Raw genomic sequence first — 70,316 nt, 5'->3', positions numbered from 1 at the left:
GGAACCTCCACACTGTTTTCCAGAGTGGTTGCACCAGCTTGCATTCCCACAACAGTTGTTTACTGTCTTGTTCATTTTTGCCATTCTAACTGGTGTAAGGTGGTATCTCATTGTGGTTTTGATTTGTATTTCCCTGATGGCTAGTGATGTTGAACATTTTTTCATGTGTCTGTTAGCCATTTGTATGTCTTCTTTGGAGAAGTGTCTGTTCATGTCTTCTGCTCATTTCTTGACTGGATTATTTGTTCTTTGGGTGTTGAGTTTGAGGAGTTCTTTATAGATCTTAGATACTAGCCCTTTATCTGTAATGTCATTTGCAAATATCTTCTCCCATTCTGTGAGTTGCCTCTTGGTTTTGTGGACTGTTTCGTTTCCTGTGCAGAAGATTTTATCTTGATGAAGTCCCAAAAGTTCATTTTTGCTTTTGTTTCCCTTGCCTTTAGAGACATGTCCTGAAAGAATTTGCTGTGGCTGATGTTGAAGGGGTTACTGCCTCTGTTCTCCTCTAGGCATTTGATGGATTCCTGTCTCACATTTAGGTCTTTCATCCATTTTGAGTTTATCTTTTTGTATGGTATAAGGAAATGGTCCAGTTTCATTCTTCTGCATGTGGCTGTCCAATTTTCCCAGCACCATTTATTGTTAATGTGATCTGTCATGATCAATTTGTGAATGTTGAACCACCCTTGCATCCCACTAAATAAGAGGCAACCCATGGAATGGGAGAAGATATTTGCCAGGAGAATATGGAAAAAGACAACCAAAGCTGGGGGCAACACAATTCCAGACTTCAAGCTCTATTACAAGGCTGTGATCATCAAGACAGTATGGTACTGGCACAAAAACAGATACATAGATCAATGGAACAGAATAGAGAACCCACAAATGGACGTTCAACTCTATGGTCAACTAATCTTCGACAAAGCAGGAGACAATATCCAATGGAAATAAGACAGTCTCTTCAATAAATGGTGCTGGGAAAATTGGACAGCCACATGCAGAAGAATGAAACTGGATCATTTTCTTATACCATACACAAAAATAGACTCAAAATGGTTGAAAGACCTTAATGTGAGACAGGAATCCATCAACATTCTAGAGGAGAACACAGGCAGCAACCTCTGTGACCTCAGCCAAGCAACTTCTTCCTAGAAACATCACCGAAGGCAAGGGAAGCAAGGGCAAAAATGAACTATTGGGACTTCATCAAGATAAAAAGCTTTTGCACAGCAAAGGAAACAGTCAACAAAACCAAAAGATGACTGACAGAATGGGAGAAGATATTTGCAAATGACATATCAGATAAAGGGCTGGTATCCAAAATTTATAAAGAACTTCTCAAACTCAACACCCAAAGAACAAATAATCCAGTCAAGAAATGGACAGAAGACATGAACAGACATTCTCCAAAGAAGACATCCAAATGGCCAATAGACACATGAAAAAATGCTCCATATCAATTGCCATCAGGGAAATACAAATCAAAACCACAATGAGATACCAGCTCACATCGGTCAGAATGTGAGATCAAGGAAACAAGTCAGGAAATGACAGATGTTGGTGAGGATGCAGAGAAAGGGGAACCCTCTTACACTGTTGGTGGGAATGCAAGTTGGTTCAGCCACTCTGGAAAACACTATGGAGGTTCCTCAAAAAGTTGAAAATAGAGCTACACTATGATCCAGCAATTGCAGTACTAAGTATTTACCCCAAAGATACAAATGTAGTGATCCAAAAGGGCACCTGCATCCCAATGTTCACAGCAGCAATGTCCACAATAGCTAAACTATGGAAAGGGTCCAGATGTCCATTGACAGATGAATGGATAAAGAAGATGTGGTACACACACACACACACACACACACAATGGAATAACACTCAGCCATTAAAAAATGAAATCTTGCCATTTGCAATGACATGGATAGAACTAGAAGGTATTACGTTAAGCAAAATAATTCAATCAGAGAAAGACAACTATCATATGACCTCACTGATATTTGGAATTTAAGAAACAAAACAGAGGATCATAGGGGAAAAGAGGAAAAAATAAAACAAGACAAAATCAGAGAGGGAAACAAACAACAAAAAAATTTCCTAATCATAGGAAACAAACTGAGTATTGCTGGAGGGGAGGTGGGTAGAGGAATGGGATAACTGGGTGATGGACATTAAGGAGGGCATGTCATGTAATGAGCACTGGATATTATATAAGACTGATGAATTGTAGACCTGTGTCTTTGAAACCAATAATACATTAATGTTAATTAATTGAATTTAAATTAAAAAAGCATATTGGGGGGGTGCCTGGGTGGCTCAGTTGGTTAAGCATCTGGCTCTTGGCTTCGGCTCAGGTCATGATCTCAGGGTCGTGGGATGGAGCCCTATGTCGGGGTCTGCGCTCACAGAGGAGTCTGCTTCTCCCTCCCCCTCTGGTCCTCCCCCCACTCATGGTCTCTCTTTCTCAATAAATAAAATATTAAAAAAATAAAATAAAAGCATATTGGTGAAGGAAATGGGTGAAGTGGGTCAAAGGTACAAACTTCCAGATGTAAAATAAATACATCATGGGACATAATGGTGACTATAGTTAATAACACCATGTTACATATTAGAAAGCTGCTAAGAGAGATCTCAAAAGTTCTCATCACAAGAAAAATGAAGTATATTGTTATAATACTAATAACTCAAAAGGGTAAAAAAAAAAAGAAACCTAATTTTGGTAAACATGAATGTATTCACCCTCCACAGGGAATTTGAGAACTTATACTTTCTATATATTGTCCTGGATGCCATCAGCATCACTGTAGCTTGTCTCTATTAGCGCCGTGACACGGGGTTCATACATATGCCCAAATCACAGCCAGAATCAGAGTTGAAAACTAAGGACAGGATTAAGGTCCAGTTTCAAGGATCCAGAGTTAATATTAAAAGTTTGGGTTCCCTCCCACCCTTGCTCTCAAGAGGTGCTCTTTGATGCCATGTATCTCCTGGGCCCAGCCTCCGCCCTGTGCAGCCAAGTTAGGAAACTCTCATTGACAGCATACCACAGTGTGGACTGAGCAGAACCCTCTTCCCTCACCGGCATAAACTGGTCTATCAGGACAAGCCAAGAAAAATCCCTTATATATGCTTGATGAGTGTATGACTTCAACTTTGTCATTCCTCCCTCCCATCCATGACTCTCCATGTGAAATGTGCAAAAATACTCAACTACTGCTTTGGCATCATCTTGTGACATCTGTTCTCACTGGGGCCAGCATAAGGAAGGAAACAGGCATATTTTCTGCTTGTCAAAAGTGTCTCAGAGAGTGAAAACGAACAGTTGTCCAGTGTCAAGCCTATAGAAGAACCAGAATGTTCTTCCCTGTCCATGCTGCCTAGAGCTCTTCTCCTGTCCCATCCCACATGCTGAATGACTGCCCTACATCCAGTCTCAACACATTATTCCCATACTCACTTGAATCAAGCTAGAAGATGACAAAGCAGTGTTGAGAACCACAGGGGTTGGCAACCATGCCTTCACTTCTTCTTCCCTTCACTGTAACTGGACACACCACACCTCAGGGAAGCTGCTGGGAAATATCTGACTGTAATCTGAGAAATAAGAGCAAACATATTTGGTGAACAATTGGCTAGTCTCTGCCCAAAGCTCAGAGCTGGGAGACCTCACAGAGCCTCCCATATGCTCAAGGAAAAGCCCCGCCATTCCTGCCTCCCTGTGGAAATGCCCTCCATGCAAGCTGCTTCCCTACTGCTCTCTGGAGATGGGGATACTTGGTGTAGGTCATCAGCTCTGCACAACACAGCAGATGCTGGCCCTGTGCTCTGGCATTGTAGCAGGACGTCTCCCCCGTGTGTTAGCCTTGGTCACCAGGCCCTGGTGCAGCAGTGCTCCTGCTCCGACTCTCAGATTCTGCCCTAACCCCTCTCTCCTCTGGGGCCAAAGATACTCTTCAGGGCAGGACTGGGAAGGGACACGACACATGCCCCTTGCTGTCCTCACTTCCCTGCTCCTCTCTGGTGTTCATCACAGACACAGGAGCACCTCTCTTCCCACCCAGGATCTCACAGATGAGAGGTCTCATCCAGGAGCAAGCAGAGGAAGGAGCATCAGCAACAATGATGGAAAGGTGGGGCAGACTGGGAGAGCTAGGAAAGGAGTGTTCCCACGGACAGTGTCAGGTGCAGCAGGCACGCTAAAGTGGATGAGAGCTGCCAAGAGGAGGCTGTGTCCAGCACATGGTGGCAGTGATACATCTTTGCCAGAGCAGGCTCCATGGAGCAGATGGGTGATAGTCAGCCCACAGCAGTCCAAGGACTATGTGGAGTGCCCAAGTCAAAACAGTCTGGACTGCTCTTCCATGAATGTTGGGAATGATGGTGAATGTGCTTAACTGTGTTGAGTATGGTAGATGAGGAGTACAACAGCCAGCTACTCTGTGTCCATGTCCATGTCGGGAGAGGGGCCTCACTGCCATGTGTAATGAAAACATCCACCACCTCTCTCACCAGTAGGTGAACAGCATAACAAAGGAAAGGACACTCACAGACATGCTTGTGTTACTGTGCTTCACGTTGTTGCACTCTGCAGATACTACATTTTTTATAGTTGGAAGGTCTATGGCAACCCCACATCAAGCAAGCCTACTGGCCCCATTTTTCCAATTGCATTTGCTCACTCTGTGTCTCTGTGTCACATTTTGGTAATTCTCATAATATCTCAAACTTTTCCATTATTATTATATTTCCTATGGTGATCTGTGATCATGTGATCTTTGATGTTACTATTGTCATTGTTTTTTGGCCCCATGAACCGTGCCCAGTAAGATGGTGAACTTAATTGATAAATGTGTGTGTTCTGAGGGCTCCACCTACCCATCTCTGACTGTCTCCCCATCTCTCTCCACCTCCTTGGGCCTCCCTATTCTCTGAGACAAACAGTATTGATATTAGCCAGTTAATACCCCTACAATGGCCTCTAGGTGTTCAAGTAAGAGTCACATGCCTCTCATTTTAAATCACAAGCTAGAAATGATTAAGCTCAGTGGGGAAAGTGAGTCAAAAGCTGAGTCAGGCTGAAAGCTAGGCCTCTTGTGCCAAACAGCCAAGTTGTGAATGTAAAGGAAAAGTTCTTGAAGGACATTAAAAGTGCTATTCCAGGGAACACATGGATGATCAGAAAGTGAAACAGCCTTACTGCTGACATGGAGAAAGTGTTAGTGGAAAGACTTTAGTGCTCTGGGTTCAAGACTTCAGGGGAGGAAGTCACTGCAGATGTGGCAGAAACAGCAGGAAAGGAGGAGTCAGAAGTGGGGCCTAAAGATGGGACTAAATTGTTGCGATCTCATGATAAAACTTCAACAGATGAGGAGTTGCTTCTTAGGGATGAACAAAGAAAGTGGTTTCTTGAGATAGAATCTACTCCTGGTGGTGATGCCGTGAAGATTGTTGAAATGACAACAAAGGATTAGACTATTAGATAAACCTAGTTGATAAAGCAGCGGGGGCTTGAGAGGACTGACACCAATTTTAAAAGAAGTTCTGTGGGTAAAATGCTGTCAAATAGCATCACATGCTACAGAGCAATTATTCATGAAAGGAAGAGTCAATTGATGCAGCAAACTCCATTTTTTTTTTAAGACTTTATTTATTTATTTGTCAGAGAGAGAAGAGAGAGAGAGCAAGCAAAAGCAAGGTGAGCTGCAGGCAGAGGGAGAGGGAGAAGCAGGCTTCCCGCGGAGCAGGGAGCCCGATGTGGGACTCGATCCCAGGACCCTGGGACCATGACCCGAGCCGAAGGCAGACGCCTAACGACTGAGCCACCCAGGTGTCCCTATTGTTGTTTTATTTTAAGAAATTGCCATGGCCTCCCCAGCCTTAAGCAACCACCACCCTGATGAGTCAGTAGCTACCAACACTGAGGCAGACCCTCCACCAGTGAAAAGATTATGACTTGATGAAAGCTCAGATGGTGGTTACCATTTTTTTAGCAATAAAATATTTTACAATTAAGGTACATAGATTGCTTTTTTTAGACAATGCTATTGCACACTAACTTTTATATGCACTGGGAAACCAAAAAATTCATTGACTCATTTTATAACAATACTTGCTTTGTCGCAGTGGTCAGGAACTGAGTGACAATGATTGAACTGAGGTGTGTATGAACACAGCTTCTATCTTTACAACTTTCTATAGTATATATTCTTATTTCCAATTTAGAAATGGGGAACATGAGATTCCAAGAGCTAAGTGTGCTGCTCAGCATTACATAATTAATAATCAAAAGAGCCTGCAGACTCCGTGAAAGACAAAGAGCAGCTTTTCTTTCCCCTGGGGACTTTTCCTCTATTGTGAAGACAATGGTCAGTGAGCAAGTATTATATAAGAAGTGACTTATAAATACCTAATAATGGGGCACCTGGGTGGCTCAGTTGGTTAAGTGTCTGCTTTCTGCCTTCAGCTCAGGTCATGATCTCAGGGTCCTGGGATTGAGTCCTGCATCGGGCTCCCTGCTCAGCAGAGGGTCTGCTTCTCCCATTCCCTCTGCTTCTCCTTCCCTCCCTCCTCCCCGCTTGTGCTCTCTGCTCTCTCTCTCAAATAAATAAATAAAATCTTAAAAAAATAAATACCTAATAAATGCTGAGAGAAAATAACCTTACGAGCAGATATTAATATACCATCAGTAGCTAATAAATGAAGGACAACAGAGAGCTGCCTCCCTGGACTTCAGAAATAAGATTGCTCTCAGCATCAAATTCACAAACGGTTCTAGTTTGTCTATAGTGGAAGAGTCACTCCCAGGCCAACACGGTTAAACTGCCACAGGATTCAAGGGATCTCTTTTGAAAACAAAGCATGAGTTACACAGGGATCCATCTCAGAGGAAATGGTCACATTGCAAATCCCAACACATTCCGGGGGGAATAAGTCCTGGCTCATTGAATCCTCTATCCACGGCCACAGGAAGCAGGGGTAGAGGAGCCAGTGTCTCATCTAACTCATTTTTTTGAAATTGCAGGCATAATCAGTTCTGAGGAGCTTGATGAACTTATTTTTTAACTGGGATAGGACAGAAAAGAAAGCATCAGAGCATACCACAATTAGTAAGGATGAGTTTCGTTTTGTGAAATTGCTGTTTCAGTTGTGTGAGGGTATATGGGATTTACTGGGTCGGAATATAAAATGTATTTTTTGTGATGGGTTGAATTTTTAAAAAGTCTGAAAACCAGAAGTTACCCTTACTCACTCATCTTGCCTTTGGAAGGTGTTGACCAAGTTGCTTCTTGTATGCTGTAGTTAGCACATACACCTGCCCGCTAGAAGGGAACGTGCTGGTCTGGAAGCATCTCATTAAGTGCATGCATGCGTGCCTTAGTAGTCTCTGGTGTACTCTGTGCTACAACTACTCCTTCCTCCGTGACCCAGGTGGGGGTGTGCAGGTGTCTGGGGGTGCAGGGGCCACTAGCACCAATCCAAACGTCCAACACAAGGTGCTGGCTTCACCTTTAACAGTCTCTTCTTTCCAGAACTCTTTCTTCCATCACCATCACCCCAACTTTCTCAATGAAACCTAAACCCTTCTTCCCTCCCTGTCTTGTCCTTGTGCATGTGGCTGAAATGAAGCATTGAGATCCCAGACATTCCAGGCTATAACCAGAAACTCCCCAAAGGCTTCCCCTTGCTCCATTACCATCTCTTCCTCCTCTCTTTTGGCTCTTATACTCTCTCCTCTCTGCTTCATTCACAGATCAGCTCCTTCTCCTCTTGCTCTTTATCTGACTCTAGGGCTGGCTGGTGGAGAAAGAGCTCAAGATCATGTGATGGCAGAATAGAGAGGTTACCAATGGGATAAGGAGGAAACGGTGATAAAGCAGAGGTTGGAATTGACCTTTTTACAAGTTTGGAGTGGGCACTTTTCTGGTAATGTGTGTATTTATGTCTCAGGTACTTTTGCTGCCACTGTAAAAACACAAAATATTTATACATTTTCTCACCTGGGTCTTCCTTTGCCACCTGTGTCAGGGGCTGGAAAATGGAGTGACTGCTTGTTTTGGGAATACAGACCTCTCCTATTCTGGGCTGATATGCTGAAACAGAGGTGCTCAACATTCCATCCCATCCCCACATGTTGTACCCTCTCTTAAGTCAGGAAGGGCCAGAGCACTGGTTTAGGTCAACGCAGCACTTCCAAGCCCTGCATGGGAGAGCCGGTGTCCCCTCTGGAACAGGCTCCAGATGGAGCTGCTGCAAGATGGAGGCGCACCTCCTCCCCGCCCCCCTTCCCCGGCCTGTGTCTGAGTCACCGCGGAACATTATGCTCGCCACGCTGACCTGCATGGGAAGGAAGGTGAGCGAGAGAGAAGTTCTGCTCCGTCCAGTCACGGAGAGAAATGAGGCACAGCGCCATCAAATCAGGTGGTCTCATACTGCCCCAGCTTTCCAGACCACAGCCAGGGCGCATGGAGATGCTCAGCAGTGAAATGGCAGGAGTGGACTGAGAGAGATGAGGTTTCCAACGCGTGGGCCAGGGTCCCGGAGAGGAGGGGGCATGCGGAGGGACCCGATATGCGCCGGTGTCGCAGAAGCGCCGCTAACCTGGCGTCCCGGCGCACGGTGGTGGGAAGAGGGGCCACGGGCAGGTGGAGAGGATACTCCGGAGCGTCCAGAGCTCCGCGGGCTGGGAAACCTTCGTGGAACCTCTTTCTCAGCTTGAAGAGGTTGCTCAGTGTTTCCGTGTGTGGAGCTGCCTTTCCCAATGCTGGCAAACTGCATGGGGGCAAGCCCTCTAGAAGATGTGCGGTCACCTGTGTCGGAGCTCAGACCCTGTGAGGATGAGGGTGGCTCGCCACTGGGGCTTCCATCATCTTCCGCATGAAGTGGCTTCTCTGCCCTCTTACTTGCTGGGGCTCCATTAAAGCACCGGGAACGCGGCCCTGTGACCAGAAGGCAGGGAGGGAGTGATGCGGCCACTAGTCAAGGAGGGCCCACAGCTGCTGCATTCTGGAGGCAAGAAACAGGTCCTGTCCACACTTTGATGTCAGTGCCATGACACTGATCTTGGACTTCTGTCCTCCAGAAGTGTGAAAGAATACACTTCTGTTGCCTTAGGTCATTCTGACCCTGGGAATTTCTTACAGCAGCAACAGGAAGCCAGACTTCCTTGCAGTTTATATCCCATATGTGACTCGGGTTCTGTCACGCAGATGTTCCCAACCCTAAGTGGTAGTTTTCAGCAAAACAATCAGATCTTCTGAGAAACACACCAGAAGTACTACTGACCCTCCTGGTGATGATATTGATCCCGCTGGGTGATTGTGTTGCCATTGGTGGTTTGGGGACCACTCTTTGCTGAGGAGAGGGGGTCAGTGCTTTGGCTAGAGTTCCCGTATTTGTCTTGACTTGAGTTGAGTAGGAGTTGTTGTCTTGCTTGGGGTTCTTGCTGTCTTTGTTTTGGATTCCCCCCCTCCCCTCCACCCATAAGACTGAGATATGAGCTTGTGTTCACAGTTTACTTCGGAAGTGATTGCAAAAAGCAACAATGAGGAAGTGCAGAAAATAAGACAGGAGAGGAGGAAAAGCCAGTAAAGGGTGTGTTGCTGAGCTGGTGACCACTGTGAACAAGCTGACATGCATCCTGTTGGGCACTCTGTAAAAAGCTTGGTCATATGTATGTCAGCTTAAGAAGCTGAGACTTAGTGGCTTGGTGGCTGGCCATTAAGTCCTTGAACTCCTCATGAATGGGGTAAGGGAGCTCCCTTAGCTTTGGAAAAACTCCCAAGGCTTAATCATGGAGAGACAAGGAGGAGACTTGGGCTGAGTCTCTGTCTGTGTGACAGGGGCTATCCTCCACCTCTATAACTGGGCTGAGCGATGTAGTCAAGGGTACCCATGGATCAGCTGTACTTCACGCTTGACAGTGTATAGAGACTTCCAAGCCTGATCCTGTGTCCCCTCTTGCTTGACTTTTCACAGCAGTGGCTGGCAGCAAAATCTAAAATAGAACATAATAGGGTGGTTAGTGTTAAAAGCCACAGTTCCTGCTGGTTCAAGGGGCCCCAAGGCTGTAACTGACATTTATTATGTCCTCTTTGGCCCTTGTAAATTTTAAATTAATGTCTCTAAAAACTCACATTTAGTACTATATGACATTTAGGGAAGATATAGTCCCAGAAGATATATATTTACAAATACTGGAGCAAAAAATTATTTAGTGTTGCTTTTTATTTTCTCTGTATTACCTACTAAATTGTATAGTGTATCATGGTGGGTTTTTTTTCCCAATTGCTTTATGAACTTTTATAATATAAACAGCTCTTCAAGTTATTGTCAGGTGTATTTTTCAGCATTTGCTATAATTTTACCCACTTAATGAACATGTGGATGACTATTATAGAATTAAAAAATTTTTTTAATTATAGTAACCCAGGTCATGATATCATCTGTAAAACTTCCAAAGCACGTAAATAATAATATTACTCATTCATGTAATACTGACAATTGATTGAGCTTAATTTTGTTTGTTAACCTATGTGTCATTTCTCTGTGGCAATTGCAAAGTTCACAAGTCACTGGGCATCCAGGTTTGAAAATTATATGATTCGTGGAGGGATTTCCATCACAATAGTGTGAAGAACTCCACTGACCAGCTCTTTATCCAAAGTTATAAAACAAAACAAAACAACCATTTAAAGTCTGAGGAATTATGCCAAGGATATACAGCCAATGAAGACACATTAACTGGCTAAGAACTCAATGAACTACAGTTAGGATAAACACAAAGAAATGCACAGACACATCACAGTAAAAATGCTGAAAGATAATGGCAAGGTAGAAATAAATCTTAGGAGGAGGAAGATAGAGAGAAAAATGAAACCCTCTTTACTTAAAAAGGAAACTTTTTATCACTTAAGGAAAACCCAAAAAGATTAACAGTGAACTGCTAAGCGGAAACAATAGAGGTCAGAAGGAATTGAAATAACATTCAAATTGCTCAAAGGAAAAAAACTGTCAACCAAGAATCCTATATCCATCAAAACTATTTTTCAAAAATGATGAAAGAAAGACATGCCCAGATAAACAAAGCTGAGGAAATTTGTTGCTAGCAGACCTGCCTTATAAGAAATATTAAGAGAAGTTATTCAAGATGAAAGTGAATGACCCCAGAGAGTAATTTGAATATATGCCCCCACCAAAGTGGGGACAGGCACCAGGAATGGTAATTAGGTAACTATAAAAGAGAATATAAATAAACATTTTTTCTACTTTCTTCTTTTAACTGATTCAAAAGCATTGCATAAAACAGTATGTATATAATGTATTGTTGGGCCTGTAATGTGTGAAAATATATTTGCCTATAGTAGTACACTGGAGCTGAGTGGGAGAGAAGATGTATTGTGATAAGAAAATGCCTCCAGATGGTAAATCGAGTCCATAAGAATAAATGAAGAGAACCATAAGTAATAAATAAGTTTAATACACAAAAGCTACAAGTACATCATTGCTCTTCTTTTACCAACTTCTTTAATAGACATACATTATATAACGTAAGAATTATAACAAAATCTTGTTTAGTTTGTAGTATTTACAGATGTAATGTGTATTACAATTGTACCTCAAAAAAGGGTGAGGTGGATATAGAGGTATGTAGAAATAATGTTTTTATATATAACTACAGCTAAGTTGGTATGAATCTAAATCTGATCCTGATAATTTAAGATGTATAAAGTAAGCCAAAGATCAATCACTATGGACTCTGAGAAACAAACTGAGGGTTTTAAAGGGGAGTTGGTGGGGGGGATGGGTTAGCCCGGTGATGGGTATTAAGGAGGGCACGTATTGCATGGAGCACTGGGTGTTATACGAAAACAATGAATCATGGAACACTACATCAAAAACTAATGATGTACGGTACGGTGACTAACATAACATAATAAAATAAAATAAAGTTAAAAAACTAAGGAAATAGCTAAAACATATATAGTGAAAAAATCATTAAAGAAATATAAATGCTACATATGAAAATATTAACTATTTTGCAAAAGAGAGCAGTAAGGAGGGATAGAGGAATGATAAAAAGATATGAGAAACATAGAAAAAAGTAAAATTGCAAGTAAAAATCCAAGTATATCAGTAACATTAAATATGAATGGATTAAACAATCCAATCCTAAAGTAGAGATTGTCAGACTTGATAAAGAACAAGATCTATGTCTATGCTGTACACAGGGGTCATACTTCAGATTCAAAGATAAAAACGGATTAAAAATAGAAGGGTAGGAAAATAAATATAATTCCAACAAAAATCCACAAAAAATGCCATACTAAAGTCATCATACTAATATTAGACAAAATAGTCTTTAAAGCAAAAAAAAAAGTTATTAAGAGATAAAGATGGACATTTTATAATGAAAAACTGTCAATCCAAGATATAGCAATTATATAAACATATGCACCTAATGACAGAATTCCAAAATACATGTAAGAGAAACTGACAGAAATAAAGGGAGAAAAAGACAATTCAATGACAATGGTTGGAAACTTCAGTACATCATTTTAATAGTGAATAGAACACCTAGGCAAAATAATAACTAAAAAATAAAGATTCAAACAACAGCATAAACCAACTAGATCTAACAAACATGTCCAGAGCAATCCAATCATCAAAAGCAGAATAAACATTCTTCTCAACTGACCATAAAACATTCTTCAAGAAAAACTAAGCCATAAAATGAACCAGAATATATATAAAATGATAGAAATAATACAAAGCATATGCTTTCTCCAATCACAATTGAGTGGATTTCATAAATAAAAACAGAAAGTAGTAAGGGAAACTCACAACTATGTTGGAAATTAACAAACCCCCAAATTACTATCTGTCAAAGAAAAAATCAAAAAGGAAATTAGAAAGTATACTGAAATAACTGAAAATTAAGACCCAACTTACTAAAACTCATGGGAGGCAACTAAAGCAGTGCTTGGGAGCCAATGTACTCATATATGACCAAAGAAAAGATATTTTGAGTCAATAATGGAATATTCCACCTTAAGACACTTGAAAAAAGAAGAGAAAACTGATCTAAAGCAAGTAGAGGAAGGATTAGAACAGAAAGAAATGAAACAGAGAATAGAAAAACAAAAGAGAAAATCAATGAAGCCAAAAGCAGGTTCTTTGAAAAGATCAACAAAACTGACAAACATTAGGTAAATTGACCAAGAAATAAAGAGAGAAGACTCAAATTGCTAAAATCTGAAATGAAAGATGGGACATTACTACAGACCTTACAGAAATTAAACAGTTTTAAAGGAATTATATGAACAATTGTACACCACTAAATTAGATAATTTAGATGACATGGATAAATTCATAAAACACCTAAAATACCAAAACTGATTCAAGAACAAAAATGTGAATGAATCTGAAACAACTGAAGAGATTGAATTAGTAATTTAAAAGTTCACACCAAGAATAGTCCAGGTCCAGAACTTTGCTGATGTATTAGCAAACATTTGAATGTTTGGCAGGGATTTAAAGGATCTCTAAATATCACACCAGTAGGTGTTTAAGAGAGGAATGTAGGATCCAGAAGACCGAGGAAGGGAGGCTAGGGACTCCAGAGTCTGGGAAAAGAAGGGAATGGAAAAGTAACGGCTGAGGTTCCTGGGTCTGAATAATATAGCCAATGAGGTGCAACTGCAGGATCAGAAAAGATACATGAATTTGAACAGAGGTCATATTTTAGGAAAAGGAAAACCAGAGATAGGTGTGATAGGTCATGGGCCAGACAATCAACCGCCACCACTACCACTAAAGTCCACATCAACCCAATTATAAAAACCCATTCTATCCCTGTTTCTAGAGGTGCAGCAGTGACAGCAGAAAGCAGTGTGTTAAACTTGTTTGTTTGTGTCACAGGAACTAGGAAAGGGAAGTCCATGTTCAAGTCCAACTCAGGAAAATAAATAAGTAAAGATTCTGATAAGTGGATTTATGAATGGAAAAAATCATTGGAGTTTCTGGGCAAGTAATTACCAGACACTGGAAATGTAAATTTGCACTCTTTTGGAGTGCACCCACTCTATGACCCAATTATTTTATTCCTGTATATATACTAGAGAAGGTTTTCCAACAGTGGAACCATCCTTTGATGGTTTAGAAGTTAGTGGGTGAGAATAGCATTTATTTATGAGACTGATACATGCCCATTGTGCTAGGAAGGCACTTGAACTAGCATCTACTTAATGGGTTCATAGAGTGCTGCTGTCCAGTGTTTAAATGAACTACTCCATGATATTTCTGCCATTGCATCCATTTTGTGTGGCCAAGGGGCATGCTGGGACCTCAGACTGACATTAGTCCTTCCCTAGATAACGGTCTACAGAGTCACAAAGCCTAAGTCCTAATGTCATCGTCCCCGGCAGCCCATGTGAGCAACAGCTCCCTTGCCTGCCAAAACTTTCACCTCGTAGATCTCTTAGATAAGCCCCCCGTGGACCATACCAAAACTCCACTCTTTTTGGTTTGAATTGACCCACTTGGCTTTAGCTTCGGAACTTCAAACACATCTGGGGTGGGTGGGTGGGACCCTAATGAAGACACGTACTCCGGGTTCTGCTGAACTTGCTCTGCTTGCACGCTGTTTTGACCTCGCCTTGAGACTCCTTGAAGCATGAGGTATAGGTCCTCCAACCTGTGAGTAATGAACTTCTGTAAATAAACTTCACTTTCCAGTGTGGTCTTTTGTTGAACGTTAGCTCACCATCCCAAACGCCAGGATCTACTTTAAATAGTATTAGTTTAACAAAGTAAAAACCGTTGCCGTATCTGCTTTTTTTTTTTTTTTTTTAAAGATTTTATTTATTTGAGAGCGAGAAGGAGAGAGAGAGAGCATGAGACGGGGGAAGGCTCCCCACTGAACAAGGAGCCCGATGCGGGACTCGATCCCGGGACTCCAGGATCATGACCTGAGCCGAAGGCAGTCGCTTAACCAACTGAGCCACCCAGGCGCCCCGCCGTATCTGCTTTTAAAGTTCTATAATAAATGCAGACATTGTGATATTTCACTTCATGCTTTAGTATGCAAGTGGAAAAAAACCCGAGTGTATTCTACAACCACACTACCATTATTACAACTAACAATTAAAGCTGACATTTCAGGCGATGGAATGTTTCCTGCATATTAGAATTTTCCCAATTACAATGTCTCTTTCATTTGGTGAAATCAATATTTCATAACGAACCAGAAGTCCCCGTTACTGTCACGTGGGTAGAGACCAACTCTCACCTATCACAGCCCGCTCCAGGGCAGCTGGACACATCGCCACCCACGGCTCCTAAGGACTGAGCGCAGAGGCTTGTGGGAAATGTAGTCTCCCGCTACAATGCGAATTCCACAGGAATTCCCCCACAGGACTCTGGGAGTCTTCCGGGTTCCTTCTGCGCACGGGCGGACCCGCCCCCTCTTCCGCCCGGAAGTTTCGCTCCCTGCTCTTCTCCCTCAGCTGCTGCCACTGCAGATGGTGGGTTGGTTTCTGTGTCCCTGGAGGTTGGTGCGAAGGTGGAACGGGAGCCCTGCGACCCGCGGGGACTCGGCGGGGGCGGGACCTGACGTGCAGGTGCGACCCACGGACCGGGGCTTGGTGCGCGGGGCGAGGGGCGCTGGCAGGGCCGACTCGGGCTGTGCTTGCAGGGGTTGCTTCGCTGGGAGAAGGCACGCTGTGGAAGAGCCGGCGTGTGCTTCGGGGAGCTTGGCGAAGCGGGCGGTGGAGTGCAAGATGACAGCGAGGGCGGGGGTGGGTCTGCAGACGGTCCGCGTCCACGTTCCAGCTCTGCCGCTGCAGCATCCTGGGCCGCGCCGGGAAGCTTTAGGACGTTCCTTTTGCTCGCCTCTGATGCGGGCGTCTTGGTGAATAGTGAAGTGGCCCCGATTCCCTAGAAATCATTGTGAAGGGCGTGCGCGCCCGGGTCTTACTGGGAGGCAGTTGTATCTGCGGGGTTTCTTGGAGTCTCCTCAGCAGGCCAAGTGTCAGGTCCCCTCCTCCACTATGCAGCCTGCCGAGCACTTGCGTTTATAGAAGTTGATGGAAGACCTAGTTTCCAGGGACCGCTAGTTCTAGGAGAGATGGTTCGGCCCCGGACGACAGTCTTGTCTTCTTTGGAAGAAGGTAGCTGTTAGGAAGGACGAAGGGGAGGCGCCCCGTGAACGGGAACACGACTACCCCTGTGACCTGAACCCTTCCACTCGCGCTTCAGAGCAGAGGCAGAAGAGTCCTAGAAAGGAGAAGACCCCAATTTTGCATGGCCAAGCAGTTATTGATGCTTCTGCCCGGAGTGAACAAGATTTGGGGGATACCACCTCCCCCAGAAGTTACCAGGGACTGCGTGTTATTGGAAGGTTGGGCCTGCTTTCAGGAGACCTGAGCCAGGCTGAGACGGGTGGGCAAAGGCCCCCGAAATGTCACTCATCCGAGGGGTCTGAGGTGGAGGGATAACCTGCTGCAACTGAGAGAAGCCACCTGCCCGTGCTTGCGAAACACTCCCCTTGCTTTATTCTCCGCTCATTGTTGCTGTTACCTGAACTCTCTCCGCTTACGCAGCTAGAGATGTGCTGATGCTCCCTTTGTCTTGAATGTTCTTCCTGATGGCTCAGGCAGGGTTTGCCAGGGCATCTCTGCCTTATAAGAAGGATGGGGGAAAAATGGATTTGAGGACATAAGTGGTCTGCCAGGCTCACATGATTTGCATACATCAGGCATCCTGGCTTTTGGATAGTGTTATCTCTTTTGCCACAATTAAGCGACAACACGTTTGTTTCTGATACCATTTTTGATAAATGCAGTCAACTTAAAACAACCATTTCTTAGAAGAACTTGCCTTAAACATGCTTATCCCATTTTCCCTGATGCTTTCTCTGTCTTATGTCTTATGCTCAAGGCATTTATAGTACAGGTGTTTCCCACTCAATGCCTGTAATCTGGTCTGTGAAAATAAAAAATTCTACAGTACAATGCCAGGAGCCTGTTTTTCCATTTTTCATTGTGCAAAATGGGAAAATTAGACTACATCACATTTCTTCTCTAAACCATTTTTTTAGAATGTAAATAAAACACAGCATGTGCCCAACTGTAATCAACAGACTCATATAATGAAGTAAAGGTGTTAAGACATAGTCTTCTGAAAGGCAGACAGTTTTGTGTGATTCCCGTGGTCTCTCTTCCAGCAGACTCACTGAAATCCATCGAGTGGGCATTCTTTATGCTCTTCAAAAGTTCTGTATGTGGTTGTCAAGTTCTACTGATGGTACTTGGTGTGTTATTCAAGACTTTCTCCCCCATGTAATTTTGTTAAAAACATACTGAGTTTAGGGGTTTAAATGTATCACTTTAGCATTTGCTAGGTAACAGGCCAACCACATTTAATGACTTTATTTTTTTAAAAAGATTCTAATTAATTTATTTATTTGTCAGAGAGAAAGCACAAGCAGGGGGAGCAGCAGGCAGAGGGAGAAGCCCAATGTGGGACTCGATCCCAGGACCCTGGGATCATGACCTGAGCCGAAGGCAGAGACTTAATCAACTGAGCCACCCAGGCGTCCCACATTTAATGACTTTAAACAAGGGTCATTTTATTTTTTTTGAAGTCCTATGGCCCAGCACTTGGGGCTAGGTTTACTTGATCAGTTCCTGTGCTAGTGTTGCCTGGTTCACAATAGAGGCCATAATCATCTGGTGCCATGACTAAGGTTGGTTGGTTGAAGAGGACTTCATTTACTTTTTTGGTGGTTGGTGCTGGCTCTTGGCTGAGCTGTGTGTCCTTATCAGGCTAGCCCCTGGCCTCTTCACAAGATGTTAGTGGAAAAGTACTCTTCATCCTGTGTCTGGGTTGTATGTGCTGAGTTCCTTTTGACGAAAGCAGATCAAGTGGCAAAGCTCACGTCAGTTTTGGAGGAAATGAATACAGGGAAGCAAGTCATTGAGAACCATTACTGGAACAGTGCACAACAACAAAATGTACCATGTACCTTATGAGCATAAGACATAAGACAGAGAAAGTCATTAAATGTTTTCCTATAAAGTCATTGCCCAAAAATGTTGGTTGCAGGATATATACGTTCTGTGAAGATGGGGTATTTAAACCACAGGTGTCCTCATGGAGACACTACTGTGAAACCCTGCGTGTATGTCTCTATTAATAGGAACATAGTTAATCATTATTTAAATAAGCATCTTCAAAATCTTAAATTGATTCTTACTATTAACTGTTGATAAGTCAGTAGGAAATAGGTGTTTTGATTAACTAAAGATAAACTGTATATGTAAATTAATGGGCTTGTGGGTACTCCTTCAATAGGGTCTTTCCTGCCCTTTCTCAAGGTGTAAAATATTCTTGTCCCACAGAAGGTGCTCTCTCTCTCTCTCAATTGTCTTTTCCAGCTAATGTGTAAAGCACTTCAGACAAGAGAATCCAGGATCTGGGAGCAAGCCACAGCAGTCCTGTCATGACCCTAGTCCATTCACCTTCTCTCCCAGCTATCTTTCCAGAGTCCTCTGAGTTTCCAAGAGCCGTGGAAGATGAATACATCTCTGGTGAGTTGTTTGTTTGTTTATCCCTCAGCTTGTTTTACATGGGCCTTCATAAGCTTGATGAGGAAGGGCTCATACTTTAAAATAGAAAAATAGAAATAAGTAAAATGCAGCTTTAGGGAGATATACATAGACCTGATAAAGGTGGCATGTAGATATGGGCAGGTTTTATGACCGTAGAGTCATCCAAGGTGAGTGCAGATTGGTCTCTGGTGTTTCTGATGCCATGGCAAAAAGACACACATAGTTGCTACCTGTTCAGAAAGGACCCTTAGAAGAGGCGTGCCACATTCTCTTGGGACGTGAAAATTGATGTAGTGGACAGTGTTTTGCTACCAGTCTGGAAATCAACACTTTCAGCACTCTGCAGTGGTGATGGTTACCTAAAACACAACTTGCTTAATAAGCTTTGCTAAAATAGTGTCCCAGACAGCTTTCGGAGGGCCCTACTCAATCCACGGCCCTACTCAATCCATGATCCAAGGCCCTATTTGATCCAAACCTTGGGATGTCTGTAGGACTGAATGGACTGCAGGTCTTTAAATAACTCTCCATGGGCGCCTGGGTGGCTCAGTCGTTAAGCGTCTGCCTTCGGCTCAGGTCATGATCCCAGGGTTCTGGGATCGAGCCCTGCATCGGGCTCCCTGCACAGTGGAGAGAGAGCCTGCGTCTCCCTCTCCCTCTGCAGCTCCCCCTACTTGTTCTCCCTCCCTCTCTCTCTGTCAAATAAATAAAATATTAAAATAAATAAATAAATAACATGTTTCTCTCAGCCAGTCTGTCTGTGTAGGTTGTGCATCCGACTGTTCAAAGTTGTATTTTCTGACAAATAGTTCTACGACTCGTTTGCACCTTAACCTACTCAGTGTTGTCTTAATTCATGTTTTCTAAGTGGAGAAATAACCTACAACCTACATATCAACCTACATTATAGTTTGATTCAATGACTGTGCTGTAGGCTTTTCCTTACTTGAATCTTCTGCTGTAGTAAAACTACTGTCCAGGATCTTCTCCTGGACATTCTTGTCTGTTAGCTTCTATGGTGGCCTCCCTGGTGATTTCTCTTTGTTTCCTCTCCTGAACGTAGCTCATCCAAATGTTCAAATCTGGGCCCCATTTTCATACCAAATGGTTTTTCTTGAATTGTTTGGCCCTCTGTGGTTTGACAGTCTTGACAATTCCTCTCTCCAGCTTGGACCTCTTCCCGAGCCTTTCGACCACAGGTTCCACTCCCTGGTGAATGCTTCTTTTGTAGCCATCCAGAAGACACCTCAAACTGAGCGAGTCCTATGTGAAAAGCACATCTTCCTTTCTTCCCTCATGTATGATACTTCTTCCATTTATCCAGTGACTCAAATGGGATTTCTCCTGGCTCCCTCCCTCCCTCTCAGGTATAATCTCATTTAATATGAAGTCCTCCTACTTTTGTTTGTTCTTTTAATTTTATCTAATATCTGCATCGGTGCTCACAAGTACAGTAACTTTCTGTTTTACATTGGTATTATCATTCTCGGCCACACCTGAAGAACGATGTGTTTGCTTGTTGATCAGGTTCAGTCCCTCTTGAGCTGTGGTACTAGGCACATGTGTGGTGGCAGCTTGAAGAGTCCAGCTGGAGAAAAGCATTAAGGAATTAGATATATTTGAACAAGGTTCAAGATGAAGGTAGGCAAAAGTATAAAAGCAAGGAGCACAGATTTTGATAATTTTTATCTTTTTATTTGTATAAAATTTTCAGTGATTTTATTTATAGTTTTTATTATCATAGAAATATAAATTGCTAGTTCAAAAATGACCTGTCATGTGTTCAACCCTGTTAAAGAATATTTAATTTTCTGCTGTTTCTGCTAATCTCTTGAAATGAGTAGGGAGAAATGGATGTATGCATCAACATAAGTCATTTTGGACTAGAAATTGGTGAAAAGTTGGTTAACTTCAAAATTTTGATAAAATATACATAACCACAAATCGGCCATTCTGACTTTTTTTTTTAAATTTTATTTTATTATGTTAGTCAGCATACAATACATCATTAGTTTTTGATGTAGTGATCCACGATTCATTGTTTTCATTCTGACCATTTTTAAGAGTACAGTTCAATTTCATTAGTTATCTTCATATTGTTGGGCAGATCTCCAGAAATTTTTCATCTTTCCCAAATGTTGCTCTACTCATTAAATACCAACAACCTATCCCCTCTAACTCAGCCTTTGGCAACCATGGTTTTATTTTCTGTGTCCATGAATTGAGCCTCGCAAGGTGAAGCTATGCAGTATTCATCTTCCTGCGACTGATTATTTTACTTAACATGTTGTCTTCAAGGTTCAGTTGTGTCATAGCATGTTGTGGTTGTAACTTATATTTGTTACTCCCATGAAGTTGAATTTAATTACTCTTGACTCTCAAAGCATTTCTCATATTTTTTTCTGTAAGAACTGGAAGAGACAACTTTTTTAGCCTTAATAACAGATAAAATGGGAAATACTTAGAAAGTTTTTCAGTCCTACAGGTTCCTGGATTTCTAGTATTTCTCACTTTTCTTTCATCCCTGTAAACTGGACTGTTTATTTCCCCCTGAGCTCATCACTTTCCTATAGTACTTTACTAAAGGCAGTGACTAGTAGCTGATATTTACTACTAATAATGTTTTCCCACCTCTTTTTCTAAAGCTTTAAGCCCATGAGGTAAACATTATGTGACTTAGTACATACCGCTCATGTTACTTCGGTAACGCTGCGTACGTAAGTACCGGTTATTGTAAGTAACACTGTGATCTATCGTTTAGCCCCTGGTAGCAGGGGCTAAACCAGTTTCTTTGCCCTGTTGTTGGTGGTATTTGTTTCTGTCTGGTTATGGTGCCCATTCATTATCAATTAGGCCCACAAGAAAGGTTTCTTTCTTATTTGTACTACCTATTCATCATGGGTTGGCTTTGTTTTTTCTCCTTTCTGCTTTATTCAGTGTTCCAGACAGAGGAATTGTGTTTTTTTTTTTCTTGTTGTTGTTTTGTTTTTAAACTGTAACATTGTTGGTCCTCTAACAGAGGGAGAATATGGGGATCTATGCATGGCTCCTACAGCTTCTACTTAGAAGTGACATGTGTCATGTCCATTCACGTATTATCGGTTAAGGCAAGATAAATGGAGGAACACAGATCTGCTTATGTGAGTTCCACCTCAAAGGCATGTTAATCCTTTTGCAGAGAAGGGCACCACAGGGAGTGCTATGGATTAAATTATATACCCCCAGAATTTATATGCTGAAGGCCAGCCCTAACTGTCAATGTGACTGTATTTGGAGATCAAGCCTTTAGAAAGTAATTATTCTTAAATGAAGTCTGAAAGGTGGGGTCCTAATCTGATAGGATTGGTGGCCTTATGAGAAGAGGAAGAGGAGGGATCTTTACCTTCCCACCATGAGAAGACACAGCAAGAGGGTGACCATCTGTAAGCCAGGAAGATAGTCTGCACTGGGAACGGAATTGACTGACACTTTGATCTTAGACATCCCAGCCTACAGAAATCTGAGAAAAGAAATTTTCTTTTTAATCCATTCAGTGTAGGGTATTTGTTATGGCAGCCAGAGCTGACTAATAAGGAAGGGACACTAAAGTTTGGTGATCAGAAGCATAACATACCATACTCTTTTTATTCTTGCCCAATTTTCTTTCTTTCTTTTTTTTTTAAGATTGAGAGAAAGAGAGCAGGAGCAGGGGAGCAGAGGGAGAAGGAGGCCCCCTGCTGAGCAGGGAGCACGACGTGGGGCTCGATCCTGGGACCCTGGGATCATGACCTGAGCTGAAAGCAGACACTTAACGGACTGAGCCACCCAGGCACTTTCTCTTTTTTTAAATTAAATTCAGTAGCCAACATATAATATGTCATTAGTTTTTGATTTGGTGTTCAATGATAAATGGTTGAGTATAACACCCAGTGCTCATCACACCTCCTTAATGCCCACCACCCAGTAACCCCATCCCCTTCCCACCTCCCTTTCTGCAACCCTCTGTTTCCTGGAGTCAGGAGTTTTTCATGGTTTGTGTCCCTCTCTGATTTCTTCCCATTCAGTTTTCCCTCCCTTCCCCTATGATCCTCTGTACTATTCTTATATTCCACATATGAATGAGTGAAACCATATAATTGTCTTTCTCTGCTTCACTTATTTCACTTAGCATAATACCCTCCAGTTCCATCCACGTTGATGTAAATGGCAGATATTCATCCTTTCTAATGGCTGAATAATATTCCATTGTATATATGAAACACATCTTCTTTATCCCTTCATCTGTTGAAGGACATCTTGACTCCTTCCACAGTTCGGCTATTGTGGACATTGCTGCTATGAACATTGGGGTGCATGTGCCCCTTCTTTTCACTACATCTGTATATTTGGGGTAAATACCTAGTAGTGCAATTGCTGGGTCATAGGGTAGTGCTGTTTTTAACATCTTGAGGAACCTCCATACTGTTTTCCAGAGTGGCTGCACCAACTTGCATTCCTACCAACAGTATAAGAGGGTTCCCCTTTCTCCGCATCCTCGCCAACATTTGTTGTTCCCCATCTTGTTAATTTTAGCCATTCTAACTGGTGTAAGGTGGTATCTCATTGTGGTTTTGAGTTGTATTTCCCTGATGGCAAGTGATGTGGAGCACTTTTTCATGTGTCTCTTGGCCATTTGTATGTCTTTTTTGGAGAAGTGTCTGTTCATGTCTTCTGCCCATTTTTTGAGTGGGTTATTTGTTTTTTGAGTGCTGAGTTTGAGAAGTTCTTTATAGATATTGGGTATCAGCCCTTTATCTGTAATGTCACTTGCAAATATCTTCTCCCATTCCATGGGTTGCCTCTTAGTTTTGTTGGCTGTTTCCTTTGCTGTGCAGAAGATTTTTATCTTGATGAAGTCCCAAAAGTTCATTTTCGCTTTTGTTTCGCTTGCTTTTGGAGACATGTCTTGCAAGAAGTTGCTGCAGCCAATGTCGAAGAGGTTACTGCCTATGTTCTCCTCTAGGATTTTGATGGATTCTCACATTGAGATCTTTCATCCATTTTGAATTTATCTTTGTGTATGGTTCATTCTTCTATATGTAGCTGTGCAATTTTCCCAGCACCACTTGTTGAGGAGGCTGTCTTTTTTCTTTTTCTTTTTCTTTTTTTTTTTTTTGAGGCTGTCTTTTTTCCATTGGAAATTTTTTCCTGATTTATCAAAGATTAGTTGACCACAGAGTCGAGGGTCCATTTCTGGAGTCTCTGTTCTATTGGTCTACGTGTCTGTTTTTGTGCCAATACCATGCTGTCTTGGTGATCACAGCTTAGTAATATAGCTTGAAGTCAGGCAATGTGATGCCCCCATCTTTATTTTTCTTTTTCATCATTCCCTTGGCGATTTGGGGTCTATTCTGGTTCCATACAAATTTTAGGATTGTTTGTTCCAGCTCTTTGAAAAATGCCAATGGTATTTTAATAGGGATGGCATTGAAAGTGTAAATTGCTCTGGGCAGGATATTTTTGCAATGTTTATTCTTCTAATCCATGAACATGGAAAGGTTTTCCAACTTTTTTGTCTTCCTCAATTTCTTCATAAGTGTTCTGTAGTTTCTAGAGTATAGATCCTTTACCTCTTTGGTTAATTTATTCCTAGGTATCTTTTGGTTTTTGTTGCTATTGTGAATGGAATTGATTCCTTAATTTGTCTTTCTACAGTTACATTGCTGGTGTATAGAAAAGCAGTTTATTTCTGTGCATTGATTTTGTATCCTACCACATTGCTGAATTGCTATGAGTTCTAGTAATTTGGGGGTGGAGTCTTTCGGGTTTTCCACATAAAGTATCATGTCATCAGTGAACAGAGAGAGTTTGACTTCTTCTTTGCCAGTTTGAATACCTTTTATTTCTTTTTGTTGTCTGATTGCTGAAGCTAGGACTTCCACTACTATGTTGAACAATAGGGGTGAAAGTGGGCATCCCTTTCATGTTCTTGACCTTAAGGGAAAAGCTCTCAGTTTTTCCCCATTGAGAATGATATCTGCTGTGGGCTTTTCATAGATGGCTTTTATGATATTGAGGTATGTTCCTTCTATCCCTACACTGTGGAGAGTTTTAGTCAGGAAAGGATGCTGTATTTTGTCAAATGCTTTTTCTGCATCTATTGAGACAATCATAAGGTTCTTGTCTTTTGTTTTATTAATGTGATCTATCACATTGATACGTGGATGTTGAACTAACCTTGCAGCCCAGGAATAAATCCCACCTGGATGTGGTGAATAATCCTTTTAATGTACTGTTGGATCCTATTTGCTGGTATCTTGTTGAGTATTCTGGCATCCATGTTCGTCAGGAATATTGGTCCGTAATTCTCCTTTTTGATGGTGTCTTTCTCTGGTTTTGGGATCAAGGTAATGCTGGCCTCATAGAAAGAGTTTGGAAGTTTTCCTTCCATTTCTATATTTTGAAACAGTTTCATAGGTATTATTTCTTCTTTAAATGTTTGGTAGAATTCCTGTGGGAAGCCATGTGGCCCTGGACTCCTGTTTGTTGGAAGATTTTTGATTATGCTTCAGTTTCTTTCCTGGTTATGGGTCTGTTCAGATTTTCTGTTTTTTCCTGTTTCAGTCTTGGTAGTTTATAAGTTTCCAGGAATGCATCCTTTCCTTCCAGATTGCCTAATTTGTTGGCATATAATTGCTCCTAACACATTCTTAAAATTGTCTGATTTCCTTGCTGTTGGTCATGATCTCTCACTTTTCATTCATGATTTTATTAATTTGGGTCCTTACTCTTTTCTTTTGGATAATTCTGGCCAGAGGTTTATCAATCTTATTAATTCTTTCAAGGAACTATCTTCTAGTTTCATTGATGTGTTCTACTTCTGGTTTCTATTTTGTTGATTTCTGCTCTGATCTTTATTATATCTCTTCTCCTGCTTGGTTTAGGCTTTATTTGCTGTTCTTCAGGTCCTTTAGGTGTAAGGTTAACTTGTGTATTTGAGATTTCATTTTATTTGAGAGAGGTTTGTGTTGCAATGTACTTCCCTCTTAGGACCGCCTTTGCTGTATCCCAAAGGTTTTGAACCGATGTGTTTTTATTCTCATTAGTTTCCATGAGTTTTTTAAATTCTTTGATTTCCTGATTGACCCATTCATTGTTTATCAGGATGCTCTTTAACCTCTAAGTGTTTGATTTCCTTACAACTTTCTTCTTGTGATTGAGTTTCAGTTTCAAAGCACTGTGGTCTGAAAACATGCAGGGAATACTCAGTCTTTTGGTATCGGTTGAGACCTGATTTGTGACCTAGTATGTGATGTATTCTGGAGAAAGTTCTATGTGCACTTGAGAAGAATGAGTATTCTCTTGTTTTAGGATGGAATGTTCTGTATATATCTGTGAAGTCCATCTGGTCCAGTGTGTCATTCAAAGCTCTTGTTTCTTTATTGATCTTTTGCTTAGATGATTTGTCCATTGCTGTGAGTGGGGTGTTGATGTCTCCTACTATTAATGTATTATCAATATGTTTGTTTATTTTGGTTATTAATTGGTTTATATAATTGGCTGCTCCCTTCTTGGGACTTAGATATTTCCAGTTGTTTGATCTTCTTGTTGGATAGACCCTTTAAATATGATATAGTGTCCCTCTTCATCACCTACTACTACATCTTCGGTTTAAAATCTAATTTGTCGGGGCGCCTGGGTGGCTCAGTCGTTAAGCGTCTGCCTTCGGCTCAGGTCACGATCCCAGAGTCCTGGGATCGAGTCCCACATCGGGCTCCCTGCTCCGCGGGAAGCCTGCTTCTCCCTCTGCCGCTCCCTGCCACTCTGCTTGCTTGTGATTCCTCTCTCTCTCTCTGTGTCAAATAAATAAATAAAATCTTTAAAAAAAAAAAAAAATAAAAAAAAATAAAATAAAATCTAATTTGTCTGATAGGAGAATTGCTACCCCAGCTTTCTTTTAAGGTCTGTTAGTTTGGTAAATGGTTTTCCATGCCCTCACTTTCAGTCTGGAGGTGTCTTTAGGTCTAAAAGGAGACTCTTTTAGACAGTATATGGATGGTTTTTGCTTTTTTATTCAATCTGATACCCTTGTCTTTTGATTGGAACATTTAGCCCATTTATATTTAGAGTAACTATTGAAAAATATGAATTTAGTGCCATTGTATTGCCTGTAAAGTCCCTGTTTCTGTAGAGTGTCTCTGTTACTTTCTGGTCTATGGTACTCTTGGGGTCTCTCTTCACTTACAGGATCCCCCTTAATATTTCTTGCAGGGGTGGCTTGGTGGTCACATAATCTTTTAGTTTCTGTTTGTCCTGGAAGCTCTTTATCTCTCCTTACATTCTGAATGACAGCCTTGCTAGATAATGAATTCTTGGCTGCATGTTCTTCTCATTTAGTACCCTGAATATCTCATGCCAGCACTTTCTGGCTTGCCAGGTTTCTGTGGATAGGTCTGATGTTATTCTGATGTTCCTCCCCCCATATGTAAGGAACCTCCTCTCCCTAGCTGCTCACAGGATAGCTTCTTTTTTTCTAGGATATGCAAGCTTCACTATTACATGTTGGGGTGTTGATCTATTTTTATTGATTTTGGAAGAGGTTCTCTCTGCCTCTTGGATATGAATACTTGTTTCCTTCCCCAGATTAGGGTAGTTCCCAGCTATGATTTGCTTAAATATACCTTCTGTTCCTCTTTCTCTTCCCTCCCTCTCAGGCACCGCAGTAATTCTGAGATTGGTTTGTTTCAGGGCATCATTAATTGCTCAAAGCCTTTCTTCATGGGCTCTGAGTTGTCTTTCTCTCTTTTCCTCAACTCCCTTCCTTTCCATCAGCCTGTCTTCTAGATGACTTAGTCTCTCTTCTGCCTCATTTACCCTAGCTGTTTGAGCAACCAATTTAGACTGCATATTACTCATAGCATTTTTAAGTGTGGCCCAATTAGATCTCATTTCTGCACTTAGAGATTCTGTACTGTCATTTGTGCTTTTTTCAAGCCTAGCTATTAACTTTATAATTGCTATCCTGAATTCCATCTCTGACATCTTATATCCATATCAATTAGCTCTGTGGCAGAGAACATTGCCTCTGGTTCTTTCTTTTGTTGTGAATTCCTATTTCTAGTCATTTTGTCCAGAGAAGGCTGGGTGAGTGAATGAACAGAGTCCAAAATAACAACCGTGATCCAAGCAAAATACACCCTAGAAAAATCCAAAGTGGTCAGAAGCCACCACGGAAAAGCAAACAAAACCAAAATGAAACAAAACAATAAAAAAGGGGTGGGGAGAGAGTGTAAACTTGCAGGGTGGACAAAGCAGGGTGATCTACTTGTTCCTGATCGAATTTTGGTCTGTGTGTTAGAAGACACTACATCTCAAAATTGCAGAGAAAGCAAAACTTATATATATGTGTGTGTGTGTGTGTGTGTGTGTGTATACATGTACATATATATTTATATAATGAAATAAAATTGAAATTATATAATTAGATGAAATTGAGTGAAAAAAGGACTAAAATGAAGCATATGTCTGTAAAATGTAGATGTAAAAAATACAAGTTAAAAAGTGACTTAAGAACATAAGTTGGTAAAACAAGAAGGTAGTTGAAATGGAAAAAAGTTAAGAAAAAAAAGAAATGGAAAATGTTAGACTGAAAGATAAATGAATCATGAGAAAACACCTGTAGTGCAATATACTATTTTCCCCTGCTGCTGGAGTTTTACAGTCTTGTGGGATCCATAAAATTGTAGTCCATGTGTTCTTCCAGTCTGTCTTCTGGGGGAGGGGCCTGCTGTGCTGCTTCTCAGGTTTCTTTGTTTGAGTGGAGTTGCCCCACCTCTTGTCAAATTCTTGCCAAATTTTCTATATGAACTTTTAAATTATCTTTTGTGTATCTAAGAATGTGTTATTAGGATAAATTATATTAATTTACTGATTTTGGGAGAATTGATGTTTTTGATGTAGATCCTTCCTATTCATGAATATGGTATGTTTTTTCCTTTGTTAGTTCTTTTTGTATCCTTCATATTTTTTCCCCTGCCATGGTTTGGTATGTTTTCTGTTAATGTGTTGATATGTATTCTGCTTTTTGTTGTTGTTGTTGTTATAGTTTGAATGGTTTTTGTATATGAACTTGATGTATATGCTTTTACATATTTTTTATAGTCTGGTAATTTATAAAATTTTCTTACAGAAAATTCTTTTTTGTATAGAATATGTCATAGGATTCTTGGGTTTTCTAGGTAAAAAATATATGTAAATCATGACCATTTTCACTATATTTTATCTCTATTTAATTGCGTTAATATGTGTTATCACTTGTAGATTTTTGAATAACTGTGGTTGTAGTGCATCCTTATATGCCAGTGGTTCCTCATTAAGTGTGATGCTGGCGGGCGCCTGGGTGGCTCAGTTGGTTAAGCGACTGCCTTCAGCTCAGGTCATGATCCTGGAGTCCCCGGATCGAGTCCCACATCGGGCTCCCTGCTCAGCAGGGGGTCTGCTTCTCCCTCTGACCCTCTTCCCTCTTGTGCTCTCTGTCTCTCATTCTCTCTCTCTCAAATAAAAATAAATAAAGTCTTTAAAAAAAAAAAAAAGTGTGATGCTGGCTTTGGGGTAAGACATTTACATTGTATCATTTTAAGGATGCATCCTCTAAATCCTCTTTTGTTGATGGTTATTACAAATGGGAGGTTATTTTGTAGATACCTGCTCAATGTTTATTTAAATGACCATAGGGCTTTTCAGGAATATGACTATGATGACATGTTTTAATAGATTTCTTAATATGGGGGTTATTTCTATTCCTAGACTAATCTTTAGAAATTCTTTCTCTGTGTCATGGTCTCTTTCTGTGTCAGTAAATATTGGTATTTCCTAAAGCATGGTACCTGTTCCTTTTCTCCTTTCAATCTCTTAGGTTTCTCTTTGAGCTCTTTCATTCACTTGGTGGCTTCAGTCAGCTACTGCTAAAATTCTGCAGCTTCCCAAATCTTTATCTTCAACTTAGATTTGTCCTGAGCTCTAGATCATATAACCAGTTGCCATTTTGACATCCCTACATACCTGACCACAGAAACTTCAAGCATGCTGTGTCCAAGATCTGTGTCTTTTGTGCCCAGTGCACTCTTGTGTCCTCTTTTCCAATTTCACCTTACAGTACCTGTATCTATCTAGCCAGTTGTACAGACAGCCTGGTAGGAAAACTCCTCCTTCATCCTTCTCAGAGCAAAGTAGTGCCAGATTCTGTTCCTGCTTTTTCTTTTCTTTTTTCTTTTTGGGATTAGTTCCCTATTCTGTAATCTAATTGCTCTATATCCTTTCACCTCAGGTTTGTCCCCTCTGACTCTCTCTTAAGCTCTCCCCATTTTCCTTATAGGGGATGACTATTAAAATGCAAATCTGGTCACATAATTTACCTCTTTTTATGGGCCCCTCACTATTTACACCCTGTGGCGTAGGAAGTGGGCGGTGCTTACCCTGGGGTAGATATAAGCAACCCTTTGGGATATATGGAGGAAATACTGGGATGCCTTTTACATGCTTTTAATTTGTAAAAACAAAAGACAATCTGAGTACATCACACTTGTTCTTTTGGAGTTCGGTCAAATATTTAACTGCAGAACCACTATAATCAGTTCCTTAAATACCTTTACTGCCTTTATCTCTCACCACAGCCCAGGACCAGTCACTTCGACATGGCATTGTTTGTGCTTCCGTTAATGTAGAATGTGTTTGTCTTGCTCTCGTGACTTCTGCTATAGCCTCATATTTGTGAGAACATGGGGTTCACATGGAACAGCTGACATGTTTGGCTCTTTAGTGAAGTGTAACTGGATAGTACAAAGGACAGCTGTTTTCTCCTTTATTACTCTAGTCTACGTTAAACGTGTGTTTAACCTGGTTTATCTAGTGCAGTATTTCAAGTATGTCTTTATTTTTTATTTATTTTAAATTTTATTTATTTATTTGAGAGAGAGAATGAGAGAGAGAGAGCACATGAGAGGGGGGAGGGTCAGAGGGAGAAGCAGACTCCCCGCGGAGCAGGGAGCCCGATGCAGGACTCGATCCCGGGACTCCAGGATCATGACCTGAGCCAAAGGCAGTCGCTTAACCAACTGAGCCACCCAGGCGCCCTCAAGTATGTCTTTATACATATGCCTCCATTACCAGATCATACATGCTGAGGAGCAGAATTTTATTTGTCTTTCCATCTCTAGCAACAAGGACAGTTCAAGGTATAAGAGAAACTTTATAATAGTATTTTTAGGAACAAATGAATTAACGCAGAGGTAGGAAATTTTTACTGTGGTATCTCTTTACCCCACAGTATAGAGTACAAACCATGGTGTATTTTGTACAAGACAAAACACACAAAAAAGAATGAACTCTTAGATTTTCTGTTCTGATCCAGACTGATGCCTTGAATTGAGGCACGTGTCATTACAGGAGTTGGTGTCATTTGAGGACGTGGCTGTGAACTTCTCCTGGGAGGAGTGGCAGGACCTGGATGATGCTCAGCGGACCCTGTACAGGGTTGTGATGCTGGAGACGTACAGTAGCCTGGTGTCATTGGGTGAGTGAAAGTGTCCTAGTAAGTGTAAGCAGTTTTTTCTTCATTGGCAAATGTGCAACTGTTTATGAAGTTAAATGCTACTTAGGTTTAAGATTCGAGGGCTGGAAGAGTGTTAGTGTTCACCCCTCTAATCAGAGGTTCACATTGGCCCTTCATTGTACAGTTCTTGCAGCTGTGCTCTTGTCGTTCTTCACATTCCCTGAAACTTAAGCTGTTTGTTAAAAGTCCCACTTTATTTCTGATCAACAGGGCACTGCATTACCAAACCTGAGGTGATTGTCAAGTTGGAGCAAGGAGCAGAGCCATGGACTGTAGAGGAAGCCCCAACCCAGAGCCTCCCAGGTCAGTCCATGCATACTGGGCAGGGGTCTGGGAAGAGGAGAGCACAGCAGATGTTGGCCGTGCTGGGCTGTTTTCTCCAGTGCTTTTCCCAGGTCCAGACCTTAGGACAGTGAGTCTGCATGTGTCAGACTCATGCATTCTTCACTCTCAAAATATGGCTCTCACACACAAATATCCCCTTCTTTTTTTAATCACCCTCTATTTTCTTAGACTTACCCAAAATCCAATACCTAGCTGCATCTCTTGGCATTTTTTTTTTTTTTTTGGTTAGTTACTTTCTCTAGATTCTTAATGTTTTCTTTTTGTCCATTTTCAAGGACTGTTTGCTTTAAGGCATTTATTCATACATTTGTTTATTCTTTCAGTATGTTAATTGGAAAATTGTAGGCAGTGGTCATTTTCTTGTGCAGATAACAACAGTAATCAAAAAAATGTCCTTTTTATGGAACTTGAAGTTTCTTGAGAGGGAAAATGAAACAAACATATATGTTAAGTAGTGAAGTAAGAACCCTGAAGTATATTTAATGAGGACAAGAGAGAGAAAATTGTGGTGTATTATCATTTGAAGGGTTCTCAGAAGGCAGTTTTAGGGCGATTAAATATTTACATTGGTAGAGCTTAAATTGAGATGACTACTTTCCATTTCCACATGTCATATATGAGTGCATACAAAATCTAGAGCAGGGGATAGATGTCCATCACCATACTGGAGATGTAAATTGGGAAATTATTAACCCTAAACTGCCAGGATTAGAGGAGGTGGCCTCTGGAATTATTAAGAACATGAGAGAAGAAGTCCTGGTGGAAATCTCGTGAACTACGACATCAGAGATCATGAAACTGAGGAGGACCCAGCAAATCGTTCAGCATGGAAAGAGGTGGTGTGTGACATGGTATGAGAAACTAGAGATTGTGGGTCCAGGGCTAATAGGACAAAGAGTTTCAGGTTGGGGGACTCAAACTTTGGGATTGGAATCTGAAGTTAGCATGTTTACCTTCTCTTGTGGAAATCATTGTTAGAAAAGAAAAAAGAATGAGAAATGTGTGGGACTCCAGTTTCAGTGGAACTCAAAGACAACTGAAACTCTGAAGTGCAAGATAGAAGTCTTCAGAAGCAGTGAATTACCAAGTAGGGATTGTTGTATCGTGAAGTGGGGTGAGAATGCCAGGGATTTTTTTTTTTTTTTAATCTAAGTAGGAGCTAGAAAGGTTTTTCAATGATGGTGGGCATAGTCTGGGTTGTGGAACCTAAATCTTTTATTTTTTTAATTTTTAAAGTTTTTAAATTTTTTTTTATTTGAGAGAGAGTGAGAGCGAAAGCAATCACAGAGGGTGAGGGAAAAGCAGGCTCGCCGCTGAGTAGGGGGCCTGATGTAGGGCTCGATCCCAGGACCCTGGGATCATGACCTGAGCTGAAGGCAGATGCCTAACCGACTGAGCCACCCAGGCACCCACCCTAAATCTTTTAGACTAGCAGGGAGGAGTTGCACAAAGCGATGAACCAGAGTTTCCTGTACCTGTTATGGTTGTGAGAAGCCAGAGATGTAGGATTTCATTAGGAATTAGCAGAAAGCTGTCTTTGGCTAGCATGGAGAAGGAGAGAGGATGCCTTTGAGAAACTCCACAGGTGCTCATAGCCAGTCCCCAGAGAGGAGTAAAAAAATAAAGAAACGTGGGTGCAAATCCTTGTCCTAAGCAATATCCCCACTTAGGTGACAGATAAATGGTCCTCTACTGCATCCTAAAGTAGCCGATCCAGGAGGATCTTGTCATCTTCAAAGCTGAGTGATGAGAAAAGGCCAAGTACAAGGAACTCACAGTTATTAGGAGAGAAAACAGGAAACAGAACAAGAACACAAATGGCAGATGAAAGAATTCAGCCAAAATCCGTGGCTAGGGAAGAGGTGAATATTGTGACCGAATATTTCCTCATGGATCCAAAAAGGAAAAAAGAAACTTAAAAAAGCAAAACCGACAACTAAAACCATGATTTGATGTTAGAGAATCTATTAGTGTAATTTGTTATATTAATTCATTAGAAAGAAAAATCATATGTTTATCATAATCATACCCATTATTGATTCTTCACAATTCGTATCCTACTGTGATGGAAAGAAACTGCTTCATTCTTACACAAACATTCCATAAGAAATGCTTAGATGTGGTTCACAGATATGGTTACTTTGTCTCATTTTAGATGTCCAGACTGCAGATGACCTGATTGAGACCCGCCAGGAGCATCAGAGCAGACATGTGTGGCAAGTTGGATTTGCCAACAACAAAACGTCAACTAAGGAGAGAACCAACTTGGGAAAACCATTTAATTTGAGTGCAATCCACCTTTCAAACCTGATTATAAATAATGGAAACTGTTCAGGAATGAAGCCAGAGGAGTTTAATGTGTGTCAGAACATGTTTCTCCCTGGTGAGCCTGATGAGATGCATGCTGGAGAGAAGCCTGAGGACCATAATACAACTGGGAAACCCCTCAGGTATGGCGAGCATTGTAGTTTTCATCAGAAGGATCGAATTTTGCAGCCACCTTTTGAATTTGGTGGGCAAGGGAAGGGCTTCAACAAGGAGGCAACCTTCTTTACACATAGCAGTGCTCACATGGGAGAGCCTACCTATAAATATGACGAATATCAGAGAGCCTGTGACAAGTCAGCTCTCATTGCCCAAGAGAGAACTGACATAGGGGAGGATCACTGTAGATGTAAGGAATGGGAGAACACCTTTTGTGCAAAACCAACACAGTCGAATCTTCATAGAGCTGATTTCGAGGAGCAACAACGTAAACTTAATCAAAGTGGGGATAATTTCAGCAAGAAATTACACCTCACTCCACTTTCAAGAACTCAGTTAGGAGAGAAAACTTTTGAATGTGATGTATGTGGCAAAACTTTCTACAAAAAGTCTAATCTCAGTAAACATCAGAAAATACACACAGGAGAGAAACCCTATAAATGCAGTGAGTGTGAGAAAACCTTCATCAGTAAAACAGTTCTTACAATACATCGGAGAACTCATACAGGGGAGAAACCCTATGCATGTATCGAATGTGAGAAATCTTTCTGCCATAAGTCACACCTAACTGTTCATCAGAGAACCCACACAGGAGAAAAACCGTATGAATGTTATGAATGTGGGAAATCCTTTTCTGTGAAAACCAAACTCACTGTACATCTGAGAACACACACAGGAGAGAAACCCTATGAATGTAATGAGTGTAGGAAATCCTTTTACCAGAAGTCAGCCCTCACTGTACATCAAAGGATTCACAATAGAGAGACCTATCATGAATGCAATGATTGTGGTAAAACCTTCCATAAGAAGTCAATTCTCATTGCACATCAGAGAACTCACACAGGAGAGAGACCTTATGAATGTAAAGAATGTGGGAAATCCTTTGGCCATCGCCCAGCTCTTACCGTACATCAGAGAACTCACACAAGAGACAAACCTTATAAATGTAACGAATGTGGGAAATCTTTCTGTGTAAAGCCAAAGCTCACTGTGCATCTGAGACTTCACACAGGTGAGAAACCCTATGAATGTAAGGAATGTGGGAAGACTTTCTACCAGAAATCAAAACTCACTGTACATCAGAGAACTCACACAGGTGAGAAACCTTATAAATGTAATGAATGTTGGAAAACCTTTTGTGAGAAGTCAACTCTCAATAGACATCAGAAAACTCACACAGGAGAGAAACCCTATGGATGTAAAGAATGTAGGAAAACTTTCTACCAGAAGTCAGCCCTGACTGTACACCAGAGAACTCACACAGGAGAGAAACCCTATGAGTGTAATGAATGTGGGAAAACCTTCTGTCAGAAATCACACCTCAGCAAACATCAGAGAACTCACACTGGGAAGTCATGTGGGGCAGAGACTGGCTATATGTATACCAAAACTCACTTTCTCTTTGTGTTGGGCACACAGTTAGCCTGCATGTCTCAGCCTCCCTTTACTGTGGGTGGAAGCGTGTAATTGAGCTATGGCCAAGAGATCATGAACACAAATTATGAACATTATTTCCGTGTCTGGCCCCAAAAGAACGTACTTGCGTTTGCTGATTTTTCATTCCTTGTGTTCCTGAAGTGCAGATTACCCACATGTTTGTCTTTGGAGCCTTAGATGGTAACCGTGACTTAAGGCAGAAAGGATTGATTGGGGAGGGCAGAGATCTTCTAAACTCTACCGCAAAAATCTTCACTTGTACTTACCTGAGTGAGAAATATTCACTGTTGAACCCTTCTATGTGTGACCTATTTACAACACTTTGAGTCCATTATAGCCAGTTCGCTTTATGAATTTGAGATAGGCTTCTCTGAGAAGTTACCAGTCCTTGTGTAGGAGATTCACATAGGAAAGAACCTGAGTTCACCCCCAAGTCAATGGATGGGAAAAAATCAAAGAAATCATAGGAAGAAAGAAATTCAATAAATGCAGGAATGCCTTTATTGGCCAGAGACAGCTCATTGAACACTGAGAATAAAGTAAAACCTTATAAATATCTTTAATGTGTCCAAATTTTCAACAGAATGTCCAACTTTGTGTTTATCAGTGAATTTTTCATGAAGGGAAAACTATCAGGTAATGTGGATAAAAAATTTCAGATAGAAATGACAGATACTGTATTGGAGAAAAATTTTTGAAGACCATAGACCATTTGTTCTCTGCTTGGGGTGATTTTGCCTCTAAGGGGAACATTCAGCAATACTATGCCTGGTAAGTAGCACAGTGTCAATTGTGAATTTTTCTATTCAGGGTAGTTACAGGGCCCTGAAGATTCTAAGGGGTGGAGTAATAGACTCCATCTCTTGATGTAAAGGCATCTTATAAAAGAGTATGTGGGATGGGACATAGTAGTGTGGCCATCTTTGGAAAATACAGTAGGACACTATCCACTTTCTGGCCACAGAGTTCACATCACTTACACGTGCAAACTATAACACTCAAAGGATTCCAATTTATAAAGCTGTTTGGCAAAATCTAGGACCTCATCATCTATATCAGGACCAGGTGCACATAGTCTCTTTGGGCACAGTCCCTTCTGTGTGGTTGCTCTTCATCTGAAGCCATGTGACCTGAAGTGAGCACTTAGGTGCCCTGCACACAACACACAACACACAGTGTAGCATGGAGATGGGAGACTCAGTCCACTCAAAGGGGAGGGGAATTGGGAGGCACTTAGCCATCTGTGGTCCACAGAAACTCTGAAGTCTAGCAGGGCACCCCATCAGTTCCTTCATTAGGATGCCGTGGTTCTGGGAATGACTTCCAAAGACTTCTGCACTCAGTCATCTCTCTTCTACAAGACATACCCTGATTTTTTTTTTTACTAACTAGTCTCCTCAGTTGTATTTCCTGCAAAGAGGGCTCTTTTCATTTGAATTGTTTCTAAGCCTTTTATTTCAAATTGATTTAATTCCCTTTAAGAAGTTTTTGGATTTTTGATATATTAAATTATAATCCACTCCATTAGATGAAAGTCATCCCCATACTTCTTCTGGAACAGGATCCACTCTGCCTTAAGCTGAGAGTGATGTGGGGAGAATGCCCCTAAGATTTGTAAAAGCCCTATTTATCTATTGTGAGGATTTATAGGGCACACTCTTAAGAGTCTCAGGGTTAGCAACATCCTTGGTCTGAGATTTACTGAGGCTCCATTTTGCTGATAGTGTCCTGAATGTGATCTTTAGCCAAAAGTCATTTCATACTTTAGGGATCTTTTTTTTCTGGCTGGAGAAGCTGGGAAGGAGGAACAGTTTTATTTTCAAACTTAGGTAGTCCTGGCTCCTTGGTATTTTGTCTAGATTGTTATTTAAGACTGAACAGTTTCTTTTATCTCATCTGTCTCTACCTATACCTTATGGTAAGTGAGTCTTCCAGCTATAAGTTTTTTGTTTTTTGTCTTAGCTAGGAACCCACCCCCTTGGTTGCCTGACTTTGTGATGATGGGGTTATATTTCTCCTTTTCCAGCTGACACATCTTTGGGTTTCCAAGGAAAGAGCCTGGAGGGAGATTGCAAGGCTGAGCAGCAAGGATTTTCTTTCTTCTTCTTTGGCAGATATCCATGTGGTTGTGAGCAGGGGTGGGGGAAGGTTCCAGTCCTGTTTCTCTGGTCCTGTTTCGCTGTCCAGAACTTTAACATGGTGACTCATATTTGAATGCACCTGAAATGCTTCAAACACTTTACCACTAAGCATAAAAGAAGTTACCTTCTATTCCTAGATTTATTTTTTTTACGCAAATAGGTGTTGGATTTTGCCGAAGGCTTTATTCATCTGTTGAAGTAATCATAAGTCCCGTTTCTTTATTGTGAACCAGCTGAAGCTACAAAATTATTTCTAATCATGGGCTTAGCTGAACTGCTTCCATTGTCATGCAGGGGAATGTACCACTTTCCAGGAGATCCAGGAGTTATTTTGATAAGATGTTACCAGTTCATTTATGTCACAGGTCTGATTAACCCCATCTCAGAAAACTGGGAGGTTGATGCCTAGTGTGTCTAATTTTCCAGGTCATCATTTTTCCGTTCTTCCATAGAAACAGTGCTCTCCAGACTGGGGGCCTGTTTGGACCTCTCTCCATCCCACCATGTTACTGTCCTACCCGGATGTGGGAGCCTTTCAAGAGAAGGAATCTCTTTTTCTTCAACTACTGTATTTTGGCTTAGGATCACAGACTCTGACTACCCTTGCTGCCCTTAACTGGGTGAGTGCATTTATGTGCTTTGAAACATACTTCAAAAGCACACAATAGTTTTAGGTGAATGGACTCCCAGGATACTGAGGAATTCTAACATACCATGTTGTAGTGACACGTGTCTCGGTTTTATATTTTGTGCCCACAAGAGCGCAAACTACACTTGGCCTCCAATTATGTTTCTTTTTCTCAGCTAATTGGTGGGGACTGTGGGCAAGGGATTGATTGGCCGAGAACCCCAGCACCTTGCTCCTCATTTTTGGGATTTCTGGGATTCTGTATAGTGCAGGCCTGAATAAAGAATTGAAAAAATCACAGCATGGGTTTGCAGCATGTGCATCCTTCTGCCTGGAGACCCAGAACTGTGTGATAAGCCCTAGAAATGAGCAGAGCAGAGACTATGAGGTTAGGGAAGCACTTATTGAGTGAGTCTCAGAGTCCTGCTGCAGGACTCTGGCTGAGGCCAAGAGAAAATGTGGCCAAGGCTTTACCAAGTCTCGGGGGTCAAGGGTCTTGGGCCAGATAAACCCTTCCACCCCTGCACAAACTTAGCTGAGGCAGTTGTACTGAAATAGTGCTTTTATTTCTTGAAGTTCTTGGAATATGCTGCAGGGCAGGGGGAGTCCTCCTTGCCTAGGAGGGCAAAGGGCCTTGCTTGGTGGGCAGCTCTGGGTCTTTCTCCTCGATGACTCCTAGGAGCTTGGGACTGGCCTGTGGGAGGTCAGGGTCTGAGGAGGGAAGTCTCCAAGCATCCCTATGCCCACAGCTCACTGGGACCTGCCCCTTGCCACCCACCATTGCCAGCCTCTGCACTTTTGTCTTGGTGGTGCCCTGTGAGAACAGACCATCCTCTGAGGACTGTGGTTCCCCTTCCTCACCTTCCTGTACCCTGCTCCTTCCATGAGCTATTCTCTGCTCCCTGCCACCTCATTCCAGGACTCACAGGTTCTCCTGGGCCAGCCCCTTCTTCTTGTTTGCTTGGGGCTTGAGCAGGGATCTGCATCCCAAGCTTTTCCAGCTCCTCCTTAAGCCTGGACAGAAAAGGGTGGGGTAGGAGTGGGGGGGGGAGGGGAGGGGAAGGGACAAGAGGGTGTGAAGAGACCAGGAGATAAGCCAAAAGGGGAGCGGAGATGCCCTCAGCCACCTTCCCCTTGGGGACTGGGGGCAGGGCCTCCATGCCCACCTCTGCCTCTTCTGCTGCAGCTGCTGGCACTTCTGCTGCAGCTGCTCATGGTGATGTGCAGCAGCCTCCAGGAGCTCCTGGGCCTTCCTGTTCTCCTCTTCAAACAGATGCCTGAGGGTAGGGCCATCAGCAGTGGTGGCTCCCTCCCTCCGCCCCATTCCCTGTCCACGCCATCCTTATCTTACACTGCAGCTGCGGCCTCCTGGCTGCGCAGAAAGAGCCCCTCAGCAATGGTCGAGCAGCCATCAGCCCCAAATTGGGAACACAGGCGATGCTTCACATCCTCCAGCTTCGCCTCCACAAGCTTCTCTGCAGCAGGAAGGGACAGATGAGCAGGGCAGGGCAGGACAGGGCAGGGCCTCCCCATTCTCCAGGCCTCACCTTCCTTGAGCAGTTGCTCCTTGCTGCTGTCCAGGGTGCCAATCTCCCGGGCCATCTGCTCTGGCCTCTGAGTAGGTAGAAAGGAGGCCTGTCCATGTGTCCCAGGCTCCTCCCTTGCACCTCAGAGAAGCCTACCTGGATCTGGTCTCTACTCAGTATGCCTCACTTCCTACTACTCTGGGTCTCTGGGCGCACAAGGCATGTGCCAGCTTCAGGGCCTTTGTACTGGCCATTTTCCCTCCACCTGGAACTGTCTCACCCCAGATACCTGTGATGCTGCACTTGAGAGGCTCATGAGGTGGTTCATGAATTTTGCAAGCTTTGAAATCAGGTCTGAGGCAAGTATTTATTATAGGGGATCCTGAAAACATTACAAATCAGAACTGTTCCCTGGAGAATCAGTCACCAGACCTGAACTGCAGCTCCTCTTCCCTTTGTGTGGTGTTCTCACTGAGCTCCTCTATCCTAACATTGATTCTCTCTGCCCCTTTTATTTGGCACCTGGGATCCTTGGTTTCCCAGTATCTGCCCTGTGCCGTCATGGCTGCAAACACATCCACGGATCTTCCTTATGGATAACCTCTCCTTGGTTCATTGGGGTTCCTCCTGGCCACTGAAGGGCCAGGGGGGAGCAGCAGGGATGGATGGGCAGGACCAGTGGAAGAGGACGACACTGGGTGGTGGTGAGGGTGGTGTGTAGGGACTGAGCTGAGGGCCATCTTGATGTATGACCACCAGGGCTGGCTCAGGAGCTGGGTGTGGCAGGTGAGAGGGAGGAGGCTTGCAGTGTGACCCTGAGCTTTGGGCCTGGGACTTCCAGGGAAGATGTGGAAGGTGGGAGGAATGGCTTTGAGTGACTCACATGGAACTTCCAGAGGTCCTTGTGTTGGCCCATCAGATCCTCCAGCTGTTCCTCAAAATCAAGCCTGTGGACCAACCATACAAGATGAGGAGCCATGGGCTGAGACATTCCTTCTCACCTTGGTCCAGGCCAGGGGTCTTCATGCACAGACCTTTGGAGGCTTGCCCGTGTTCTTTGCTCTGCAGGAAGTACTTTCACCACCTTGACCCTTCAAGACTCAGCCCAGCCAGCTCCTCTTCTAACCCCCATCCCCAGTATTACCCGCACCCACAACCCATCCCAGCACATCGCCCCCACCCTGCCTGGTACTGGGCACTGGGCTTTACCTCAGTTGCCTCTGTTTGTTCTTCTCTTCCTCAATCTGGGAGTTCAGGGCAGAAATTCGCTCCTTGCACTCCTGCAGCATGGTCTGCTTCCTGGGAAGAGGCAAGGCAGCTGTCAGTCATATTCTCTGAATGTCTCCCCAGGACAGGGCTGGGGTGGGGCTTCTGCCTTCTCTTGGGGTCTGTTCTGGCTTTGCAGATCAAGGTCCTTCTCTAATAACTTCATGGGGGGGGGGCATGAGCACGTGTACCCTGGAAATACTGTTGTGAAATCAGGAAGATCAACATGGACACACAGAGGTGCACAAGCACACACTAACATATCAATCTCATCCAAATTTCCCACGTAGTTCTAATGTTGGTGGGCTTGGGGACTCTGGTCACAAAATGAACTAAATCAAGGTTCAGGAAGTGGAGAGATGGATTCACAAATATTGAGGTGGATGGAAAGATAGATGAATGGAGAGACACTGGGTGCCTTGATGCCTAAATGAAGGGACAAAAGAGTGAACAGAGACCAAGGAGCTGATTTTAGGAAGAGTGACAGGCATAAAATAAATAACAGCTGAAAGCATTTGATATTCTAGCAAATGAATGATTATCCCAGTGAGTCAGAGTACCGTTAACACTACTGCGTACTGTTGGGGCCAAGGTGGGAAGACATGCATCTGGCCTCTCCTTTTTTCAGAGGGAGACACTGTGACCTGTGGGTCCAGGACTGATTTTCCCTCTTTCTCCTTTCCACCACAATGAAGGGGAAGGGCAGAGCAAGTCCCAGATGGAAGCTCTTACCTCTGTGCCTCACTTTCCTTCTCCTGGCAGTGGAGCCTGAGGATCCTTAGGGTCTCTGCAGGGAGAGGAGCCAAGGGCCCCATGAGAACCCATCAAAACATCAAGATTGGGCATTGATAATAGGGTCAGATCACGTGTGGTCTTGTGGACACCTGATAGGACTTTGTCATTTACTGCAAGTGTGGTGGAAGCCACAGGAGGGATGCAAGCTAAGTCAGGTTCCAAAGGGCTTCAGCTGCTATGGAAAGATTGGCCTCCGCAGGGTGACAAGGGCAAAAGTCTGGAGACAGAGTAGCTGCAGTTACCTTGCTTTTTGTTCAAGATCTCTTTCAGGCGTACTTTCTCTCCACTCACTGGAAAACACAGTAACACATTCAGGCCTCAGTGTGCATCACTGCACCCTCAGGGAGTGCATTTGCCCCTCATGCACAGGCGGTTTGGGATAGCTCTACCGCAATCCCAGATGTGGACCCCTTGAGTTGAGCCCCCTCCCCTCTTGAGCCCACACTCCCTGTAAGCAGCAAAGGGGTTGATATAGGGTGACTGTGAAGATCCTGCAGAAGGCCAGTGTGTTTACATGGAGGAGAGAGAAAAAACACATCACATGAAGAAACACAAGCAGTTAGGGGAATGTGATCAGGTGGGGACAGGGTGCTGTCTTTAGATGGGATGACTTGGGGGAGGTTTATCTGAGAAGGGCACATTCAAGGTAAGAGCTGATGAGGATGTGTGGCAGTAGGAACCTGTACTATCTGGGTAAGAACAGCCTATCAAAAGCCCTGAGGTGGAAGTATGCTTGGAGAGTACTTTGGGAACACTCCTACCCACAGAGTGGGAGATTGGCAGGACCTGATGTTGGAGAGGGGGTAGGAGCCCTTGGCTACAGCAAGAATGCTAAGTGTCCAGAATATTGAGTTCAGGAAGGTATGACACTGAAGACCTCTGGGTGACCCCCAGCATGCTTACATGAGTCCATTTCCCTCTGCAGGGCCTCCCAAACAGTCCGGGCCTCTCCCAGCTCCTCACTGGCTTTCTTTTTTGCTGTGCCAAAAAGCAGAACAATGTAAGTGCAGCCTCCAACTGCATTATTCCTTGCAAACAGTGACATTTTTCATTTGTCTTCCAGGAAATCTGGGTTGGGGGACAGATTTTAAAGCAAGAAACCAGGCTTCCAGAACACAAGCCTTTCTTGTTGGGCTCAGTTGACAGCACCACTAGGTTCATGGACACGTGACTATAGCAGTTGCATTTACATGGACCCATCCTTGGTTTTAATGATCTGCTGCTGTCATGAACTACTCAGTAATCTTTTAACAAGGAGCCCTGCAAATCATGTAGCTGGTCCTGGAGCTCACCTTGCTGAACCTCATTAATCCGATTAATCAGGACTTCAACCCTGGGCTCTAGGCTTCCCGCTGCAGGAAGGAAAGGAAGTTGAGTGGAGATGACAGGGCAGGTAGAGGGAGTTGGGGGCCCTACAGGGAATCTCATTCTGGGTAGGGGAGACAAGGAAAAAAATAGAGATACTGAGTCAGGCTGTAGTAATTGCAGCAAGGAATTAAAGAGTGAAGGAGTGGGGCATGCTCTTCAGATATGGGAAGACCTCTTAAGGGCCCCAAATCATGGGGAGGGCAGTTCCTGGGTGGGGTGGGAGGCAGTCAGTGTAAAGGCCTGCCCTGAGGTGGGCATGTGGCTGGAAGGAGGCTGGTAAGCAAGTAGAGAGCAGCAGAGCTAAGGTGGAGGGAAGGGAGGTGAAGGTGAAAACCTGGATTTAACTGAATACAGTTGGGGCCAAATAGGTGGCTAGCAAGGGGGTTTTGGGAAAATTTCTCGCCTTCCATCCCCTCATAATTCAATTTTGAATCATGGCGCTGTATTTTTGCTTCAAAGAATTAAGTTTTAAAAGAGAGAGCAAATGAGTTAATTTCCCAAGGCTGTGAATTGTGAGGCCTGGAACTGAATCCACTTCTGCCTCATCCCAAAGCTCAGGCTGTGCCTGTTACAGAGGAGACATGAGACCTTTCTGCAACTTCTTCACCATTTCCAGCAAGTCTTCGATTTTCTGTGAGGATTTGGCTTGCCCTGTAGAGACAAAAGCAAACATTTTAGAATCCTGAGGGAGTGAGAAGCCTGAGGAAGGGTCCAACAACTTGGTCTGGGACTGAGGGGGGGCTCAGGTCTCCAGCCACAGTGGTGCCCCTTCTCCTTGTCCTGAGGTGGACGGATACTGAATGAGAGATGAGTCGGGCCATTTCACAGTCTACTTCTTCTAAATTGTGAAATCATACCACAGATTTCCCCTTAATACAACTCAGGCCAAGGGGAGGGGTGAACTTTCACTGCCTGTAGTATTTAAGATTGGGTCAAAGCTCATGATGTAATAGTGAAAGAAAAAAAAAAGGAGGGGTAAAAAAAACTGGAAACAAGGAGTCAAAAATCACTGTAACTGCAGATGGCTAATTAACTAGAAAGTTCTAGAGAGTCTTATAAAAAATCCCACAAAGAACAGAAGAAAACTAATTTAAGACATCTCAATTTAAAAAATGCAGTTATTCTATATACACTTATTATTCTGAAGCCTCCCATTAAAATATTAACCTGTTTATAACCAATATAGGCACTTATTTTTTTTTAATTTTTTTATTGTTATGTTAATCCCCATACATTACATCATTAGTTTTAGATGTAGCGTTCCATGATTCATTGTTTGTGCATAACACCCAGTGCTCCATGCAGAACGTGCCCTCTTCAATACCCATCACCAGGCTAACCCATCCTCCCACCCCCTCCCCTCTAGAACCCTCAGTTTGTTTTTCAGAGTCCATCGTCTCTCATGGTTCGTCTCCCCCTCTGATTTCCCCTTCATTCTTCCCCTCCTGCTATCTTCTTTTTTTTTTCTTAACATATATTGCATTATTTGTTTCAGAGGTACAGATCTGAGATTCAACAGTCTTGCACAATTCACAGCACTTACCATAGCACATACCCTCCCCAGTGTCTATCACCCAGTCACCCCATCCCTCCCACCCCACCCCCCACTCCAGCAACCCTCAGCTTGTTTCCTGAGATTAAGAATTCCTCATATCAATGAGGTCATATGATACATGTCTTTCTCTGATTGACTTATTTCACTCAGCATAATACCCTCCAGTTCCATCCACGTCGTTGCAAATGGCAAGATCTCATTCTTTTTGATGGCTGCATAATATTCCATTGTATATATATACCACATCTTCTTTATCCACTCATCTGTCAGTGGACATCTTGGCTCTTTCCACAGTTTGGCTATTGTGGACATTGCTGCTATAAACATCGGGGTGCACGTACCCCTTCGGATCCCTACATTTGTATCTTTGGGGTAAATACCCAGTAGTGCAATTGCTGGATCATATGGTAGTTCTATTTTCAACTTTTTGAGGAACCTCCATACTGTTTTCCAGAGTGGCTGCACCAGCTTGCATTCCCACCAACAGCGTAGGAGGGTTCCACTTTCTCTGCGTTCCCGCCAACATCTGTCATTTCCTGACTTGTTAATTTTAGCCATTCTGACTGGTGTGAGGTGGTATCTCATTGAGGTTTTGATTTGGATTTCCCTGATATAAGCACTTATTTTTAATCCCTTAATGAACTGGTAGATCTAGGCCATTATTACTAATGGTACTAACATCACAATAAAGATAACTGGACACTATGAGCCATTTGAGGTAAAAATATAATATAGGATTCTTGCCAAAAAAATCAGACTAGTATCTTTTAATCCTCTCAACCTAAATACTAATTCAGAGGAAATACAGGGACACAGGACACATGGGAATGCAATTACCAACATCCAGATTAGGAACTGGATTCCTAAAGGAACTCAGTTCCTTTAACAGATTTTGGGGGAAAAGGGAAAAAGAAGAGTCTTGCAGACTAAAAGGGATTAAAGAGATCTATAAATCAATCTCAAAAATGGACAGTATTTAGATCTTGATTCAAACAAATGCACTTTAAAAAATATTGATGACACAATCCGGAAAATTGACTGGATATTTGATGAAACTAAGGAATTATTGTAGTTGTTATTCAGATATGACAATACTATTGCGGTTAGTTAACTTTTAGAGATATGCATGGAAATATGTATGGATGATATGCTATGATGCCTGTGATCCTCAAATGAAGTAGTGGAATGGGTGGCAGGAGTGGGTGAGGATAAAGAGGAAAAAAGGTTGGCCAAAAGCTGATAATTGGTAAAGTGGAAAGATGGGCTCATGGGGTAATTATACTTTGTTCTCGCCTTTTGTATATGCTTAGATCTTTCCATAATATGTTTCAATCAATATAAAGAAGGTAAACAATCATTTCTATAGAAGAGTGGAGAAAAGGAGAGAACAGTGAAGCAAAAATTATACAAATGATCACTATTTGAAAAGCTGTACAATCTCAGTCATAATTAATGAGCTAAAAATAACATATTGTACCTATCTGATTGGTAAAGATTAATAAATCTGTCAATGGTCAGTGAGATCATGTGGGGAAACTCATACACACTGAAAGGACTGTGGAAACGGATGTGACCTTTTGGAGGGCTATCAACATTTTGAAGACTTAATTCCAGTCCTAGAAATTTATGTATGAGTTATACTTGGTTAAGTATGCAAAAGGCACGTTAAAGGACACTGAAGCAATATTTGTTATGTCAAAAGCGGGAAACAACTTGAATGCCCATCAGTCGAGAATTTATGATTCATCTCCACCACAAAATACTGTGTAGCCATTGAAAAGGAGGTAGATTCGTATGTATTAACATGGAAAGAGACCCTAGACAGAATAAATGAAAGTGAAAAATGGTGTATAGAGAATCCCATATGGCTACAAAAAGAGGTGAAATATATACCTGTCACTCTACAAATATATGCATACCAAGTCTAGATAACTTCTGGCCAGAATCACACACACACACAAAAATCAAAAGTAGTTACCTCTGGAGGGTATGACTGGAAGGACAAGAAAGAGGATGTCTACTTTTCACTATACACACTTTTACATATGGTTATATTTTTTAAAATTAATAAATTTCTCTGAGTGACCCCAAAATGATATTTTGTTTGGGCAACCATTTTCTCAGGTATTACTATTAAAAGACCGGGCAGTGAGCTGCACTGTTTTTATTCTCTATTGTATGTCTAGTGCTCGCCACAAGGTAAGGCACAGACTGGCAATAAATATCTGTTGAATGAGGCAACTAATGTCTTGGTAACAAAAAATCCAGGGCACAAAATAGCCTGTGTAGTATGAACCCCCTAGTTTTACTTTTTATTTCAAAATAATTTCAAATTTACTAAAAAGTTGTGGAAATAGGATACATAGCTCCTATCCCCCATTAGCTAACATTTCTGAACCTGGAGAATGAGTTGCAGACAATGCTTCATTACCCCATAATACTCTAGTGTGAAGTGCAGAAGTAGGACGACACCCTCCTAGGCGGTGACCACAGTACAACATGTGTTGAAATAGTATGGTCCGGGGACGCCTGGGTGGCTCAGTCGGTTAAGTGTCTGCTTTTGGCTCAGGTCATGATCCCAGGGTCCTGGGATCGAGTCCCACATCGGGCTCCTTGCTCAGCGGGAAGCCTGCTTCTCTGCCTCTGCCGCTCCCCCTGCTTGTGCTCTGTCTCTCACAAATAAATAAATAACATCTTTAAAAAAAGAAGAAGAAGAAGAAAGAAATACTATGGCCTGATGTGACCGTGTTAGAAGATGGGGCTTTTGGGAGGTGACTGGGTCATGATGGTGGATGGAGTGCCTTTATAAAAGAGACCTCCAGAACTGCCTGCCCCTTCCTCCCTGTGAGGACACAGCCAGAAGAGGTCATCCAGAAACCAGGAGCTGGTCTTCACTAGACATTGTGTCTGCTGGTGCCTGTGTCCTAAGACTTCCAGCCTCCAGAACCATGAGAAAGAACATTCTGTAGTCTATAGGGCCATCTGGGCTCTGGTGTTTCCGTTAGAGCAGCCCAAGCTAAGACACTGGTGGAGCTGATTCAGCTACTAGTTGATTAGAGGTACCCGAAACAGCCTTACTGAAAGGCTCCTTCGGTGCAGCCTTAGCTATGGGGGTGTTTCATACAAAGGACGTGTGCGCATCCGTCCCCAGTCGGGGGCTGTCTCCTGGATGCCCATCGGTCCCCAGCCCGGGGGTGTCGGTCCCCAGCCCGGGGCTGTCTCCTGGATGCCCATCGGTCCCCAGTCGGGGGCTGTCTCCTGGATGCCCATCGGTCCCCAGCCCGGGGCTGTCTCCTGGACGCCCATCGGTCCCCAGTCGGGGGCTGTCTCCTGGACGCCCATCGGTCCCCAGTCGGGGGCTGTCTCCTGGACACCCATCGGTCCCCAGTCGGGGGCTGTCTCCTGGACGCCCATCGGTCCCCAGTCGGGGGCTGTCTCCTGGACGCCCATCCGTCCCCAGTCGGGGGCTGTCTCCTGGACGCCCATCGGTCCCCAGTCGGGGGCTGTCTCCTGGACGCCCATCCGTCCCCAGTCGGGGGCTGTCTCCTGGACGCCCATCCGTCCCCAGTCGGGGGCTGTCTCCTGGACGCGCATCCGTCCCCAGTCGGGGGCTGTCTCCTGGACGCGCATCCGTCCCCAGTCGGGGGCTGTCTCCTGGATGCCCATCCGTCCGCAGTCGGGGGCTGTCTTCTGGATGTCCATCCGTCCCCAGTCGGGGGCTGTCTCCGAGGTGCCCATCGGTCCCCAGCCTGGGGCTGTCTGCGAGGTGCCCATCTGTCCCCACCCCGGGGCTGTCTCCGGGATGCGCATCTGTCTCCAGTCGGAGACTGTCTCTGGGGTGCGCATCCGTCCCCAGCCCGGGGCTGTCTCCGGGTGTGCATCCGTCCCCAGTTGGGGGCTGTCACGGGGGGGGGGGCGCATCCGTGCCCAGCTGGCGGTTGTCACCTGTGTGTGCATTCGTCCCCAGCCCGGGGCTGTCTCTGAGGTTCCCATCGGTCCCCAGCCCGGGGCTGTCTCCGGGTGCCTCGCCCTGCTCGGAGGACACTTTCTGAGCCAAGGCTCATGACCCAGAGCAGGGACACTGTGGAGCCGCGCCGGATCCCAAGGCTGCCCTCGTGCAGGCAGGTGTGAAGGGAACCAATAAGACCCGTGCCACTGACGGCGCTGTGAGCAGGGGACAGATGAGCCGACAGGAGCAGAGTCCCGAGGGGTGGCGGTGGGGCTCCCACGGAGCACGTACGAGCCAGGTCCTGCAGCTGAGGGCTTGGCTCGGGGACAGCCTCCTACCTTCCCCTCCGCGTGGGGCGGTGACTTCGGACTCCGGAGGACCTGTGCGGAGCTGCCCAACCGTGTCCCCCTGTCCCCTGAGCCAGGGACCGTCCCTCAGCAGGTCGGCGTCAGGAGGAAAACCCGCGGGCTGCTGCGCGGAGCCGGTCTGGCCCGGCTTCAGAAGAGAAACGCCGGCTGAGGGCTCATCGACGCCATGGAGAGAGCGGAGCTCCTGAAGGGTCTCGCTGCCGGGGGCAAACGGCCGGGGGCGGCCGGCGGCCCGACCTTCCCTCGACAGTGCGCTCCCCGTCCCGCCTGCCCCGGCCCCCCCACAACCGCCCCTGCGGGGACGCCTGCACTACCTCCGGCCTTCTCAGCCCGCTCCGTGGCTCCCGCCCCCTCGGCGTCCGAAGGCCCCGACCGCCCCGCCATTTTCTCCGCTCGCGCGCGGCCGGCGAGTAGCACCTCCGTGTGGATTGGACGAAACTCGCGCCCGGGGCGGGGCTTCCTGCAGCACGCCTGCGCACCACGCTTCCGAGAGCGGTGAACCGGGTCCCAACGGCTGTGGAGAGGCGCTAGTGCGCATGCTTTAAGCCTCTGGGGCCGCACATTCCGAGTAGAGGAGGTGGGCGCTGGGTGCATGTGGTCTTCCAGGCTTGCGATTGGCCGGTTGAGGAGTCAGTGACCTGCTCTGGAAGAACCGCCCCCACTTTACTGAGCCTGTGGAGGTTGCGGCAAGTGCACCTGTGCCCCGCCACGGATCTAGGGTTTGATTCTTGTCTCCGCCAATATTCCTCACTGCACATGTGGGGTGTAAGCCCAGGAATGTAACCTTTAACTACGCAACATGGAATTTCCTGGAGTCTAGAGTAGGAAATTTACTCACAGACCCTTGGGAGAGCACTCTTACCTAAACACTGCATTTGTCAATGTATTTTTTGGTTTTCTTCCTATTCCTTCTTTGAGATTGCTTTCCTTTGTTTAGTTCAGTGGAACTGTCCTCTATTTGCTACATTGGATGCTGCATGAGTTAAGAATCAGTTAATAAAGCTAATTAGATTTTTAAGTTTACTCATTTGAAATTTTCTTTTGTTAACACCTCCCTGTAATAGAGGACAGATGAAGTAGAGAAGAAACAAGTTTAATAACGTGGATTCCTCCTATATACATGGGAGAAACCCAGGGAAACGGAGGAATTCCCTGAAATGGCTAAAGCCACCACCTTACATGCCATTATGGGCTAAAGATGAAGATATTGGTGGAAGCAGGAGTCATCAGGCAGCCAGAGTAAACAGGGTATGGTTGTAAGGTGCCTTTCCCATGGATAGAAGTTTCTAAAAATTTAGAGTTCTGCCTTTCTTCCTAGTACAAATGGAGATTTTCCTTTTAAATGTAAATGGTCCTCACCAAAGCACAACTTCTACTCAGTTTTCAGAGGTTCTTTTGTGTTTGTTGTTCCTTAGAATTAATCATGCCTGTTAACCTTAAAAATAAAAGTGCCATTTATTTTACCAGCCAAAGATGGGTTTATTTGGGAATAGTAGAGAATTACAACTGGGACAAGCCAGCTACTGCAAAACCACACGTAAATCTTGACAACTAGCAAGAGGAGGCTCTTTTATAGAGGAGGCGGGGTTGGGAAGAGGCTGTTGTAAACTGAAAGCCCTTTGGAGTAAACTGGGGAACTGGAAAAGTAGTGGCTTCTCATTGGCTGGGCCTTGGCCGTCTCTCATTGGCTGGGCCCTGACCGTCTCTCACTGGCTGGGCCTTGGCCGTCTCTCATTGGCTGGGCCCTGACCGTCTCTCACTGGCTGGGCCTTGGCCGTCTCTCATTGGCTGGGCCCTGGCCGTCTCTCATTGGCTGGGCTGTGGCGGGGTGGTGCGCGGGGAGGAAGCGTGCTTTCCTCCTGCTGGGATAGTGAAGTGTATCCACCTACGAGGTACCTCTTTTCCTGTTGGTAGGGTGTAAGAGTGGCTCTTTCCAAACCTTGGGACTTCATTTGAGTCAGGTTTCCTGGTATTTTCGTAGGCTCAAACAAAGCTTATGCCAAAGATCCGTGCTCTCTCCTCCTGTGGAGGTGGTTCTGCATCCTTATGGACAGGACCCACCAGGAAGGTGCTGCTGAATCCTCAGCCTCAGGAACATTTGGAGCTGTGGGAGGAAAAGCAGAGGCTTCCTGTGTGTAGTGAATAGTTAGGAGGGGTAGTCGTCAGAGGACCCAGTGGAGGAAAGGCCTGCGGTGGAAACCTGTCTTTTTAGTTACTTTTTGTGTGTGGCGCAGGATTTTGTGTATGGTGTAACGTACTATGTTCCATTGCTTGTGGCTCATTTTCCCCAGCAGTATTCATTGAGGAGACTGCCCTGTGTGGGGTGTTCTTGGCTCCCTTACAAAGTAATTGAACATCTGTGCTTGTGTTTATTTCATTCTGCTACAATGATCCTTGTGCCTGTTTTAATCTCGACACTTTCAAGACTGTTTTGTTTACCATAGCTTTGCAAAAGCTTATTCTTTCTCAAGATGGGTTTGGCTATTCAAGATCCTTTGGTTTCATACACACTTCAGGATTGTTATTGTTTTGTGAAAAATGCCTTTGGAATTTTGTTCATGATTACATTGAATCTGTGGATTACTTTGGGTTGAATGAACAATTTGACAATATTTAACAATCTACGAGTAAGAAATATCCTTCCATTTATTGGTCTCTTCTTCAATTTCTTTATCAGCATCCTGCAGTTCTGATGTTACAGAGTTTTCACATCTTGGTTAAATTTTTTCCTAGATATTTTATTATTTTTTGATGAAATTGTTAGTGATACTATTTTCTTAATTTTTCCTTGTGATAGTTTGTTATGAATATGTAAGGAGTGAGAATGTCCTGTTCCTTCAAGGTCCTTCTTGGTGGACTAAAAATCAAATTGACATGAGACAGAGTAACAGGAGAAAATAAAATTTAATTTTGTACATATGGGGAATCCAGAGAGACATGGAAACTCCAAACACACTTAGGCAAAATGAGGTATATATGTCATCCTGAACTAAGGACAAGGGGATAGGGGTCAGGAACATCAAAGGGAAGGGATGCACTTCACAGGAAAATGAAAAAGAGTAAATGTTTTGTAGAGACAGTGAGAATCAGAAGACTTTATGCAAACAGACCTTGATAGGTTCCTCCCTTTCTACCATTCCTAGGTCTTATCATAGTTTAGTTATCTGTGGTGATGGCTATCCTCCCGGAGCCAGGCCCCTGGGAACAGACCTCTTGACCCAACCATTGGTTAGGGTTAGGGCCTAGGAGCATGGCAGGTCTGATCTGCCATCTGTGTGGTGCACTTCCCAGAGGGCTGAGTTGAGGGTGTGGGTCAGGTGAGTGTCAGGCTCAGGGTTTGGGTCCAGGGGGCTGCTGAATGTGGGGGTTCATTGGGATGGGCTCAGGTGGGCCTTCAGATTTCTCTGGTTCTGAATACTTTCTGGAGTCCCCGATGGCATGGTTTCCTTCTGGGTGGCAGCCTGAGTCCTCTGGTATTGCTCAGGTGTCCCCAATCCCTGGGGCTTGGGAGTCAGGTCTCTGGGGACGGATCACTCAGAACCTGACCTAGGGTTATGGTTAGAGGTTAGGGGTTAGGGGTTAGGGTTGGGGTAGGGGTTAGGGGTTAGGGTTATGATCTCCCTGTCCTCTGCTGTACAGAGCCCATTCTCCTCCAGTAACTAGATTGATCGTTTCAGAACATAACCTTTGAGCCTCTCTGCAATCTGCTTCCCACCTGCCCGTCCTCTTCAGCCTCACCTCTGCCACCGCAGCCCCCCTTCTGTGGGCCACCCAGGCGTGGGGTTGTCACATACGTGCCTTGGGCCTGACTCCAATTCTTTACATTGTCTGTGCCCTCTGCCAGGAGCACTCTTCTCTCCCCCTGCATCATGTCTGGTCTGTTCCCCCATTGGCTGGGCCTCTACTTGCCCCTTGGTGACTTGCCTCCTGTCTGCTGGGTGTGTGCTTGTCCCCTGTTTAAATGTAGTGCCCGCCTTCCCTGTGTGAGCGATTTACTAACCTGCCAGTTATGGGGCAGACCAGGGAAGTAGCCTTAGTGCCTGTGTAAAAAAATCAGTCTCAGGGCGTCTGGGGGGCTCAGTCATTAAGTATCTGCCTTCAGCTCAGGTCGTGATCCCAGGGTCCTGGGATTAAGCCCCGTGTCAGGCTCCCTGCTCAGCGGGGAGCCTGCTTCTCCCTCTCCCATTCCCCCTGCTTGTGTTCCCTCTCTAGCTGTCTCTCTCTGTGTCAAATAAATAAATAAAACCTTTTAAGAAAATCAGTCTCAGAGGGGCTCACCACACTTGCTGACAATGGGGGAGCTGCTGTCCCCACAGTGGGGAGCAGGTAGTCAGTCCCCTCAAAAGGGGACCAGGCACATGAGGGGGTTGGACAAGACTTCCAACTTCTTGGGGTCAGGGAGATATAGACCTGGACCCGGAAGTTTACTCCCTTGGATTCAAGGCTGGGGCCTAAGCAAGCCCCCTCTTCTTCCAGGGGTCCTCTCTCCCCTTCCCTGCCCACAGGCTGGACCTGATTCCTGATCTGGGGCAGTTCAAGATGACCCCTCCTAGGAATACCAGTGGTGTACTGATGGACCTTGTCAGCAAGAGACCCAGTAGCCTTCAAGGGAGGACCCTATAGGGGGCGGAGACAACTCTGTTGTGGGCCAGTGACAGCCCACTCAAAACAAAGTGGGGCAGGTGGCTGGCCCTGCTGATTCTACCCAGTCTGCAGGGCATAGAAGCAAGGGCTATGCCCAAAGGTGCTCAAGTCATGGCAGGTGGGAACAGAACCTGCAGGGGGTCAGCCAGGAGAGGGCCCGGGAGCTCAGCACAAGGGGCGTGTTCCTGGTTCCAGCATGCTGACTGTGGGGCTGCATGGGTTTCCAGCCTCCTAAGCCTCAGGCTTCCCTTTGTAAGATGGGGTGCTGATGGCCCCCATCTCTGGGAGCAGACGGTAGGGAGGCCCCACCGGCAGACTTACTCAGGACAGGCCAGGAGGGTGGCTGTTGGTTAAAGCAGCCCAGGGCCTGCCCCCGTGATGAAGGTGCACATGTTCACGGCCCCGAGGTCTGGGGTCCTGCCGCCAGCCTCTGGCAGTGACCCTCCTCCAGCCTTGTCCCCTGTCCCTGTGGATCCGTGGTCTTCCTGGAGCTGTTCCTGCAGATGGTGGAGAAGCACTTCACGGTGGGACACGGGGTCACCTACTACGTCTTCACCAATCAGCTGGCTGCTGGGTCCCATGTGCCCCTCCAGGAAGACTGGAGGGTGGTGGTCCTCGAGGTCCCCGGTGCCCCGTGCTGGGAGGACGCGTCCATGCAGCACATGTGATGATCCGCCGCTTCTGCAAGTAGATCTTCCTGTCATCGCGCGCTGAAATAAAGTTCTCAGACACCAATCTGAGTGGACATTCAGGGCTGCCTCTGCAAGTAGAGCTGTAGCAGCTGGGTTCTGCACATCGCTTTTATTTCATTTTTATCAGAAAAGCCAGGGCAGATGCCTCAAAGTGTGGGAAAGGAGGACAAAGGGATGGCAAGTATCCTGAAGCTGTAAAGCAGGCCTGCACCCTCCCCTACACGCGGGCACGCAGGGAGGCAGTCATGGGGTGAGGGAAGAGCGGGGTGTTTGTGCTAGCAAACGCCAGGTGGAGGAAGGGGGTACTGAGGGTTACATTCTTTCCTAGCTCCTAACCTGTGCCCTGCCCCTGGGGATCATGGGATCCTGCTCCTACTGGTGCATTCAATAGCCTGAGAACAGGAATGCTGTTGATGTTTCAGCTGCTTCCACAATCACTCCTGAGGGCTTACAATATATTTTCTAAGAATAACTCCACACTTCCTCCGTGAGGTGGGCTACCTGGTGTGCACGGAGGTGGACATGAAGTTCCGTGACCACGTGAGCGTGGAGATCCTGTCCCCCCTCTTTGGCACTCTGCACTCCAGTTTCTACCGGGCAGCCCACAAGGACTTCAGCTATGAGCATCGGCCACAGTCCCAGGCACACATCCCCACGGACAAGGGCGACTTTTACTACATGGGGGTCGGTGGTGGAGGTTCACCGACTGACCTTGGCCTGTCACCAGGCGATGGGAGTTGCACTGGCCAGTGGGATTGAGGCCGTGTGGCACGATGAGAGCCACCTGAACAGGCACCTGCTGGACCAGAAGCCCCTCAAGGTGCTGTCCCCAGAGGACCTGCGGACCTGCAGATGCTGGGTTGTCCCCAGAGGACCTGTGCACCCAACGCCACCTAAAGTATTGGCCATTTCTTGTCACTTGAGCTGAGTACAAAAGTTTGGGAGTTGGGGGTTGAGGGGGGTTCCTGGCCAGACTTTGTATTTGGGGGACAAAGGCCATCCAGACAAGCTTGTGTTGAGCCTAAGGAGGGAGTCTGTGTGGAGACCCCAGCTGCAGGCACTGCTGTCCCCAGATGCCCCCTCAACGCGTCCCAGTGCAGCTGCTGCTGGGGGAGAGCCTGCCCCTTCCTCTCTGCAGAGGGCTCTCTCCTGCACCAGGTGCCTTCTCTCCTGCCAGCTACTGCCAGCCTGCAGCCTTGGAGGGTGGATACCCCGAGTTCCTCCAGCTGCTGGGGGAGTGCCTGCCCCCTCCTCTGTGCCTGAGGGCTCTCTCCTGCACCAGGTGCCTCTTGTCCTGCCAGCCTGCAGCCTTGGAGGGTGGGTACCCCGAGTTCCTCCAGCTGCTGGGGGAGTGCCTGCCCCCTCCTCTCTGCAGAGGGCTCTCTCCTGCACCAGGTGCCTTCTCTCCTGCCAGCTACTGCCAGCCTGCAGCCTTGGAGGGTGGATACCCCGAGTTCCTCCAGCTGCTGGGGGAGTGCCTGCCCCCTCCTCTCTGCCTGAGGGCTCTCTCCTGCACCAGGTTCCTCCTCTCCTGCCAGCCACTGCCAGCCTGCAGCCTGGGAGGGTGGATACCCTGACAACCCCCAGCCCTGGATGATTTACTCTTTGTTGGTTCTAGGATTCAGTGCGTACCAGCCTGCAGCCTTGGAGGGTGGATACCCCGAGTTCCTCCAGCTGCTGGGGGAGTGCCTGCCCCCTCCTCTCTGCCTGAGGGCTCTCTCCTGCACCAGGTTCCTCCTCTCCTGCCAGCCACTGCCAGCCTGCAGCCTGGGAGGGTGGATACCCTGACAACCCCCAGCCCTGGGGCAGAGCCAGTGCGACGTGGTCTCCCAGCAGGTCTGAGCAGCAGGCCCCCACATTGCTCACTCTCCTCCTGTGGGCTCACTGTGCCACGTCCTCCCTCAGGCTCCCTGGGCCCAAGTCCTCCTCCACTCAGGGACCACTCTCTGCCCAGGCTCCACATGCTGAGACTGGGAGCAGGTCATCTGGACCTTCTGGACTTGCGCTTCCATGCCCGTGACATGGGCACAGGCCGGCCTCACAGACTGCTCAGAGGAGACCCAGCACAGGAAGATGCAGGCCGCTGCCAGGGGAGATGCCAAGTGACCCCAGAGGGAGCGCACAGGCCTCAAACAAGGGACTGGGCTCATGGGGTCCAGTGTGGGATGCGGGCGCCCAGCCAAGGGGCATGGGGAATCCTGGTGAGGGCGGCCCTGGCGGGGGGGGGGGGGAGGGGGAAGCCACGGAAGGGTCCCAGAAGAGGCAGGAGACAAGAAAGAGGACAGGACAGAGCTTTCCAAGGAGGTCGATGGAGGGATCAAAGGATCACAGAGACCCTTGGGAAAACTCGGAGGCCTTGGAGATGGTGGCTGAAATGCTGTCATTTGTTCAGAAAAGTTGTGTCACAACCCCCCAGTTGACCCTGGATGATTTACTCTTTGTTGGTTCTAGGATTCAGTGCGTACCTGCCATTAGAACTCACATTGCATGAAGTCTAGGATATATTTACTTTTCATCACTTTTCAGGACTAGATTTTTCTAGAGGAAGTGCTAAGCATGGGTGTCTCCATTCTTTTCTTTGTGCAACTGGCCTCTGTTTTCAGGAGCAGATTCCTGGTGCTCATCACCAGTGCTAGCCCTGAGGACTGCCCCCATCACCTCTCACAGTGGACGTGACCATGTGGGTTGGGGGGTGCTCACTGATGAAGCCCCAGTGCTCGGTACACAGCAGGGACCCCAGATCCTGTGCTGAATGAGGGAGGATGGGAGTGAGGGAAAGAGAGAGGGAGGGATGATGGGAGAGAAGGAGGGGAGAGAGGGAGGAGGGAAGGGAGGATGGGAGGGGTAGAGGGGAGGGAGGGAGGCAGGGAGGTTGGGAGGGAGGCAGGGAGGGCAGGGAGGGAGGGAGTGGGGGAAGGAAGGGAGGGGTGGAGGGGAAGGAGAGAGAGGGGTGAATGAATGAGGGAGTGAATAAATGACGTAGGGAGGGAGGGAGTGAAACCACAGAAGCTGGATCCATACCTCAGGAGCCATTATTTGGGGTGAGGTCTAAGGGCATCACAGCCCGGGCCCTGGATGGTGGCTCAGGGCACGTCCAAGTGTCCTCCCAGTGCTGACCTTCCTTCTCCTGGGACCCGCTGTCATCCTGGATCCTCTCCACCTCCTCCTCAAACAATTCTCAATGTTTCAAGGAACAGGGTGGCAGGAGGGGGTCTCAGGAGGGGCTTCCCGGATTCTGTGCCCTGAATGACAACATGACAGTAGCTACGAGGTATTCTATCATGAGGACTGGGACCATGGATCCCATCCATCTCCTTGGGCATTAGCGTTGTTCCATTCCCTGCTCTCTCCAGCACTGCTGTGATGAACACTCCTGAAAATACATGTGTGAAAAACCGAGCCAGAGTTTCCGGGGGTGAGTCCGAGGCGGAGCATACCGGGTGATGGGTGCCCTGTGGCTTGGGATGGGTGCTGCTCACTGTTCTCCCAGACAGGGGTGCACGTCACCCTTTCCTCCAGGGGACCTGCATTGGACCTCTGCTTCCTCACGTTCTTCCCAGACCAGACATCTGCCAGTCTGAGGGTGACCAGTGCTGCCTCCATAGGGTTTCCTTTGCCGGGGTCCTTCCCTGGGAGCTCCCACATCTCTGACTCCCCCCGTGCCTGTCCTCCCCTTGGACTTGCATGTGTTTGATCTCTGTCCCTATGGAACCCTGTGACTTGGAGCATGATTTGGACCAGAGTCAGGTGAAATCTTTCTCTGGCCTTGGGTTGTGAGCAATGCTTTTGCTCATTGTGGTGTGTCTTCCAGCTTTCTGCATTTCCCTGGTTTCTGTGTGGGCCACAGGAGGAACCAGCCGTTTCCTGTCTGGGGTCAGGTTGTGGTGTCCCAGCAGGAACAGGGGTCTCGGCCCCGAGATTGTGCCCATAATTCCTAAAGTGGCCTCTATGATTACATCTGATGTGTGATCCATCGGGGATTTCAATATCGAATAAGGGAAATTTGTGACAAATAAACACAGAAGAAAACGAATCCCCTGTGAAAATAGGTGGGCAGACACAAAGGCACCTATTGCGTGATTCCACTTACAGAAACATCCAGAACAGGGAAAGAAACAGGGAGAGAAAGCAGTTTAGGGGTTTCCAGGGTCTGGGCTGGGGGAGAAATGGGCAGGGGGGGCTTCTGGTTCGGGGACTCCTTTGGGACATGAGATATTCCGCAGCAATGTTCTGTGGTGTGGTGGCACATCGTTGGGAATGTACTTAATGCTCATGATGTGTTGAATTGAAAACAAGTAATTTTATTTAAAACAAATCATAAACAGTATACAGAACATGAAAAGATAAAATAACAGTTAATATGAACCAGAGAGAAAGAACATAGGGGGAGGGGATGAAACAATCTGGTGGGGTGTCGGGGTCCAGCAATGGAACTAAGGGTAATTTTACAGGGAGCTCTCCCCGCAGGGCTGTGGGCTCTGGATGTGGCTCTGGGAGCCCTGCAGGAGCAGGAGCAGGAGTAGGGGCAGGGGTTAGGATAGGGGCAGGGACAGGAGCAGGGACAGGTGTAAGAGCAGGGTCAGGGGCAGGGGCAAGGGGAGGGACAGGATCAGCAGTGGTGGCAGGTGCAGGATCCAGGGCAGGAGCAGAGTCAGGATCTAGGTCAGGGTCAGGAACAGGAGCTCAGGCAGGGGCAGGGGAAGGGGCAGCGGGTCTGGCAGGGGAAGGGGCAGAAGCAGGAGCAGGAAAAGGAGCAGGAACAGGAGGTCAGGCAGGGGCAGGGGAAGGGGCAGTGGGTCTTGCAGGGGAAGGGGCAGAAGCAGGAGCAGGAAAAGGAGCAGGAACAGGAGCTCAGGCAGGGGCAGGGGAAGGGGCAGCGGGTCTGGCAGGGGAAGGGGCAGAAGCAGGAGCAGGAAAAGGAGCAGGAACAGGAGCTCAGGCAGGGGCCGGGGAAGGGGCAGTGGGTCGGGCAGGGGAAGGGGCAGAAGCAGGAGCAGGAAAAGGAGCAGGAACAGGAGCTCAGGCAGGGACAGGGGAAGGGGCAGCAGGTCTGGCAGGGGTAGGGTTATGGGCAGGAGCAGGGGCAGGGACAAGAACATGAGTCCAGGAAGGGGCAGGGGAAGGGGCAGCGAGTCTGGCAGGGGCAGGGACAGGAGCAGGAGAAGGAGCAGGAACAGGAGCTCACGCAGGGGCAGGGCAAGGAGCAGTGGCTCTGGCAGGGGCAGGAACTGGGTTGGAGCAGTGGCAGGTGCAGGATCCAGGGCAGGAGCTGGGTCAGGGGCAGGATCCAGGGCAGGAGCTGGGGCAGGGGCAGGAACAGTAGCAGGAGCTGGGTCAGGGGCAGGTGCCAGTTCTTCCTGGTCCGCGTCAAGCTCTCCGTGGGCGGGTGCCGGGTCACCTGCCGGCTCCTGGTCTCCTGCTGAAGTCGCAGGCTCCACCCCTCCCTCCAGAGCTGCCGATGGAGCTGCAGCCGGCTCTAGCTCCTCAGGTGGTGGAGCAGCTGTGAGAGGAGAAAAGCTCAGCCCCGTGCCTGCTCTCCGTGGGCCTTTGCGGAGACAGAACCCAGCCCAGGGCCTCCCAGAGAAGCCACAGCCAGGAAGGAGCCCTCCCCGGGACGTCTCCCCGACTGCAGTCCACCCGCTGGGCGCTCTGTGCCCAGTCGTTGCTCCTGGCCCCACACCAGCCTCTGGGAGCTCCTCCCTGTGGGGCCAGCACTGACCCATCCCCACACACCACAAACACCCAGCCCCAGCCTTCTCACCCTCGGGCTCGGCCTCCGTGGGCTCCGGCTCCTGGACCACTGTCCGGTGACCAACCACCTGGGACAGTGGTCTGGGTGGTGGTGGAGGTTTTGCCCGGCAATCCCCAGCACCTGTTTTTGGGGATGCCTGTGGGGTCAACCCCTCTGTCAGGGAGGAGGGCATGTCCGCCAGCCGCCTCTGGAGGTCATCCGTGGCCTTCTGCAAAGACAGGGACGGGTAGTCGGCTGGAGGCATCAAAGCCCTGCCCGGCCATCCTCACTGTCCTCTTGCTCAGTCCCCCTGCTGCTCCCAGATCAGACGTAGACCTGTGTGTGCACAGCCCTGCACCCGGGATGCAGTGACCCATCCCTGCAGGGATAAACCCTGGGCAGAAGCTCGCAGCCCCCCACACCCCATCCCACCCAGCCAGCCTTGACTTTGAACATGACCTGCCCGCTGGGTATCTGACCCCTCATCAGCCTGCTCCTGCTCAGGGTGGCCCCACCCCGCATGACCCTTCTTTACACACACACACAGACACACACGCACTTACACGCACACTCACACACAGACACACACAGACAGACACACACACACAGACACACACACACACGGAGGGGACCTGGGGCTACACAGGTCAGATGAGAGCGAGTGGGGCTGGGTGGCCAGCTCTGGGCCTCCCGGTGTCACCTTTCTGTCCTTCCGGCCAAATGGCCAGAGGCGGTGGGGAGCCCTGACACAACATCCCCAGCGGGGGACAGCGTTTGCAGGGCGCTCTTTCTTCAGCCTGCAGCCTCTGGACTTTGGGAAGCAACACCCGAACATGCTTTTGGTTGGAGGGTCTCCAAAGAAATGAGCTGGGCAGGGGGCTGTCTCTGGAATGTGGGTGCCTGGTTACCGGGGTTCCAAATTCTGATGGGCTCTGTTGTCAGGGAAGTGAGGTCACCACTGCCTGGGGTCTCCTTACCCAACTTCCTCCTCACACAAGACCGCCACCCCCGAGGGCCCCCTCCCCCAGCTGCTCAATGCTCACCCTCCCCCCATGCCCCATCCATACAGTGACTCTCTCACAGCCCACCCACAGCCTTCCCAAGGCCTGGGTGCAGCCGGTGCCCCCGCTGTGAGGACACAGAGCTGGCTTCAGACTGGGTTCCTGCACGTGCCCAGGCCGGTGACCCTGGACAGACCCTGTGCCTCTCAGGGCCTCCCCAGTCTGCCCATCTGCACAGTGGGGTGTTCTGGCTTCTACTTCTAGGGACGCCATCAGGGGTAGGACCCCTACATGCATTCCGTACCTGCTATCACAGGAGGCTGGTGCACACTTGGGATTGCAAGGATGAGCCAGGGGCTGGGCGGGACATGGAGCACAGCTCAGAGGGGCCTGGGTCTGCTCTGGGGTCCGGGCAAAGCCACCCCCCTCGTGCCTGTTCCCAGCCCCTGTGGGAAGGTTGCAATGAACGGATTCCGACCTTGTCCCCTGGTGATGCAGACTTCCAGGGGCTCCCATTAGGTTTAGGCTCAGGCCCCAGGGCCTCGTCTACGCCCATGTGCTGGGCAGTCCCCACAGTGGTTCCCGGGCATTCCCGCATCCTGCTCACACATCCCTGTGGAATCCCCTCCCCTCCAGGGTGGACGGCCTGTGTGACCGCGCTCTCAGGAAGAGAATGGGGCAAAATGCTGGGATGTCATTTCCAAGCTGATGGAGGAAAGTCTGTGACTTCTCCTGATTCCCTCTCTCCTGTGTCCGTTCTCTGTCTCTGTCTCTGTGTCTTTGTGTTTCTGTCTCTGTGTCTCTCACAGGAGCAGATCTGCGGGCTCTGGGGGCGATGTGAGAAACCTCAGAAGCCTCCCTTGTCCCTGTTTCCCTCTCCTGTCCTGCTGCTCCGTTCCTTCCTAAGGCCTTGTCACCCTGACCAGAGCAGTGAATCTGGAACCTCTTCCAAATGGGGACCCTGAGGCTGCAACAAGGAGGGTCTTGGCCTTGGTCCCCAGACCAGTGGTAAGTGCTCTGCCACGTTCTGCGTACCCAGGTCCTCAGCCCCCCAAGCCCCCAGGCTGTCCTCTGCTCAGAAGGACCTCAAGGGAGTCCAGAGCATTTTCCCGGGACTGGGAGCACAGTGGGTCAGGGATGGAGATCCAAGGCCAACAGGCTCTTCCACAAGCCTGTGGGACCCTAGGGACACCGCATCTCTACAGCCCAAGTGACAGAAGAGTAAGCTGAGGCCTTTTGTGCTGTAGCCCCTCTGGACTTGGGGGTGGGTATCTCTTCCTGCTTCCAAGTGGCCAGGGTGGTGATGGACACCGGAACCCAGACCCTGTCCTCTCCCAGTGCCCTGGCAACCCCCCTGGGCCCCTTGGGGACCCCTGACCATCAGCCTGGCCTGTCTCTCCTCCCCATGCTATGGATCTGGGTCCTTGCCAGGAGTCCTGCTGCCCTGCCCCATGGCCCAGCTGTCTGCAACCTCTTTCTTCTTTCCCCCTTGTCCCCCACCTCGCTCCCAGGGTGTCCTCCCCTTCTGACCCCCAGCTGGGCAGTCAGAGTGGTGTGTGTGTGTGTGTGTGTGTGTGTGTGTGTGTGTGTGTCCAGGTGCGCATGCCTCTACGTGCCTGGGGATGCCCAAGGTCGTGTCCCCACAGGGGACGGGGTGGGTAGCTATTCCCGAGGATCTGAGGGGCTCTCACCCCCAAAGCAAACCTCATGGGAGGGTTGGGACTGGCCTAGGACTGGAGAGCGGCCCTGCTCCTTGGACTCTGCACCCCTCATTTGTCCTGGGCCAGCCCCTGCGTCTCTTGACCCAGGTTCCCCACTGTCCCTGAGGGTTGGACATGGAAATGCTTGAACATGGCCGCTCCTCCAGGGGTAGGTGGGGGACAGGTGCACCAGGCACACAGGCCTCCCCACCGAGAGGGCCAGCCAGGTGTGTCATGGCCAGGTGTGCACGGACGACCTGCCCACAGCTCCTGTACCATGACCCAGCCCTGCGGCCGATGTGCACCAGACCCGTGGCTCCGCACCTGACCGGTCCCCCACGTTCCCTCACCACCTCGGAGACAGGGGCTCTTCTTGGTCCTAGGGCCCGTCATCCTTCGGACAATGAGAGCAGAGGGATCCGTATCTAGAGGAGGCCGGCAGGGCGTCCCACGGAACGTCGTGTGCCCATCTCTGCTCTGTCGTCTAGGCTTCCCGGCGGACCCCCACCTAGAACAGAGGCCCGCGGGGCAGGGAGATTTGTCTGGCTGGTCCCTGAATTATGCAAAATGTCTAGAAGGGGCTTCCTGTCCATTTGTGGAGTCGATGAAGCCCAACCAGCACCTTTCAGATGTCTGAGTGGCTCTGGGACCCCTCTGCCAGCCCCCAGGGATCCCTGCTCTGGCTCCACCCAGGATGGGAGCCCCACGTGGAATCTGAGACCTCGTCACAGCCGGCAATGCGGCTTTGCTCCGGACACAGGACACCGAGGCGTGGGGCAGAGAGCTCCTTCACGGTGGAGAGGAAGCGCTTCAGCCCCAGGCCACCCTCCCCGTGGGCCGGCCACAGGGTCGGGGAGCGGTCCCAACAGGCCCGACGGCAACCCCGTGTGTGGGGTCGGGCCTCGTGGCACGCAGGGTCCCCAGGAGACACCTGAGGTTCGGAGAGGGGACGTGCCAGGCCCGAGACACACAGCCCGCAGGTGAGGGGGAGCCGCCGGGCGGGACGGGGGGCCCTGCTCACCTTTGTGAGCAGCAGGTGTGGGAAGGGCTGGGGGGGCGTTCCTGTGGGAGGTGCTCCGGGAGAGGGGCCACAGGAGAGGGCCTGGCCCGGCTCCACCAGCTTCCTCGGGCTGTCCGCACGGACCGCCCACAGCCTCTGGCTCTGCCCCAGCGGCAGGGCCCACTCAGGTTCACGGTGGGGCTGATCTTTGGATAAAGGAGGGACAATTCACAACACAGAAACTGCAAAAATATTCCTGTCCGTGTCCTGAGGTGCAACAGAATATCAACAATTGGTTGGGATCATCTTACACGTATGTGAAGGGTGATTTTGTACCTGGCCAAGGCTGGGGCTGGACCGGGTGTGTGTGTGTGTGGTGTGTGTGTGTGTGTGTGTGTGTGTGTGGTGTGTGTGTGTGTCTGTGAAGGAGCAGCCCAGACCCCTTGGGTTGAGATCATGGCCACGTAAGGGGCACAGCCGCCGTGGCCCCCCGGGTCGTCAGTGTCCCGGACGGCGTCGGGGCAGGAGACCCTCCCGGCCCTCCCCGAGCCCGGTCCTGGAGCGCCCTCGTCCCCACACTCCCCCTGAGCTCCCTGGCCCTCGCTGCGGCATGGCCCTCATCCTCACCGTGGTCCTGAATCCAGGAGCCTGGCTCTCCCAGGCCCTTGCTCTGGTGGCTGCCACCAGCACCGTCACGACAGCAGCTGGTCAGGGCACGTCCCTGCCCGGGCCCAGAGGAGCTCAGGTCTACGTGGCAGGTCAGGTACCGCAGCAGGGAGAGTGGGGAAGGGCTGGGGGCGACCCCCCCGTGCTCCCTGGGAGGCCTGTCCCCTGCCTCTCGCAGGCCTCGGGCACACTCACCGTCTCCTTTGGCTGCTTTGGGTTCTCCTGGGGTTCACTTCCAGGGTGGCAAGCTTGGAGGGCCCCTCCTGCCAGGGTCAGCCTTAGAGGTCAGTTTAGAAATGGCCTGGGGGCCTCCTTGATCTTCCTGGAGCGGCCCCACATTGTCTGTTCCAGAAGCCTGCACCTCGCCTTTGGGTCCCTATCGCCCTGAAGGTGTCTTGCTCCCTTGTGTCTCCCTGTCCAGTTAGGTATCCACTCAGCAGGGGCTCCCCTGCCTGCCCTGCTCTGCCCCCAGCGCCCCCAGGACCATAGCCGTGACCAGTAACAACTCCTGTCACCTCTGCTGGTCTCCAGCAGCCTTCCGTGTGCAGCTTCCAGGGGACCCTCAGGGGACAGAGGAGGGCCGGGGCCAGGCCGGCCATCAGTACAGTTCCCTTGGTGGTGGTGAGGGGGGCGCCGCTGCCCTGTACCCGGTCCCTAAACCAGGACAGGATGGGGCCGATCCCACGTCCCACGTGTGTTCTGCCTCCCCCATGTCGCTCACTGTCCAGCCCAGACCTGAGCGGCCCGGGGGCCAGCCTGGGACGCCCCTCCCTCCACGGCCTGCTTCTCAAGCCTGGTATGGCTTTCTGGCCCCCTCGGGCTCTTGGGGCCGCACGCAGATCCCAGGACTCCCATCCACAGCATGGTTTTACATCGCGTTTGGATTTCAAGGGCTCTTGGCTCCTCACAGCCAGCCTCTCTGGAGCTCGGAGGGACGGGGGCCGAGCACCTCATTCCAGGAGCACGGGTGCCGCAGGGAAGGCCCCACAAATCCGTGTGTGCCACCAAGTGCCGAGTGGCTTGAGCACATGAAGCTTGAGAGTCCTGTGGGCTCTGTGGGCCCCGTGGGGGTTTCACAAATGCCACACCCACGAGCAAAAGCACATAAGCCACACTGTGGAAGCCACAGGCCCCAGAGCCACGTTTGTCCAAACGTAAGCTTTATTTTCTGTGGGAATCATGCGGTCCGCTTGGCCTGGCCCGTCCCAACCCAGATGGGATCCTCCGGGGGACTCGCCCTGTGGCCTCACGTGACAGAGCAGCCCCAGAAACCGTGCCGTGGAGGAAGCAGCCCTGAAGTGGTGTAGGTTGGCAGGGACTGAAAAGCGAGAGGACAAAACTCAAGGCGTGAGGCTTTTCAGGCTCCGGGACAAGCGTGTTTCCCGACGGGTCCTCTCTGGACGGGCTGCCTGCTCTGTGTGCCCGCTGGGCCGCGTGGGTCTGAAGTGGGGCCCCGGGGCGGGGGGGCAGCTGCCAAGAACGGTCACCAAAAGCAGGGACCCAACCAATGCCTAGAACAATGGGGAACCTGCTAAAGAAATTCTTCAAGGTGTGGCCGGGGTTTCCCCCCCCGCCGTGCACTGGTCAACTTGGAGACCTCTGACGGTGGAGCCACGGGTCCTCCAGGCCTACACCCCACCCCTGGTAGAGCCCTCACACTGAGGGTTTAGGGGGATGGGAGCTGCCCCAGGTAAAAGCACCGGAGATTCTCACGGTGCCTACCTGAACTTCAGATGCTCCTCAGTTACTTGTGTGCGTCTGGTGTCTTCCCAGAACCATGACCCAGCGCCGGATGCGGGCGCCCGGCCGCGGGGCACGGGGAGTCCTGGTGAGGGTGGCGTGGTGGGGGAGGCCCCTGAAGGGCCCCAGAAGAGGCAGGAGACAAGGAAGACAACAGGACAGGGCTTCCTAAGGAGGACGACGTAAGGGTCAGAGGATCGCAGAGACCCTTGGGAAAGTTCAGAGGCCCTGGAGATGTTGGCTGAAACACTGTCATTAGGTCAGAAAAGTGGTGTCACAACGCCCCAGTCAGCACTGGATGATCTACTCTTCGTTGCTTCCAGGAACCAGTGTGTATGGGCCCTTAGAACTCACATTGCGTTAAGTCTAGCATATACTTACTTTTCATCACTTTTCAGGACTAGATTTTTCTGGAGGATGTGCTGAGCATGGGTGTCTCCATTCTTGTCTTTGTGCAACCGGCCTCTGTTTTCAGGAGCAGATTCCTGGTGCTCATCACCTCTGTTAGCCCTGAGGACTGCCCCCCGTCACCTCTCGCAGTGGACCTGAGTGCCATGTGGGCAGGGACCACGTGGGCTGGGGATGGAGTCACGGATGGAGTCCCAGTGCTCAGTACAGAGTAGGGGCCCCAGATCCTCTGCTGAATGAGAGAGGAAGGGGGAAAGGAAAGAGGAAGGGGGGAGGGAGGGAGGAATGGGTGGAGGGAAAGAGGGAGGGAGGGAAACCAAGGAAGACGGGCCCATCCATCAGGAACCCTTATTTGGGATGAGGTCCGAGGGCATCACAGCCCGGGCCCTGGATGGTGGCCCAGGGCCCATGCAACTGTCCTCCCAGTGCTGACCTTCCTTCTCCTTGGCCCTCTGTCATCCTGGATCCTCTCCACCTCCTCCTCAAACAATTCTGAATGTTCTCAGGAGCAGGGCGGCAGGAGGGGGTCTCAGGAGGGGCTGCCCGGATCCTGTGCCCTGGACGACACAGTGACAGTAGCTATAGGGCATTCTATCCTGAGGACTGGGACCGAGGATCCCGTCCATCTCCTTGGGCATTAGCATTGGTCCATTTCCTGCTCTCTCCACCACCGCTGTGCTGAACACTCCTGAAAACACATCTGTGAAAAACCGAGCCAGAGTTTCCGGGCGTGAGTCCCAGGACGAGCGTGCTAGGTGATGGGTGCCCCTGCGGCCTGGGACGGGTGCTGCTCACTGTTCTCCCAGACAGGGGTGCCCGTCCCCCTTCTCTCCAGGGGACCTCCACTTCCTCACGTTCTCCCCAGGGCTGCTGGTCCCCAGACCAGACACCTGCCAGTCTGAGGGTGACCAGCGCTGCCTCCATAGGGTTTCCTTTGCCAGAGTCCTTCCCCGGGAGCTCCCGCATCTCTGACTCCCCCCGTGTCTGTCCCCCCCCCGCCTTGAACTTTCATGGGTTTGGTCTCTGTCCCTGTGGAACCCAGTGACTTGGAGCCTGGTTTGGACCAGAGGCATGGGAAACCTTTCTCTGGCCTTGGGTTGTGAGCAATGCTTTGGCCCTTTGGGGTGTGTCTTCCAGCCTTCTGCATTTCCCTGGTTTGTCTGTGGGTCACAGGAGGAACCAGCCCTTTCCTGTCTGGGGTCAGGCTGAGGTGTCCCAGCAGGAATAGGGGTCTCCGCCCCGAGATTGTGTCCCTATTTACCAAAGGGGGCTCTATGAGTACATCTCATCTGTAATCCATCGGGGCTTTCAACATCAAATAAGGAAAATTCTATGTCAAGTCAACACAGAAAAGAATGAGTCCCCTTTGAAAATAGGGGGGCAGACACAAAGGCCCGTACTGTGTGATTCCACGTACAGGAAACATCCAGAACAGGTAAAGGAACAGAGAGAGAAAGCAGCTTAGGGGTTTCCAGGGAGGCCTTCTGGTCTGGGGACTCCTTTGGGGAAGCAGATATCCCACAGCAATGTTCTGTGGTGTGGTGGCCCAGCGTTGGGAATGTACTTCATGCTCAGGACTTGTTCAACTGAAAACAATTAATTTTATTTAAAATAAATAATAAACAGCATATAGGACATGGAAAGATAATATAACAGTTAATATGTACCAGAGAGAAAGAACATAGGGGGATGGGATGAAACAATCTGGCGGGGTGTCGGGGTCGGGTGATGGAGCTAAGGGTAATTGTACAAGGAGCTCTCCTCGCGAGGATGTGGGCTCTGGATGTGGTTCTGGGAGCCCTGCAGGAGCAGGAAGAGGGGCAGGGCCAGATGCAAGAGCAGGGCCAGATGCAAGAGCAGGGCCAGGGGCAGGATCGACGGTAGGAGCTGGGTCAGGGGCAAGTACAGGAGCCCAGGCAGGGCCAGGGGAAGGGGCAGTGGCCCTGGAAAGAAGGGGAAGGGGCATCGGCTCTGGCAGGGGCAGGGGCAGGGGCAGGAACAGGGACACCGGCAGGGGAAGGGGCATCGGCTCTGGCAGGGGCAGGGGCAGGGACACCGGCAGGGGAAGGGGCATCGGCTCTGGCAGGGGCAGGGGCAGGGACACCGGCAGGGGAAGGGGCATCGGCTCTGGCAGGGGCAGGAACAGGGACACCGGCAGGGGAAGGGGCATCGGCTCTGGCACGGGCAGGGGCAGGAACAAGGACACGGGCAGGGGAAGGGGCATCGGCTCTGGCACGGGCAGGGGCAGGGGCAGGAACAAGGACACGGGCAGGGGAAGGGGCATCGGCTCTGGCAGGGGCAGGAACAGGGACACCGGCAGGGGAAGGGACAGGTGCAGGGGCAGGAGGTGGGTCAGGGGCAGGAATGGGCGCACATGCAGGGGCAGGGAAACGGGTAGGGAAAGGGGAAGGAGCTGGGTCAGAGGCAAGGACAGGAGCACAGGGAGGGGCTGGGGAAGGGACAGTTGCAGGGGCAGAAGCCGGGTCAAGGGCAAGAACAGGAATACAGGCAGGGGCAGGAGAAGGGGCAGGATCCAGGGCAGGAGCTGGGTCAGGGGCAAGAACAGGAACACAGGTAGGGGAAGGGGCTGGTGCAGGGTCAGGAGCTGGGTCAGGGGCAAGGACAGGAACACAGGCAGGGGCAGGGGAAGGGACAGGATCCAGGGCAGGAGATGGTTCAGGATCTGGGTCAGGGGCAAGAACAGGTGCACAGGTAGGGGAAGGGGCAGGTGCAGGGGCAGGAGGTGAGTCAGGGACAGGAACAGGACCACAGGCAGGGGCAGGGGCAGAACCCGGGTCAGGGGCAAGAATAGGAGCACAGGCAGGGGCAAGGGAAGGGGCAGGATCCAGGGCAGGAGCTGGGTCAGGATCCGGATCAGGGGCAAGAAGAGGTGCACAGGCAGGTGCTGGGGAAGGGGCAGGTGCAGGGGCATGAGTAGGGGCAGGGGAAGGGGCATCGGCTCTGGCAGGGGCAGGAACAGGGACACAGGCAGGGGAAGGGGCATCGGCTCTGGCAGGGGCAGGAACAGGGACACCAGCAGGGGAAGGGGCATTGGCTCTGGCAGGGGCAGGGGCAGGGGCAGGAACAGGGACACAGGCAGGGGAAGGGGCATTGGCTCTGGCAGGGGCAGGAACAGGGACACAGGCAGAGGAAGGGACAGGTGCAGGGGCAGGAGGTGGGTCAGGGGCAGGAATGGGCGCACATGCAGGGGCAGGGAAACGGGTAGGGAAAGGGGAAGGAGCTGGGTCAGAGGCAAGGACAGGAGCACAGGGAGGGGCTGGGGAAGGGATAGTTGCAGGGGCAGAAGCCTGGTCAAGGGCAAGAACAGGAATACAGGCAGGGGCAGGAGAAGGGGCAGGAACCAGGGCAGGAGCTGGGTCAGGGGCAAGAACAGGAACACAGGAAGGGGAAGGGGCTGGTGCAGGGTCAGGAGCTGGGTCAGGGGCAAGGACAGGAACACAGGCAGGGGCAGGGGAAGGGACAGGATCCAGGGCAGGAGATGGTTCAGGATCTGGGTCAGGGGCAAGAACAGGTGCACAGGTAGGGGAAGGGGCTGGTGCAGGGTCAGGAGCTGGGTCAGGGGCAAGGACAGGAACACAGGCAGGGGCAGGGGAAGGGACAGGATCCAGGGCAGGAGATGGTTCAGGATCTGGGTCAGGGACAAGAACAGGTGCACAGGTAGGGGAAGGGGCAGGG

General features: G+C 47.9%; 2 protein-coding genes and 1 pseudogene across 10 annotated transcripts; 2 read left to right on the top strand and 1 right to left on the bottom strand.

Moving 5' to 3' along the window:
* The first annotated feature begins 15,451 nt into the window (after window positions 1-15,451).
* On the top strand, window positions 15,452-38,511 carry LOC118547120 (zinc finger protein 717-like). Of its 5 annotated transcripts, XM_078076922.1 has the most exons (6): window positions 15,452-15,617; window positions 18,435-18,587; window positions 31,011-31,137; window positions 31,387-31,479; window positions 33,677-33,971; window positions 38,010-38,511. In XM_078076922.1, exons 2-6 carry the CDS (start codon window positions 18,573-18,575, stop codon window positions 38,197-38,199), a joined length of 720 nt encoding a protein of 239 aa, XP_077933048.1. In that variant the 5' UTR covers window positions 15,452-15,617; window positions 18,435-18,572; the 3' UTR covers window positions 38,200-38,511. The 5 variants fall into 5 exon arrangements, with proteins under 5 accessions (XP_077933048.1, XP_035966246.1, XP_035966243.1 ...); XM_036110353.2 differs by lacking the exon at window positions 38,010-38,511 and having other exon boundaries at window positions 15,452-15,521; window positions 33,677-36,000; XM_036110350.2 differs by lacking the exon at window positions 38,010-38,511 and having other exon boundaries at window positions 33,677-36,000.
* Window positions 38,512-38,755: 244 nt separating this feature from the next.
* On the bottom strand, window positions 38,756-49,454 carry SYCE1 (synaptonemal complex central element protein 1). 5 transcript variants are annotated; one of them, XM_036110363.2, is made up of 13 exons: window positions 49,353-49,454; window positions 43,755-43,817; window positions 43,091-43,150; window positions 42,702-42,776; window positions 42,041-42,088; window positions 41,736-41,790; window positions 40,947-41,036; window positions 40,621-40,684; window positions 39,759-39,825; window positions 39,563-39,686; window positions 39,378-39,488; window positions 39,073-39,225; window positions 38,756-38,905 (listed from the first exon to the last, which is right to left on the bottom strand). In XM_036110363.2, exons 1-13 carry the CDS (start codon window positions 49,420-49,422, stop codon window positions 38,887-38,889), a joined length of 999 nt encoding a protein of 332 aa, XP_035966256.1. In that variant the 5' UTR covers window positions 49,423-49,454; the 3' UTR covers window positions 38,756-38,886. The 5 variants fall into 5 exon arrangements, with proteins under 5 accessions (XP_035966256.1, XP_035966261.1, XP_035966257.1 ...); XM_036110368.2 differs by having other exon boundaries at window positions 38,756-38,893; window positions 39,134-39,225; XM_036110364.2 differs by having other exon boundaries at window positions 39,138-39,225.
* Window positions 49,455-54,060: 4,606 nt separating this feature from the next.
* Window positions 54,061-55,271, top strand: LOC118547126 (histo-blood group ABO system transferase 2 pseudogene; annotated as a pseudogene).
* The last annotated feature ends 15,045 nt before the right edge of the window (window positions 55,272-70,316 follow it).

The sequence above is a fragment of the Halichoerus grypus genome, chromosome 7 (assembly GCF_964656455.1).
Source record: "Halichoerus grypus chromosome 7, mHalGry1.hap1.1, whole genome shotgun sequence".
Classification (NCBI taxonomy): Eukaryota; Metazoa; Chordata; class Mammalia; order Carnivora; family Phocidae; genus Halichoerus; species Halichoerus grypus.
This window is presented reverse-complemented; position numbering and strand designations above follow the sequence as displayed.

Coding starts and splice junctions, on each gene's coding strand:
- LOC118547120 (XM_036110353.2), top strand. Junction 31,138..31,386: donor CAGTAGCCTGGTGTCATTGG/GTGAGTGAAAGT, acceptor TCTGATCAACAG/GGCACTGCATTACCAAACCT. Junction 31,480..33,676: donor CCCAACCCAGAGCCTCCCAG/GTCAGTCCATGC, acceptor GTCTCATTTTAG/ATGTCCAGACTGCAGATGAC.
- SYCE1 (XM_036110368.2), bottom strand. CDS start 49,422: ATGGCGGGGCGGTCGGGGCCTTCGGACGCCGAGGGGGCGGGAGCCACG. Junction 41,791..42,040: donor GATCTTGAACAAAAAGCAAG/GTAACTGCAGCT, acceptor CTCTCCCTGCAG/AGACCCTAAGGATCCTCAGG. Junction 39,489..39,562: donor CAGGAGGCCGCAGCTGCAGT/GTAAGATAAGGA, acceptor CCCTACCCTCAG/GCATCTGTTTGAAGAGGAGA.